Below are 72,089 nucleotides of genomic sequence, written 5' to 3'. Positions count from 1 at the left end.
TAAATCACTAAAAGCTAGTGATTAGGGTCTACTAACACCAAATAACACAATTTATGGGTATTTCATACCCATCTCACCCAACTAGGTCAACCATTACCCATTTGACCCATTTTAACATTTAGTTTTACAAGTTTTGGTCAAACTTATCCCATTAACAATCTTTCATCATTTTACAAGTGTATTAGTGACTAACAACACAATTAACACTTACAATTCCCAATATTCGTGACCAAACCCTAGATTAACACCATTTGGGTTTTCCTTGCATTAATTAACCCAAATTCACCCATTAAGTCCCCAAATGGGTCTTACAAGTCCCAATTGACCAAACCCTAGCCATAAATTAACTAAAACTCAAAACATGGAGTTAAGACTTACCAATACTATCAAGTCGTAGCTAAGAATGAGGAGAACAAATTTCCTATTTGCTCCAAAGATCGAATCACAAGTCTTCACCTTCGAATCTCACTTTTAATCCAAATGGGTTTTATGTTTTGGAAGAGAAAATGGAAAGAAAAGAGAAAAGAAAATGAATTAAATGAGATAAGTGGCTGATATTTGAGCCACAAATCTGATCCACACGCGAAAAGATGAAATTACCCTCGAACCACTCATTTTTAAATCAGAAAAACGAGTCAGCTCACCAGTAGGGTCGCGGCGCGACCCCCTATGCCGCGGTGCGGCATTTAACATAAAATTCGAGATGTTTAATTTGGTTCCTGGTTCTTGATTCGCGTTATATGTCGCGGCGCGGAGGTGCCGGCCGCGGCGCGACCCCACGCCCACTTTTAACCAGCTTTTGGTTTACATACCCAAATGTCATAACCCAACTCGTACACCCCATTTTAGCTTCACATAAACACTTAAACTACATGTATACATTCATACGCATTTATATATATATACACACATATATATATCTCGTATATATATATATGCATATCAACTAACACTTTAAATCGTTTAATCACATGAGCAAAAGAATTATAAACATTCTAACGATCAAATACGTACCTTAAGACATGTAAGAAGAAAACGGGATGTTACACAATCATATGCGGTTTGTTCACCCCTATACAAATACTCATAAAAAAATATCGTCCGAAGTAGCATAAGTTATTTGACGTATGGTAGATGTTACTTTTTGAACAATATATAAACCAAGTAATCCAGCGGCATCACATTTTTGATGAAAGTAAGTAAAATATTTGGTAATCGGAGTATGATAAAAATTCAATATACCTTGACATATACGAAGAAATAAATGTTTGCTCATTCGATACCTTTAACGAAAATAATCATCCGGAAACGTGGGATTGTCGAAAAAATAATCATGATATAAAGCTCTTGGGCGGCCTTCGCGATCTCTATGTAAATATCTTCGAGGTGCTCTTGGTACGGGGACAACTTCTTCATCATCACTTAACTCATCCAATGACTCAAGTAATTCGTGTGCACGAGTATCAGTTGCATTAGTTGTATTTGTGGTCGTTAATAACACGTTTAGTTCGGATCGTAATTTGGGTTATTTGAATTCATTTTTTTGGGGTAAAAGATTGATAAAGAAAATAAAATTTTGATAAAATGATATTGTATGTTGATAGAGTGAAAAAGATTAGTGAATGTGTGTGTTAAAAATGAAATTGATTGTGTATATATAGAGTGAAAAAGAAAAGAAAAAAAAGAGTCGTTTAATGGCCGTTGGGTTTTTTCCTTTATTTAACGGTTACCTCTCGTCCACAATTCTAATTCAAAAGCACGGTTTGAAGAACGATATCCTGGGCGACCCCCTAGTCGGAGCCCTGGGCGGCTCGCTGCCATCGGCCCTCAGGAGGGCGGATGGTTGGGCGGCCCCCAGGGTCGAATCTGTAACGACCCTGGATTTTCCAACGTTTAATTAATAATAATTATTATTAATACTTGTGTTTTATTGAATGTATTGTTTATATACATTTACTTGTTATCGCGATTAACTTTTGAATGCCCGAAACTTCTTTGTGACACACGAAACTTTTACGAATAATATTTTCAGATATTATTTACATTCATGATTAAGTTTATTAATCATTTTAATTAACTAAGGTTATTAGTTAATTACTTGGGCTTTGTTGGATTTAATTGTTAATTAATGGAACTTGGGCTTTAATTAATGGTAGTGGACTTAAAGAGCCCACCCTACTTCCTTAATGGACTTATCATTAAGGTTTAACTAGATGGATTAGTTCATGGAATCTAGTTACTAGTTTGGTTACACACCTTTCCCATAACAACACCCCTTATAACCACCTTTTTATGACATAAACATGCAAGTGACTAGTGTGCATTTCCTTTCCCCCTTTCCTTGCCAAAACCGTGGGTTCCTATGCACATGGGGAGAGTTTTGCTTTTCAATTTTTGATACATAATCTCTTGTATTTCATTTCCATTTCACACACTTACAAACCACACTTCCATTTTCTATCTTATTCTCTCTAAAACTTGGTAAGTAACAACAAAATTCCTCTTCCTCTTCTCCTCCAAAAACCGTAACTTTCACACTCATCATCATCATTCTTGGTTGTTGTTTAACTACTAGTCTTTGTTGTTTGTTTGTTGTTGTTGTTTACTTACTAATTAACAAGAATCAAACTTTCTAGTTTAAATTCTTCATATTATCTTGTATTTACAAGAACACACAAGAACCTAACTTACTAGTTATGTTCTACATTTAATTTCTTAAAAGATTGTAAGTTCATGGGTTGAAAATCATTACTTGTAAGTCATGTTTGTAAACTTAAAGTTTACATTCATGAAGATCAAACTTTGGTTTGAATCTTTAAAGTATGAACAACCCATGAACTAGTTACTTGTTTACTTAGTTTATTTCTTTATATTATGTACTTTAATTTCATGTTTGTTGGTTAAAATGGTCAAGTATTACAAGTTAGTCTTGATCTCATACTTTCTTGAACTAAAATTAACTTTAAAAGTTCAAGAACATGTAAGTAAGCTTTCTTTAATTATAACTTGGTACACTTATGTTAGATCTAGACTTTTGAGTCTTGGATCTTCAAGATCAAACTAAGAACTATGTTCTACAACTCAAGATCTTGATTTCATAAGTTTACTTTCAAGTTTGTAACTTATTATTAGTTTTAAAGTTCATGTATGTGTTAGATCTAAGACTTTGATGTAACCTTGGTTCATCAAACTTCATACAACTCTTAAGTGAGTTGTGCTACATGTCTTAGACCTACACTTGTGTCATAATAGTCAAAACTTGGTTAATATTACTTTTACATTTCATGTATGTGTTGAATCTAAGACTTTGATGTAACTTTGGTTCATCAAAACACTTGCAACACTTAAGTGAGTTGTGCTTCATGTCTTAGACTTACACTTGGGTTATGATGGTTAAACCTTGGTGAAAATGATGCAAACACATCAACGAGTTGTACGCTTGAAGCTATATGCATCAAGGATGAGAACCATGATAAGCATCGAACACCAAGAACCACCGGAACCTACTGACCCTACTGTTTTACTGTTTCTGTGTCTGACCCGTATGATCTGGGCTACTGTAAAGATGATTTTCAGATAGCTCTGTTCGAGTAGATAACTTTTCATTTAGGACTCATCTTAATCCGAGTTACGGTTTAGGATTTATGGCCCTCCGATCGTCCCTATGTCCTTTTAACGTTGTGCTGAAAATTCTGACCTACTCGCACTTAGACCGTCGCCACAGTCAAACGAAGTTGAGTTTGCTTCTGGGATTTTTACCAAAACTAAAGGACTCATATACGGAGCCATGTCCACTGGTCTCACCTTATTTCAGTAGGTATAGAGGCCGTGGTGACTGACCGAACTCAGCCCTTGTTTTAAACTCTTTTCATGAACGAAACTTACTTTACACCTTTTGTTTAATGATGAATGATGATGACCCTTAAGACCTTATTTACATACTTTTAAACCTATTCAGACGATTTACTGACTTAGTACTATTTGACTTAGGTTGAGGACCCGTTTGGACAACCTTCATTACTTGCTTACTTTCCGAGTCATACTTTACAGCTACTTTATCATTGTGAGTTATAGCATTCCCTTTTTACTTTAACTTATTTTGGGAACTGAGAATACATGCGGATTTTATGTTTTATATACTAGGCACGAGTACTTAAACTTATATATGTGTGGGTTATACAACGGCATAAACATTCCCTTTAGCTCGGTAACGCTTAATCATTGGTTTTTGAACCGTGAACGCGAATCTTAGATATGGATCCATAGGGTTTGACATCTCCACTCGAGCTAGTCGTGCTACCATTTAACGAGTGTTTAATACTTCGTAAACATACGCACTTTCCAAGTGTACTTTCAGGGGGTGATATATTATTAAACGTTAAGTTAGTTACCGAGTGCCCACGGTTGAACATATACTTAAACATACTGATTTGGATTACTGTTTTGAAATGCTCTTTGTAGCACTAAAATCTCGTAGCCTACCTTACATTACTGTTATACTTAAACTATAGCTCACCAACCTTTGTGTTGACGTTTTTAAGCATGTATTTCTCAGGTGCTTAAGGTTGCTTCCTCTGTTGTACTAGTCTTGCTGTAGACAACCCGCTGCTTTAGAGATGTCCCGCATAAACATTTACTTTTGCATACAAACTTTATTACAATTATTATTTGCTTCTACTTAGTGAAGCATGCTTTTGGGTTGTAAAACATTCGATGTTGGTTATGACATCACTTTTAATATGAATGCAAACTTCTTTTGAAATCGCATATAGTACTTAACCTTGTAATGATCCTGTTGTTGATAGTCCGTACATGATGATTTAGTACGGGGTATCACATTTGGTATCAGAGCATTGGTTGTAGGGAATTAGGTTGCATTAGTGAGTCTAAGACCGACCCGAGTAGGATTCACTGATAAGACTAATCTACAACTTGTTAGTTTACTTGTTTCTGTGGAACCTGCTGCATACTACTGTGTTATACTACTGCATGCCACTGCTCACTTCTACTGCTGTATGAACTTACTGCATGCTACCGTTTCCTTTTACTGCTATGTAAACTCGCTGTATGCTTTTGCTTACTCTCGCTACTGCATGCTACTATCTGCTTTTAACATGTTACTTCGGTATGATACTGTTACCATTGCCATACTACGTGCTGCTATAAACGATCTAGGCTGCTGTAGTTGTTATGCCTGATTACGCGCTTGCTACATGTCTATTATTCGCTGTACCGACGTGGAGAACTTATCCTTCCCAGTTCAGATGTTTTCCTAAACAACTTTCCCACTCGTCTAACCCTAAGAACTAGTAGTGTAATCCATCTATTACTACTGTTCCACCGTTCCAGCGATCGAAACATTTCTTCACGTAATCTAGAAGGAGTACCCCTCGGATTACGCGCCCACTAAAGTTGATCCTCAGAGGAGGAGAAATTGGAGGACTTGTCGGAATAACCGCACCCCGAGCTCACTCTAATCAGCCACGTACATCGTAGGAACATTAGAAGGATATTCAGTTTCCGCAAGTTGATTTGTACCCTGTACGCTTTCATGACCGTCACTTAACTCTTTCATTCTTCACCACTGCTCGACGATCTAACGACACTTCTGGACTTAGGTCCCTACCACTCCTAGACATTGGAGAAGTCGGGAAGGCATTCCCTTTAATGAGGTCACAGTGACTTCTACTAATGCTCAGCCATACCCAAAGACTTGCGAATCGCCTCGAGACACATCGTATCACTACTTGCTACACGTACAACCCGACGCGAGACCTGGATTGAATATCTAGAAGGAACCTAACAACGTTACCTGAATCTGAACCTTTGAAGAAACTTCGGGACATTTAGGCATTAATGCATAATCTACGGAACCTACGCACCCACATCTAGAAACTGTGAGAATAGTTGTGTAGATTCTATTTTGAGATGGCATAGATAAAGCACCGTTAGATGAAATTGTGTATAATTGGAAGTGATCACGTTACATTGACCATATGGAATGATATTGGAATGAACGTACGATTTAGTACAATATAATGACACCAGGCCAGCGTGATTATATTGAAGTAAATCATGCAGAAGTTCCAATGTTACTACATGAGGAATATGGGGTGATCCAGGGAAAATTTTGGCAGGGATCATTTGAGCATACGCATTATAGTCTGTTAAAGGTAGGGAAAGAATAACCACGTAGTCCAGATACTGTACAAGAAGGGCCTTGATTGCAGAATTGATAACCCGAAAATTTGTTATAGATACCGACACCCTGGACATTTATTGTGATGCCCCGTACAAAACCATCGTGTACGAATCATCAACAACAGGATCATTACAAGGTTAAGTACTATATACTGTAATTAAAGAAATTGCATTCGCGATAAAAAGGTGATGTCATAACCGACATCAAATGTTTTACATTTCAAAAGCATGCTTCACTAAGTAGAAGCAAATAAATAAGTGTACGTGACCCCAAAGGTCGTTACATAACATAGTTTCAAAAGTAAATAAGTTTGAATGCAAGATAAGTAGTCATGCGATAACAACTCTAAGCAGCGGGTTCTACAGCACGACTAGTACACAGCGGAAGCAACCTCAAGCACCTGAGAAATACATGCTTAAAAACGTCAACACAACGGTCGGTGAGCTATAGTTTAAGTATAACAGTATGTAAGGTAGGCCACGAGATTTCAGTGCTACAAAGAGCGTTTCAAAACAGTATGATAAAGTATATGTTAACCGTGGGCACTTGGTAACTAACTTAACGTTTAAAATACCCCCTGAAAGTACACTTGGCGAGTGCGTATGTTTACGAAGTATTAAACACTCATTGACTGCTAGCGCGACTAGCCCGAGTGGGGATGTCAAACCCTATGGATCCATATCTAAGATTCGCGTTCACCGGTTCATAAACCAATGATTAAACGTTACCGAGCTAAAGGGAATGTTTCTGCCGTTATATAACCCACACATATATAAAGTTTAAGTACTCGTACCTAGTATGTAAAACATAAAATCCGCATGTATTCTCAGTTCCCAAAATAAGTTAAAGTAAAAAGGGAATGCTATAACTCACAATGATATGTAGCGGTAAAGTAGTAGTCGGGAAAGGTGTGCAAGTAAATGGTCCGAAGTCCTCAACCTAAGTCAAATAGTATTAAGTCAGTAAATCGTCTTAATAGGTTTAAAAGTATGTATTTAAGGTCTTAAGGGTCATCATCAATCATCATCAAACAAAAGGCGTAAAGTAAGTTTCGTTTATGAAAGTAGTTTTCAACAAAGTCTGACTTCAGTCAGTCACCGCGGCCTCTACCCTTACTGAATTAAGGTGAGACCAGTGGCCATGGCTCCATCTATGAGTCCCTTAAGTGTGGTAAAATTTACAGAAGCAAACTTGTCTTGGTTTGACCGTGGCAACGGTCTAAGTACGAGTAGGTCAGAAATTTCTGCACAACGTTAAAGGACATAGTAACGATCGGAGGGCCATAAATCCTAAACCGTAACTCGGATTAAGACGAGTCCTATATGAAAAGTTATCTACACGAACTGAGCTATCTGAAAATCAAGGTTACAGTAGCCCAGGTGTAATGGTCTGTTACAGAAACCAGAAAAACAGAAACTGTACACAGAAAACAGAAAAGTAAATGGACATAGTGACGCTCGGAGGGCCGTAGACTCTAAACCGTAACTCGGATTAAGACGAGTCTTATATGAAAAGTTATCTACTCGAAAAGTTCTATCTAAAAATCAAGGTTAGAACAGCCCAGGTCTACTGGTCTGTTCCAGAAGAATCAGGTCAGTAGGTTTTGGACAGAAGCAGTGAGTTTAAAAGGGTTCCGGTGGTCTTGGTGCTTGATGTTCATCATGGTTCTCATCCTTGATGCATATAGCTTCAAGTGTACAACTCATTGATGTATCTACATCATCTTAACCAAGTCTTGACCATCATAACCCATGTGCAAGTCTAAGACATGAAGCACAACTCACTTAAGAGTTGCATGAAGTTTGATGAACCAAAGTTACATCAAAGTCTTAGGTTTGACACTTACATGAACTATAAACTTGAAAGTTAACTAACTAATCAAGATCATAAGTAGTAGAACATAGTTCCTAGTTTGATCTTGAAGATCCAAGACTCAAAAGTCTAGATCCAAAGTTATATTTAAAGAAAACTTGTTTGTGTGTTCTTGAACTTTCAAAGTTAACTTAATTTGTTCAAGAGATATGAGATCAAGACTAACTTGTAGCACTTGACCATATAAACTAACTACATGAAATTAAAGTGTATAAAGTAAAGAAACAAGTTAATTAAACAAGTAATTAGTTCAAGGGTTGCTCATACTTTAAAGATTCAACCAAAGTTGATCTTTAAGTAAAGTAAACTTTAAGTTTACTTCCATGACTTACAAGTATGATTTCAACAACAATGAACTTATATCTTTTGAAACAATATATGTAGAACATAAACTAGTAAGTTTAGTTCTTGTGTTCTTGATGAATACAAGATATTATGAAGAATCAAGACTAGGAAGTTAGATTCTTGGAACATGTAAGTAAATAACAACAAGTAAGTAAACAACTATAACTAACAAGTAATCAAACAACAAAGATGATGATGATTTAAGGTGTATAAATTCAGTTTTGTAAGAAAAGAAAAGGAAGAAAAGAAGTTCATAATGCTTACAATCTAGAGAGAAAAAGTTGAGAGGATTTTGTGTGTGTTTTTGAGAGAGAAATGCAAATGAATGAAGTGATGAATAATGAAATCAAAACTCCCCATATGGAGCCTCAACTCCACGGTTTTGCTGCAGCAAAAATGGAGGGAGAAGTTTGTTTGTTGGATACTTGGATGAAAAGCTTACAAAAGATGGATATTAAGGGTGCATGCATGGGGAATGTATGTTAACTAGATTCCAAGTGTTGAAACTAACTAGTTACCTTACTAAATGATACTTACACTTGAAGACATGGGCTAACTAAGTCCACTAGTAGTGTAGGGTGGGCTTGGAAGTCCAATAACATGAGTCCATTACACTAACAAAGCCCAAGTTCAAATAAATCACAAGTTAAACCAATTAAAGCCCAAGTAACTAACTAATAGCCTTAGTTAATTAAAATGATTAATAAATTTAATCATGAATGTAAATAATATCTAAAAATATTATTCGTGAAAGTTCCGGGTGTCACAAAGACGTTTCGGGCCCTTAAAAGTCAAGTACGGGCAATCATGGCAACATGTAAATGCAATAACGTACATTCGTTTAATCATACGTATTAATAATAATAATTATTAATAAATAAACGTTGGAAATTCCAGGGTCGTTACATCACCCACCTATTAAAGAAAATTTCGTCCCGAAATTTAAGCTGAAGTAGATGGAGGAGTCGGGAAAAGGTGAGGATATTTCCGCATCATTTGATCCTCTCGTTCCCAAGTAAACTCAGGTCCTCGTTTGGCATTCCATCGTACTCGTACAATCGAAAACTTGTTGCGTTTCAAAGTTTTGATCTCACGATCCATAATTTCAACAGGTTCTTCCACAAAGTGGAGTTTGTCGTCAATAGTAAGTTCTTCCAATGGTATGATAAGTTCGGGTGCAGCAAGACACTTCTTCAAGTTTGATACATGGAAGGTAGGATGAACTGAGCTCAATTGTGCTGGTAGATCCAAACGGTATGCAACTGGTCCAACACGTTCCCATATCTCGAAAGGACCAATGTATTGTGGGTTCAACTTTCCACGTTTTCCAAAACGGATCACACCTTTCCAAGGTGCAACCTTTAACATTACACGATCACCAATGTTGAATTCAAAGTCCTTACGTTTAAGATTGGCATAACTCTTTTGACGATCACGGGCAGTCTTAAGTCTAGCTTGAATCTGAGCAATCTTTTCCGTGGTTTCGTGGACTACCTCGGGTCCGGTGATTTGCTTTTCGCCTACTTCGGCCCAACAAATAGGAGATCGGCACTTACGGCCATACAATGCTTCAAAAGGTGCAGCGTTAATGCTAGAGTGATAACTGTTGTTGTACGAGAATTCGGCTAATGGAAAATGCCTTTCCCAGGCTTTTCCAAAATCAATGACACATGCACGCAACATGTCTTCCAACGTCTGAATCGTTCGTTCACTTTGCCCGTCAGTCTGAGGATGATAAGCAGTACTCATGTCGAGACGAGTTCCCATGGCTTCTTGCAAAGAACGCCAAAATCTAGAAGCAAAACGGGGATCGCGATCTGAGATGATCGATAAAGGTACACCATGACGAGATACAACCTCTTTGATGTATAACTGAGCAAGTCTCTCCATTGTATCCGTTTCCTTCATCGCCAGGAAGTGTGCAGATTTGGTAAGGCGGTCAATAATAACCCAAATAGTATCGTATCCGCCCACCTTCTTCGGCAGCTTAGTAATGAAATCCATTGTGATCCTTTCCCACTTCCATTGTGGGATTTCCGGCTGTTGAAGTAACCCAGAAGGCCTCTGATGTTCGGCCTTAACTTTCGAGCAAGTCAAACACTTACCAACATAAGTCGCAACGTCCTTCTTAAGATTCGGCCACCAATACTGTTCTTTAAGGTCGTGGTACATCTTGCCCGCACCGGGGTGAATTGAATATCTCGATTTGTGTGCTTCATCAAGTATCAGGTTCCGTAGATCTCCATAAAGAGGTACCCAAATCCTTCCGGCATAACATCAGAGTCCAGACTCCCTAACCTCGAATCGAGAGACAAGTATGTTCAAATGTTCGTGAGATATATTCTCCTCCTTGAGAGCCTCAACTTGGGCTACTCTGATCTGGCTGTTGAGGTTCGAATGGATGGTGATGTTCAGAGCCCTAACACGAAGAGGTGCCGTCCTCTCCTTTCGGCTTAAAGCGTCAGCTACAACATTGGCCTTGCCAGGGTGATAACGGAGTTCACAATCGTAGTCATTGAGCGTCTCGATCCATCGACGCTGTCTCATATTCAGTTTCTTCTGATCAAAGATGTGCTGGAGACTCTTGTGGTCGGTGAAGATAGTGCTCCTAGTTCCATACAAATAATGTCTCCACAATTTGAGTGCAAAGACAACGGCTCCAAGTTCAAGATCATGTGTAGTGTAGTTCCGCTCGTGAATCTTCAATTGGCGGGAGGCATAGGCAATAACCTTTGACCGTTGCATCTGTACACAACCAAAACCACTCTTCGATACATCACAATAAACAACAAAGTCGTCACTGCCTTCAGGAAGTGATAGAATAGGTGCGGAGGTTAACTTCTTCTTCAAAGTTTGGAATGCTGATTCGTGTGCGGGTTCCCAAATGAACTTCTTGCCCTTGTGAGTCAGCGCGGTCAAAGGACGCGCAATTAGAGAAAATCCTTCGATAAACCTTCGATAATAACCAGCGAGACCTAGGAATTGGCGAATATGCGTTGGAGTAGTGGGGGTCTCCCACTTGCTGATGGCTTCAATCTTGGCGGGATCAACTTTGATACCCTGGTCGCTCACAACATGACCCAAAAACTGTACTTCCTTCAACCAAAATTCGCACTTGGAGAATTTGGCGTAAAGTTGCTCTTGTCTTAAGAGTTCAAGCACTAATCGGAGGTGTTGCTCATGTTCTTCTTCGCTCTTTGAGTAGATGAGGATATCATCTATGAAGACGATAACAAACTTATCCAAGTAAGGCTTGCAGACACGATTCATGAGGTCCATGAACACGGCAGGTGCATTTGTTAAGCCGAATGGCATCACGAGAAACTCATAATGACCATAACGGGTCCTGAATGCAGTTTTCATCACGTCACTTTCCTTCACCCTCAGCTGGTGATATCCGGATCGCAAATCAATCTTTGAATAAACGCTCGATCCTTGTAGTTGATCAAAAAGATCGTCAATTCGTGGAAGAGGATACCGATTCTTGATTGTCAATTTGTTGAGTTCACGGTAGTCAATACACATACGGAAGGATCCATCCTTCTTCTTCACAAACAACACAGGTACGCCCCAAGGCGAGAAGCTTGGTTGAATAAATCCTCGGTCTAACAGCTCTTGTAGTTGACTCTGTAATTCTTTCATCTCGGAAGGTGCGAGTCTATAAGGTGCGCGAGCTACAGGTGCTGCTCCTGGCACTAAATCAATCTGAAACTCTACGGCTCTCTGCGGCGGCAATCCAGGCAATTCCTCTGGGAAGACATCGGAAAATTCGTTCACAATTCGAACGTCGTTCACGCTCTTCACCTCAGTTTCTACCGCTTTCACATGTGCTAGGACAGCAAAACTTCCCTTCTTCATAATCTTTTGCGCTTTCACGCAACTAATGAGGTTCAACTTCGAGGTACATCTCTCTCCATAGATAACCAGTGGTTCGCCATCTCCTTGTGGTATGCGAAGTGCTTTATCTCCACAGATAATATCGGCCTTTATCTTGCTCAACCAATCCATACCAACGATCACGTCAAAGCTTCCCAGTTTGATAGGTATCAAATCAATTTCGAAATCTGCACCAGCTATGTTGATAATAGCTCCACGACTAATATGGTCAACCTTTTCAAGTTTTCCATTGGCGACCTCGACAAGCATACTCTCTTTTAACGGGACTAATGACCAATTAATCTTATCGCAAAAATGTCTACACACATAACTTCTATCCACACCAGTATCAAACAAGACAGAAGCTAAAAGATTGTTGATTGTGAATATACCTGTCACCAAGTCGGGGTTATCGCGTGCATCCCTTGCATTAACATTAAAAGCTCTAGCACGCGGTGGTCCGCCATCCTTTCATTTGTTCGGGCACTCGTTTCTGAAATGGCCCGTCTGCCCGCATTCGTAACACTTTTTCGGCCCGTTGGTGTTCGGCCTCCCTGTCATCGTGGTAGTCTTGCAGTCTCTACCGATGTGCCCGCTCTTCTTGCACTTCTCACAAACAGCATTACAATACCCGGTGTGGTGCTTGTAGCACCTCTTGCATTGTGGTAGCGTGCCCTTGTAGTTCGGGTTGGAGTTGTTGTTGTTGGGGTTGGGGTTGTTGTTGTTTTGCCTGAACCCTTCATGTCGCTTCGCCGGGTTTTGATCATAGTTTCTACCCCTGTTGTTGTTATTGTTGTTGTGGTTGTTGTGGTTGTTATCCCATTTCCTCTTTTCGCTACTACCAGCTTCAAACTTAGCCTTCTCCGGCTCATCAATAAGGATCTGATTCATGAGAGTATGCGCCATGCGCATTGCTTCGGGTACATTCAGTGGTTTGGATGAGGTGACATTTCCTTTTATGGACTTAGGAAGTCCCGAGAAGTATTTCTCCATGCGCTTGAATTCGGGGGTGACCATGGTCGGACACATTAATGCTAACTCCAAAAACCTACGATTATAACTGTTAAGGTCGTTCCCTACGGCCTTCAACTGCATGAATTCAATTTCCATCTTCTGAATTTCGGTTCTTGGACAATACTCATCAATCATAGCACACTTAAACTCTTCTCAAGGCGTAGCATACGCCTCATTAATCCCTTTTGCTTGAGCTAACGTGTTCCACCACGTTAGCGCGCCGTCAGATAGCGTGCAAGATGCAAACTTGGTCTTATTATCCCCCGAACAGTTGCTAACTCGGAATACTGATTCAAGTTTCTCGAACCATCTGGTGAGACCAACTGGTCCCTCGGTGCCGCTGAAGTTATGCGGTTTGCAGCTCTGGAATTCCTTGTATGTACACCCATTTCGAACGGGTGGGATAACTGGTGGTGGTGGCGGTGGAGCTTGGAGATTTCTTTCTGCTAGGGCTGAAGCGACCCGTTCGCTGATCATGTCCTCAATCTGGGCGGCGGTAGGTGTGGTTCTTCCGTTAGCCATGGTATTCTAAACAAAAATTTTGACTCAAGTCAAAATCCAGTATGCAAGTAGTAGTAATACAGTATATAGTGACCAACATGGAATCAAAACATCACATGTTACTAAATAATGCATCTAGGTACAAATACCACAGAATCATCGTACAGCAATGTAAATAGAATATCGTGCAAGAATTAAATAATGCAAAGTTCCATTCATTAATAATAATAAGTTTCATACATCTGAATAAGTTCGTACAATACATATGAAATACATGAAACTATATCTAGATTACATCATGAAATCTAAATACAAAGTCCTACAGTGAAGGCGGGTGAACTGCTCCTCGAGCCAACTGCTCCTCGAGCTCAGTGACTCGAGCTCGGAGAGTCTCAATCTCCCTCATCAGTTCCTCGTTAGAGGGAGCTGGTGGGGCAGGCGGTGCAGGTGGGGCGGGTGGTGCCGGTGGTGCTGATGTAGATGGTCCGGCTCCGGATGTAGACGGTACGTCTCTAGATGTAAGCGGTCCGTATCTAAATCTAGGTGGTACGGTTCCAGGAATAGTCAATACGTAATGGGGAACCTTACGTATCTGTGGGTCGGCAGGGTATGGCACAACTCGTTTACGAGTAGTAACCCTACGACGATGGCCAAAAGCATCAGTAAAAGCACGACCTCTATTCACCCCTGGAATGACGGTGCCGTCGAAACGGTACCGCTTCTTCGGCGGGGTGGAGGGTGCCTGAATAGGTCTATCAGCAGGATCCTCATCATCGATGGAGTCGTCTGATGATGAAGAATCGGCGGATGATGAGTCATTCGAATCGTGTTGTGGTGACATTGGTGGCTGAGCTGGTAATCCGAAGCGTCCGAAGGCGGCCAACATCTGTCTGTGTCTGCCTGGAGGAATCACGACTAAACGTCCGTTGGGAGTGCGTCAGCAAGGCGTGCCCATGTGGTTACGAAACGGCCCTTCCCTGAACTCCGCGGGGATCTCAATACCACCAATGCGGGGCTGTGACCTCGGGGGTCCGGGAGCAGACACTGGGGCAGGTGCACTAGTACCAGCTCCGGAAGTAGAAGCGCCGGGATCACTAGTGCGTGTCGGGGCCGGTGTATCGGCAGTAGCAGCAGCAGGTGTAGGAGTAGGTAGGGCGACGGGGTCTGAGTCTGTACTGCCCGAAATGCCAGCAGGTGAAACATCCGACATCTGAACAAGGAAAAATAAATTTTCCATGTCAGTATGTCATAAAGCAAGCAAATAATAGGCCAACAGTTTAAATCATGTATAACAATAAGTAGCATGGCAATATCAGTAATCGTACGAAACTAGCATGCAATCGAAAGCAAGTAATAGCATGCAGTAGTGAAATCATGTAGTAGCATACGGCATATAGCAGTAACAGTAAGCAGCAGCATGCAGTAAGTTCAGCGGAAACAAGTAAACTAGCAAGTTGTAGATTAGTCCTATTAGTGAATCCTACTCGGGTCGGTCTTAGACTCACTAATGCAACCTAATTCCCTACAACCAATGCTCTGATACCAAATGTGATGCCTCGTACAAAACCATCGTGTATGAATCATCAACAACAGGATCATTACAAGGTTAAGTACTATATGCTGTAATTAAAGAAATTGCATTCGCGATAAAAAGGTGATGTCATAACCGACATCAAATGTTTTACATTTCAAAAGCATGCTTCACTAAGTAGAAGCAAATAAATAAGTGTACGTGACCCCAAAGGTCGTTACATAACATAGTTTCAAAAGTAAATAAGTTTGAATGCAAGATAAGTAGTCATACGATAACAACTCTAAGCAGCGGGTTCTACAGCACGACTAGTACACAGCCGAAGCAACCTCAAGCACCTGAGAAATACATGCTTAAAAACGTCAACACAACGGTTGGTGAGCTATAGTTTAAGTATAACAGTATGTAAGGTAGGCCACGAGATTTCAGTGCTACAAAGAGCGTTTCAAAACAGTATGATAAAGTATATGTTAACCGTGGGCACTTGGTAACTAACTTAACGTTTAAAATACCCCCTGAAAGTACACTTGGCGAGTGCGTATATTTATGAAGTATTAAACACTCATTGACTGCTAGCGCGACTAGCCCGAGTGGGGATGTCAAACCCTATGGATCCATATCTAAGATTCGCGTTCACCGGTTCATAAACCAATGATTAAACGTTACCGAGCTAAAGGGAATGTTTCTGCCGTTATATAACCCACACATATATAAAGTTTAAGTACTCGTGCCTAGTATGTAAAACATAAAATCCGCATGTATTCTCAGTTCCCAAAATAAGTTAAAGTAAAAAGGGAATGCTATAACTCACAATGCTATGTAGCGGTAAAGTAGTAGTCGGGAAAGGTGTGCAAGTAAATGGTCCGAAGTCCTCAACCTAAGTCAAATAGTATTAAGTCAGTAAATCATCTTAATAGGTTTAAAAGTATGTATTTAAGGTCTTAAGGGTCATCATCAATCATCATCAAACAAAAGGCGTAAAGTAAGTTTCGTTTATGAAAGTAGTTTTCAACAAAGTCTGACTTCAGTCAGTCACCGCGGCCTCTACCCTTACTGAATTAAGGTGAGACCAGTGGCCATGGCTCCATATATGAGTCCCTTAAGTGTGGTAAAATTTACAGAAGCAAACTCGTCTTGGTTTGACCGTGGCGACGATCTAAGTGCGAGTAGGTCAGAAATTTCTGCACAACGTTAAAGGACATAGTAACGATCGGAGGGCCATAAATCCTAAACCGTAACTCGGATTAAGACGAGTCCTATACGAAAAGTTATCTACACGAACTGAGATATCTGAAAATCAAGGTTACAGTAGCCCAGGTGTACTAGTCTGTTACAGAAACCAGAAAAACAGAAACTGTACACAGAAAACAGAAAAGTAAATGGACATAGTGACGCTCGGAGGGCCGTAGACTCTAAACCGTAACTCGGATTAAGACGAGTCTTATATGAAAAGTTATCTACTCGAAAATTTCTATCTAAAAATCAAGGTTAGAACAGCCCAGGTCTACTGGTCTGTTCCAGAAGCATCAGGTCAGTAGGTTTTGGACAGAAGCAGTGAGTTTAAAAGGGTTCCGGTGGTCTTGGTGCTTGATGTTCATCATAGTTCTCATCCTTGATGCATATAGCTTCAAGTGTACAACTCATTGATGTATCTACATCATCTTAACAAAGTCTTGACCATCATAACCCATGTGCAAGTCTAAGACATGAAGCACAACTCACTTAAGAGTTGCATGAAGTTTGATGAACCAAAGTTACATCAAAGTCTTAGGTTTGACACTTACATGAACTATAAACTTGAAAGTTAACTAACTAATCAAGATCATAAGTAGTAAAACATAGTTCCTAGTTTGATCTTGAAGATCCAAGACTCAAAAGTCTAGATCCAAAGTTATATTTAAAGAAAACTTGTTTGTGTGTTCTTGAACTTTCAAAGTTAACTTAATTTGTTCAAGAGATATGAGATCAAGACTAACTTGTAGCACTTGACCATATAAACTAACTACATGAAATTAAAGTGTATAAAGTAAAGAAACAAGTTAATTAAACAAGTAATTAGTTCAAGGGCTGCTCATACTTTAAAGATTCAACCAAAGTTGATCTTTAAGTAAAGTAAACTTTAAGTTTACTTCCATGACTTACAAGTATGATTTCAACAACAATGAACTTATATCTTTTGAAACAATATATGTAGAACATAAACTAGTAAGTTTAGTTCTTGTGTTCTTGATGAATACAAGATATTATGAAGAATCAAGACTAGGAAGTTAGATTCTTGGAACATGTAAGTAAATAACAACAAGTAAGTAAACAACTATAACTAACAAGTAATCGAACAACAAAGATGATGATGATTTAAGGTGTATAAATTCAGTTTTGTAAGAAAAGAAAAGGAAGAAAAGAAGTTCATAATGCTTACAATCTAGAGAGAAAAAGTTGAGAGGATTTTGTGTGTGTTTTTGAGAGAGAAATGCAAATGAATGAAGTGATGAATAATGAAATCAAAACTCCCCATATGGAGCCTCAACTCCACGGTTTTGCTGCAGCAAAAATGGAGGGAGAAGTTTGTTTGTTAGATACTTGGATGAAAAGCTTACAAAAGATGGATATTAAGGGTGCATGCATGGGGAAAGTATGTTAACTAGATTCCAAGTGTTGAAACTAACTAGTTACCTTACTAAATGATACTTACACTTGAAGACATGGGCTAACTAAGTCCACTAGTAGTGTAGGGTGGGCTTGGAAGTCCAATAACATGAGTCCATTACACTAACAAAGCCCAAGTTCAAATAAATCACAAGTTAAACTAATTAAAGCCCAAGTAACTAACTAATAGCCTTAGTTAATTAAAATGATTAATAAATTTAATCATGAATGTAAATAATATCTAAAAATATTATTCGTGAAAGTTCCGGGTGTCACAAAGACGTTTCGGGCCCTTAAAAGTCAAGTACGGGCAATCATGGCAACATGTAAATGTAATAACGTACATTCGTTTAATCATACGTATTAATAATAATAATTATTAATAAATAAACATTGGAAATTCCAGGGTCGTTACATTTATGGAAAAAGTTCTCAAATAGGAAAAACTTTGTACTGACTTACGGTAGAGAAATCGTTATCTCAGTTATGGAAACTCGAATGGATCCTGATTTTAGTTAGGGTACATTTCATCACAACGTTTTATTGATTCGAAGTTGTTTAATATTATAGCGATAGAAACCTTATATCTAAGAACCTTAGCGTTATGAATAATAAGCCATTAACAACCATGGGAGTTAAGTATTCTATAGGACAAGCAAATGGTAAGCTGGCAGAGATAGAGGAATGATTTAAGGTAGTACTTTAAGATTAACAGGTGGGTCACTTGGAGATAACCTCATATTAACCAAACTTGGGAGTTTTAATGTAGTAGTTGAAAAGGATTAGTTACCTACGTACAAGCATGAAAGGACCCGTCCTAATCTACCTGGACGAAGTCATCAACATTTGGTCCCATTGCAATGATCGGCTCCAAGTAATGTCCTTATATTGAGCAAATGCACAGCAGAAGACTTAATTCGTACCTGAGAATAAACATGCTTTAAAGTGTCAACCAAAAGGTTGGTGAGTTCATAGGTTTATCATAACAATCATTTCAATATGTTAATAGACCACAAGATTTCATAATCATAAACATAATACACTCGCAAGTGTATGTAAAGCATTCTAAGTGGTTGAGCACTTGGTAACCATACTTAACATTTAATCAACATCGCATATTCCCTTTATTATGAAATCTCACTACACCGTACCAAGTGTAGTCACCAAAACGAAGTACTGTGCAATCGTTGAATACTGGTCGTCCAGTCCGGTTGGGGTTGTCAGGCCCGATAGATCTATCAACAGGATTCGCGTTTACAATACCCATGTAAATAGTAGTTACCAAGCTACAGGGAAATATGCCAGTGGTACAACTCAACGTAGAATATATTTTTAAGTACTTGTGTCTATTTTGTAAACATTTATAAAAGCAGCGCAGGTATCCTCAGCCCAAAAATATATATTGCAAAAGCAATTAAAAAGGGAGCAAACGAAACTCACTTTTGCCTTGAAGGTATTTAATTCGACTTGGTCTTCTATAGATATTACGAACCTAACCATATATATAATATATCAACATATTTTCTTTTTAAGTAATTGTTACATATATATATATACTTTTAATACTTTTAATATTTTCTTAGTCCGTAGTTAGCAGTCCGATGTTAGTGGTCCACAATTAGTTACTTAAATAAAATAAATAAAGACCCCATCGTATTCTTATTGATCAGAATTAATCTCGACCCATGGTACCATGTTGTCAAATGACGTGTTGCGTACATAAAGTACCGTGTTGTCAAATGACGTGTTGCGTACAATCATGAGGTCTTATGATTAATCTTCTCGTGTTGTTTACGGGTGGTCCTGAAATATATAAAATCAAATCATAAGTAATTATATATAAAATATTATATTAATTAGAAAAGATATGATTAATTTACTTTTTCTCCAAATATTTTCGTAGCTAAACTAGCTTCGGATACCCGATCTTGTTTTAGTCGTAGTTTCTTCATTACAACTCCGTTTTTGTTGGTTCAACTTGCCACTTCCTTGGATTGAGTCAAATTTTAAGAATATGAACTGAAAATACCTTAGTTTGTATTCAAAATCATAGGTTATAGGTCAAACTTTGGTGAAACTTATGAAAGTGATCATTTTCCATCATAAAAACAACATTTAATGATCATTTTTCTAAAAATACTTACACTTTGAGTTAAACCATGAAATTTTTAAGTGTTAACATATTCATAAGAAATATCATTTTTCCAGAACATGAACTTCCAATTCAAAGTTCAAGATGGTTTTTAATTATCCAACCCAAAACAGCCCCCGGTTGCACTCCGACGACGTAGATTCAGTTTTTAAGATGTTCTTTGTAAAACCAAGTTATATCTTGTTAGGTTAGCATATCATTATGATATATTACAGGTCTTAAAGTGTTTTAAAAGTCAAGTTAGAAGGATCTATTTAGTTTAGGAACAAGTTTGAAATCATTCAAACTATGTTCTTGTTGTTAAAATTTTATACCACAAAATAAGATAGTGTAAGACCCAAATATTTATTGTAGATAATGTATTTATGGTGTACTATGCATGTATGAAGTGTACGAAGCATGTACGTGTTGCTTGCTCGAACGTTGGAGGAAACTGGACATTGTCTGAAGTGACAAGGAGTGTACGTATCTTTTCAACCCCAAATAAAGTTGGTGTTAATGTTTCAAAGCCTTACCATTGGAAAGAAAATCTTATTACATTTCCAACGATATTTGATTCATCGAAAACGGAGCTACGGTCAAAAAGTTATGGCCAAAACAAGTTTCTGAAAACTGAACTGTCAGTTGGAGCGGCGCCCCACCTTGTGGCGCGGCGCGCCGATCACTGCTGAAGCAATTTTCAGCCTTTTTAAAGGCTTTAAATGAAGGGTACTTTGGTCTTTTCACTTGGGGTCGGTTTAGGGTCATCAAAACTGATCCTTTGATCAGTTTGGATCATATTTCACTCATCAAACACTCTCATCTTCAAACCCTAGAGTGAGAGGAGAGTTTTAGAGAGAGAGAGCTCCAATTGGAGAAGAAGAAGGGTGTTTCGGGTCAAACCTCGGGTATTAAAGTTGTTCCACTCGTCAACGGCATCATTTTGGCGGTATTGGTAAGTTCTAACTCCGAATTTCATTGTTGATTTTGCTATTCAAAGTTAGGGTTTGAACTTGATTTGTTGATAAACCCATTTAGACTCATGAAGTGACTTTAGTGATGCTAGTAATCGGGTTTATTGTTATTATTGGTGGATTTCGGTTTGGTGAACAAATTGGTTATGTTTAGAACTTGAAATTGGGTTTAATCACTAGGTTTAGTGATTGTGGAAGTATTGAAACCTATTTAGGGTTATTTGGTTGACTAACTTTGACTTTGGGTCAAATTAGGGTTTGGTGGTGATTATGACCCAATTGGCGATTTAACAAAGTTTATAAACTTAAAATGGATTAAGTTGAAGTGTTAAACCGAGTTAAATATGTTTTGGTGTCAAAACTTGCTAATAGCGTGATATTGACTTCTTATGGGTCAAACTAGGGTTTAAGTGTCATTTTGGGCAAGATAGGTGTTTAACACCTATGATCGGGTTTAATTGGCGTATTAAGACCATTCTCACTTGTGTTAGTGATTATTGGTTAATTTTGGGCGCGTTTTGTACTTGGAAGTGCATTTGGGTCAAATTTGCACTAAGTGTCAATTTGGGTTGATTTGTGAATCCATTCTAAGTGTATTGTTGTAATTATGATAATGGAATAGGTATTTTCCATTGGCGAGTTTCAGATTATTTGGAAGCTTTCATCAAGACTTCAAGGTGAGTGTTAATATCCTATATGCATATGTATGTGTAGGATGGGTGCGGGTCGGGTGAAGTGATTCTCGGCTATAGAGCTCACTTCACATATAGGTGGATTTGATGGACTTGTGCATAGGTCCAATTGGCACGGTTGTGCGTTTTGGTTGACTACCTTTGGCAAAGTACACATTTTGGGTGTACGTTATCACACGTGGTTGTGAGTGGAATATTATGCGTGTATGTATGTAATGTATTTAATTGTGTTGTACGAATGTGGTATTGTCGCGGTGTTTAAGACACCACGTTCTATGAAACGAGTAGTATTGTCGCGGTGTTTAAGACACTACTCATTGTGGAATTTACGAGTAGTATTGTCGCGGTGTTTAAGACACTACTCATTGTGTAATTGACTTGTGGTATTGTCGCGGTGTTTAAGACACCACAATGTCATGGGAGTGGAAGTGTCGCGGTGTTCAAGACACCACTCATTGTATTGAATGAAGTGTGGATTCGTCGCGGTGTTTAAGACGCCACATTGTTGTAAGGGTGAGTTAGTCGCGGTGTTTAAGACATCACCCGGGGGACTAGTGATTACGCGGTGTGTAAGTAACACTAGTGGATGTTATGAACTCCAACGGACTTTCATGTACCGTTCTCTTGTGTACTTGGTTAACCATGGTTGTATGAGTTATGTATTGGCATATTTAATTATGAACTATATGCTTTTGGTATTGCTAGCTATTGTGGACTTGCGGTTATTGGTATATGCACGATATGTTGCATGATTGTCGAATTGCTAATTCGTGATTAATGTTGTGTTGTCGTGATGTAGTTAACCCTCCGGGGGTAGTTATTGGCGTTGTTCACATTGACGTTGGTGAACTTACCTTATTGATGGTATTATTAGCTTGTTGCTTAGTGATCGTATGGTATACTTAGATTAGCTTGCCTTTAGGCTTGGACGCTCCGGTATGCGGTATTTGTTTATTTATGTGGCGTGTCCATTTTATGCATATATATGTATGTAGTATATTATCATTCACTAAGCGTTAGCTTACCCTCTCGTTGTTGACTCTTTTTATAGATTGCATGCGGACGTTGGCTCGGGTAAGCGCGGGGACTAGAAGACTTGCATAGTTGCTTTAGAGGCTTGCTTTTGGATTGTTTAGGATTGGGTAGCGTATCCCCAATCTCCATGCTCGGCCTTGTTTCGTATTAAGAGTCTTATGGTCAAAAATTGTATTTTGATACTTAAAGGGTAATTTGGGTCGATGTGGGCCCCGCTTCGTAAACTTAATTTTATTAATTAAACGTGCTAGTTTTATATATATGAATTTATGGTTAAAAGCGTTTTGGCTAAAAATGTCGGGAACTAGTCAAACATTTTCGTTAAATTGACTTCCGGGGACAGCGGGCTGTCCAGGTGGTTTGGCGCGCCGCGCACCCACCTGGCGCGCCGCGCAAATGAACTGCACCAGAAATTTTTTTTATGTTGTGAAATTTAACGGGAATTGTCGTGGTTTGGTTTGGGTTGTTACAAGTGGTATCAGAGCATGGTCTAAGGGATTTAGGTGACTTGAGATAGGTGCCTAGACTTAGACTTTTGTGTGTGCTTAAATTGTTGCGGGACTTGTAGGATTTCGGGTCGGAATGGGTTTAGTTAGTGCCTTGTTTATAGGTCGACTAACGTATATATTAGTAATGCGGATATTATTAATATGCTTTTGTGTTGTGGTAATAATTCTCGCGTGTGTTTGTATCGCGTAGAATTTTGGTTGTGTTTGTTCTTATCATCGAGCGAGGCGGTCGTTGTACTAACGAGTCGATGCGGCGTGTGTGCGTAATAAGAACTTGCAAACCTTATTACGGGTACAAATCGTGTCTAACAAGTGATGTACGACGAGTGTTTAGCAAGATGGGACGGTGTTGTGCGCGCGGTTTTATACGTTCGTGGACTAATCGTTTTGCATTCTTTTGAATGACGACGCGAAACGAGATCGAGGCGAATGACGCGGAGTTTAACGCTAGAGTTGCGGCCGCCGTTGCGGAGCAAATGGGTGCGTTGGAAGAAAGAATGGAAAGGAGGTATTCCGAACTTCAAAGTAGTAGTGAAATGGAGCGTTATCTTAAGAGCTTCATGAGGACTAAATCCCCGATGTATGACGGAAAGTCGGATCCTTTGGTGAGCACAACTTGGATTTCGGATGTCGAAGGGTGTTTCCGTACTATTGATTGCCCTCCCGAGAGAAAGACGAGACTCGCTACGAGTTTGTTGCGGGGTAGGGCGAGGGATTGGTTGGATGGTAAGATTGATCTTGTCGGTGGTGAAACGTTTATGGCCTTATCGTGGGACGAATTTAAGGAGGAATTCTTCGAGGAATTTCGGACTTCGGCCGATTTGTGGGAATTGCGTAATGAGTTGCGAAATTTGCGACAAGGATCTATGGATTTAAATACTCTCAAGACGACCTTTATGGCGAAGGCTCGTTGTTGTCCGGAGTATTTGGGAAGTGATCGTTTATTAATGGGGGATTTCTATCGGACTTTGAATGACGACTTGAAAAGAAAAATTAGACGTGGTCAAGCGAAATCATTTTCGGAATTATTCGACTTGGCTAGGGGTTTCGAGTCGCATACACGATCGAAGAAGGGTGAGCCTTCAAGGGATAGAAGGGTTGTTTCTTATGGTGCTCCGAGTAAGAGGACTAAGGGTCCGAGTGTGAGCACGGGTGGTACGCGGACGAGTATATCGAATTCTAGCGCGTCTAGATGTTACAATGGTGGCATGAGGGGTCACAAGTCTTGGGAATGTTCGATGCTGTTTGAGTTTGAGTTGTTAATGCCTTGTGTTGTGCATATTGTTGTTATGGGTGACGTTCCTAATGGAAGTACCCTATGGTGACGTTTGATTGTCGGGCGAAGGGCGTAAGACTTGGTGCAACCAAGCATTCCTTGATATTTGAGAAATGTTTCTACCAAGCCACGGAAATGGTTTTGGTGTTCGATTGTTAAGCGCGTGTTCGCTTTTATGTTGAAGTGATGAACCATGAGGTTCGTCGGGTGGTTGGAACCCTTGAGATCGAGTGTTTTTAATCTCGATGTGTGTTGGTAATGGAGTCTACATGATGCAACATTAGGTGCCTCTTTTATACCTACTAGCGTGGTGTTCGACTCCGATTGTGTTGCGGTACGCTTTCGTTCAAAGTGTATAAGGATTGGTTAAAATCCTTCGTGAACTCGAGGTTAGAGCGAGATGTGGTGATGGGTCGTGTGTACCCAATCGTTGGTAAAGTCTACATTTGGTAGCACTGTACGGTAGTACGAGTTATGGATATGGAACGTAGTTCCAAGTGGGGGAGTTACACTCCCGCACGAGGAAGTTTTAGGGTGAGATTTCGGATAGTGCTTATGGTAGATCCGAAACTTGTGTTGGGACCTAGTTTTTGGTCGATTTGTGGTGGAGTACAATTTTGGTTCAAGTTGTACTATTGGTTTGGATTTAAATTACCACCGAGGTGGTAATGTGGTAAATCTCATTGAGAGATAATGGATGTGTTTGGCGAGCAAGGTGAAATCCCTCGGTTAAGGGATGTGTGTGTGTCGGATTCTCTTTTAGAGAATTATTGTTTGGTTCCTATGTTTGATATAGGTGGTTCTTGCTCGATTGTGGGTGGTTAGTGGTATCCGTTAGGGTTCCCCATAGTGTAGCAGAGCGCGATGTTGCACTACTCGATGTTTGAGGCCAAGTGCGTATGAGATTGGTGAAGCATGACCTTCGGGGTCCGCTGACTTCATCATGGTATTGTTGATTGGTGGAGCATGACCTTCGGGGTCCGCTGACTTCATCATGGGATTATATCGGTGAAGCATGACCGTTGACGGGGTCCGCTGACTTCATCGGGTGTTGAGTGATCTATCGGTTGTTTTATACACCGATGGTGGGATCGTGAGGACCATGTTGTGTGATTAGGGATGCGATAGCCGTGTTTCGCTCACATGTTGTTACGGGTGTGACAATAGTCGATTTTGTACACCTTAGGTTTAGCGTTGCCATAGTCGTTTTGGGCGCTTTTGGTTTTAGCCGTTGGATTTTGATGCTATGGTAGTTGCGTATAGGTCGTATTGCGCACTACAAGGGATGTTAGTGATTAATGTTATCCGTAAGGATTTGTTTGGTTCGGTCTTCATCGTTTCGGATTGTTGACTTTAAGTTGAGACTTGGTTGCTTTTAGCGTTGTCCTTGGTAAAGGTACGCTAAGGAATTGATATCTCGGTACGAGATGGGTCGAGTTTTTCCCGATATGGGAAATTGAGCAGGTTTCAGTGCTCGGATTGTGGTTTTGATAAATCACGGTTGACGACTTTAGTTGTTGAAAGTGATCCATTGGGAAGAATGGTCTAGGAAAGTTCGTATTGGGACTTGAGTGAGGATCGTTAAGCAGGTCCGGATTGTTTAAGTGGAGAAGATCACGAGGACGTGATCGAGTTTAAGTGGGGGAGAGTTGTAAGACCCAAATATTTATTGTAGATAATGTATTTATGGTGTACTATGCATGTATGAAGTGTACGAAGCATGTACGTGTTGCTTGCTCGAACGTTGGAGGAAACTGGACATTGTCTGAAGTGACAAGGAGTGTACGTATCTTTTCAACCCCAAATAAAGTTGGTGTTAATGTTTCAAAGCCTTACCATTGGAAAGAAAATCTTATTACGTTTCCAACGATATTTGATTCATCGAAAACGGAGCTACGGTCAAAAAGTTATGGCCAAAACAAGTTTCTGAAAACTGAACTGTCAGTTGGAGCGGCGCCCCACCTTGTGGAGCGGCGCGCCGATCACTGCTGAAGCAATTTTCAGCCTTTTTAAAGGCTTTAAATGAAGGGTACTTTGGTCTTTTCACTTGGGGTCGGTTTAGGGTCATCAAAACTGATCCTTTGATCAGTTTGGATCATATTTCACTCATCAAACACTCTCATCTTCAAACCCTAGAGTGAGAGGAGAGTTTTAGAGAGAGAGAGCTCCAATTGGAGAAGAAGAAGGGTGTTTCGGGTCAAACCTCGGGTATTAAAGTTGTTCCACTCGTCAACGGCATCATTTTGGCGGTATTGGTAAGTTCTAACTCCGAATTTCATTGTTGATTTTGCTATTCAAAGTTAGGGTTTGAACTTGATTTGTTGATAAACCCATTTAGACTCATGAAGTGACTTTAGTGATGCTAGTAATCGGGTTTATTGTTATTGTTGGTGGATTTCGGTTTGGTGAACAAATTGGTTATGTTTAGAACTTGAAATTGGGTTTATTCACTAGGTTTAGTGATTGTGGAAGTATTGAAACCTATTTAGGGTTATTTGGTTGACTAACTTTGACTTTGGGTCAAATTAGGGTTTGGTGGTGATTATGACCCAATTGGCGATTTAACAAAGTTTATAAACTTAAAATGGATTAAGTTGAAGTGTTAAACCGAGTTAAATATGTTTTGGTGTCAAAACTTGCTAATAGCGTGATATTGACTTCTTATGGGTCAAACTAGGGTTTAAGTGTCATTTTGGGCAAGATAGGTGTTTAACACCTATGATCGGGTTTAATTGGCGTATTAAGACCATTCTCACTTGTGTTAGTGATTATTGGTTAATTTTGGGCGCGTTTTGTACTTGGAAGTGCATTTGGGTCAAATTTGCACTAAGTGTCAATTTGGGTTGATTTGTGAATCCATTCTAAGTGTATTGTTGTAATTATGATAATGGAATAGGTATTTTCCATTGGCGAGTTTCAGATTATTTGGAAGCTTTCATCAAGACTTCAAGGTGAGTGTTAATATCCTATATGCATATGTATGTGTAGGATGGGTGCGGGTCGGGTGAAGTGATTCTCGGCTATAGAGCTCACTTCACATATAGGTGGATTTGATGGACTTGTGCATAGGTCCAATTGGCACGGTTGTGCGTTTTGGTTGACTACCTTTGGCAAAGTACACATTTTGGGTGTACGTTATCACACGTGGTTGTGAGTGGAATATTATGCGTGTATGTATGTAATGTATTTAATTGTGTTGTACGAATGTGGTATTGTCGCGGTGTTTAAGACACCACGTTCTATGAAACGAGTAGTATTGTCGCGGTGTTTAAGACACTACTCATTGTGGAATTGACGAGTAGTATTGTCGCGGTGTTTAAGACACTACTCATTGTGTAATTGACTTGTGGTATTGTCGCGGTGTTTAAGACACCACAATGTCATGGGAGTGGAAGTGTCACGGTGTTCAAGACACCACTCATTGTATTGAATGAAGTGTGGATTCGTCGCGGTGTTTAAGACGCCACATTGTTGTAAGGGTGAGTTAGTCGCGGTGTTTAAGACATCACCCGGGGGACTAGTGATTACGCGGTGTGTAAGTAACACTAGTGGATGTTATGAACTCCAATGGACTTTCATGTACCGTTCTCTTGTGTACTTGGTTAACCATGGTTGTATGAGTTATGTATTGGCATATTTAATTATGAACTATATGCTTTTGGTATTGCTAGCTATTGTGGACTTGCGGTTATTGGTATATGCACGATATGTTGCATGATTGTCGAATTGCTAATTCGTGATTAATGTTGTGTTGTCGTGATGTAGTTAACCCTCCGGGGGTAGTTATTGGCGTTGTTCACATTGACGTTGGTGAACTTACCTTATTGATGGTATTATTAGCTTGTTGCTTAGTGATCGTATGGTATACTTAGATTAGCTTGCCTTTAGGCTTGGACGCTCCGGTATGCGGTATTTGTTTATTTATGTGGCGTGTCCATTTTATGCATATATATGTATGTAGTATATTATCATTCACTAAGCGTTAGCTTACCCTCTCGTTGTTGACTCTTTTTATAGATTGCATGCGGACGTTGGCTCGGGTAAGCGCGGGGACTAGAAGACTTGCATAGTTGCTTTAGAGGCTTGCTTTTGGATTGTTTAGGATTGGGTAGCGTATCCCCAATCTCCATGCTCGGCCTTGTTTCGTATTAAGAGTCTTATGGTCAAAAATTGTATTTTGATACTTAAAGGGTAATTTGGGTCGATGTGGGCCCCGCTTCGTAAACTTAATTTTATTAATTAAACGTGCTAGTTTTATATATATGAATTTATGGTTAAAAGCGTTTTGGCTAAAAATGTCGGGAACTAGTCAAACATTTTCGTTAAATTGACTTCCGGGGACAGCGGGCTGTCCAGGTGGTTTGGCGCGCCGCGCACCCACCTGGCGCGCCGCGCAAATGAACTGCACCAGAAATTTTTTTTTATGTTGTGAAATTTAACGGGAATTGTCGTGGTTTGGTTTGGGTTGTTACAGATAGCTATATGAATATGAATTGAATAAGATTATGAACAAGGTTACTACCTCAAGTTACTTGGACAAAGTTACTGCAAAAGATAAGAAATAATCTTGGAATCAAAGAGTGGTGGAGTTAAATCAAAAGGTTGGAAGTAAACTTCTTCAAATGGGTGGTTATTTTGATATGTTCTTGAAAGAGTTTTCTTATGGTGTTTAAGGCTTGTAATTGAAGCTAAATGATGGGGAAAATGCTTGGAGATGATCAAGTATGAAGTTAGGAGTATTTTGAGAAATAAATGAGGGTGTAGGTATGAGAAAATGGAGTGAAAAAATGGTGTTCATTTATAAAAACGTTTTTAGTTTATAAAGAAAGAAAAGGGTTCCTAATTTTGTTTTCTTACTAATAATTCATAGTACTTGACAAATCCTAGTTACCTCATATCTAGGGCAGTAATAATGTTGATTAGGATGTTGATTTGATGTGTATATACCAATAGTAAATACGTATAGAAGCTGGGTATGATACAGGTACATATACCCTAGATATACGTATAGAAATCTTGAGGAAACGGAATGAGAATTCAAATATAGCTATATTTTGTGAATATACTTATATTGTTTTATGTATTTAAGTCCTTAAAAAGTGATTAAATACATTATATATACGATACATGTATAAGCATTATAGATTATAAGTATATATATCAAAGAATGTTACGTATAGTTATCGTTTTGAAAACTTAAGTTAGTAGTTTCAAGATATACTTATAACTCATTGTCATTAGTACACAATGAGATGTTAAACCATCCTTAAATCATGTTAAATATATATAAATACATATATATACACAAACGTATAATTATCGTATGTTATATAGTTCGTGATATCATCGGTCATATTGGACGGTCAAACGTTGTGTAAAACTCTTTTCAAAAACACAAGTCTCAACAATTTGGATTGCTTATCATGTTGGTATGGTTTAATTTATGTAAATATTAATCTCATAAGTATAATTTGGTCGGAAAATTCCGGGTCATTACAAAGCATATGTTATTTGAAAAGATTGATAGAACTTTTCACAGTAGTACAGTAAGATTTGATTTGGGATGAACTTTAAGATTAACCTAATACTCATCAAGCTAGGAAGCTTTGATGAAATAGTTGGAACAAACTGACTTTCAAGGATGAAAGCAGAATTTATTTTTAATGAGGAAAATTTAGTCGTATACCTCGCAAGAATGGTGAAACTATTATGGGAAGAGATGTAACCCGAAAACTGAACCTTATTAGTTACATGACAACAACCCGAAATCCCACAATAGAAATAGGAAGAAACTCATCACTAAACTACCAGAGACGGTATGCGGTTAGGACATCATCTGGGTTATTATTGACCATCTCGCCAAAACTGCTCACTTTCTAGTCATGAAAGAAACCGATACAATGGACAAACTTGCACAACGATACTTAAAGGAAATTGTATCCCGTCACTTCAGCAATTCAAATTCTACATTGAGGATTACCCAAGAATCTCATTTGATGCTCATTCTTACGTAACTCTAAATCCTAACTTATTACGGAGAATTTCTTATTCAATGATAACCACACCGCCATCCTTTTTAGTTCGATATTAGTCATAACAGTTCGAAATTTTCCAAAAATCAATGGGTGGTTCATTCTCATCCTCATACTCTCCCATTCGTATCTCACTTATAAGCAACAACTTCACACTTAATCATTTTTGTTCAAAGGACTTATGCCCTACTAATAGTCGTCATCATATATAAATTCAATGGTTTTTATTACCTCAAATATCACTCGAAATTTTCAAAAGTCTTTTACTCGATTCTCACTTGTAACCTCCGAAATATGAAAATTTTGTTTGCCAAAATCTTGCACACATTATTTTACTGTGCTATCCTCTCAGAGCTTTATAAAAATAAATATATTTTGTTCTCCATTCGTACAAATTTTGAAATCATATACGTTATATAAAATAAAGTAAATGATTACTTACCTTTGACAAATACGTGTAAAATTTTACTTTCACTCTTACAAATCAAATCTTTTGTTCAAAATATATATTTTACTTTGAATGGTACGGGTTGTACATAACCCTAGTTTACTAAAACCTCGTTTCTTTTCATACATTGTCACCTTAAACAATTTCTATAAAATTTTTCGTTGCTTGCTATATAAAATTCTCCGTTACTCATTCGTACCCAAGTCATCGTGATGACTTTATAACCGTCGAAATTGAGAACTTCATGTGTGCGTGTGTTGAAGACGCTTCTGCCACGTCATACAGAGCCTTTGGGCGTCCACTGATACTTAAACCATTTAAAAGTCATTGCGTTATCCCAAGAACCTTATTTGCCACGCCTGTTGGAACAATGCTCTTTCTTACATAACTCTAAGTCCTGACTCATTTCAAGGGATCCTCATTTAGTGGTATTAATACCATCATTATTCCGACTTTAACACTAGCCATAACCTGTTTGGCACTTTGAAAATTCAAGAAGCAATTAACTTCTCATCCTCGTGCTTTATCCTTCGTACCCCACTTTTAGCAACGGCTTCGCACGTAAATATTTTTGGCCCAAAGACTTGTGTCCTGATAATTACCAAAACTACATTTATGTCATTAGTTTTCATTACCTAGTAACTAGTCACCCGAGGATTCCAAGCTTTTTCACTCAATCTTTTTCAACTCGTAACCTTTGAAATACGAAAAGCTATGTTTATCAAAAATTTTACATGTCGACTTTTACACGTTGATTACTCGTGTGATCCTCACGAGATTTATGGCCAAGGGAAAGTAATAAAACTTTCTGTCACCTATGCGATTTATAAAATCATATATGTATAAATTTATACTTACTTATTGTGATACTAAGTTACATCTTCAAATTATTTAAAAACTACTCCTTTACCGAGTTATTCAACGTAAGTCAAATAGTTTTGTGCAAAATAGTACACGCTGTGCCTACTTCTAAATTCACTAGGAACTTCGTTCCGTTTATGTTGTCACAACAAACGTTTAAAGGTTTTGTTTATCAAAACTCCCTTAGTTGATATTATCAAAGGTTTTCGTATTAAGACTACACCATGTAGGGATCACACTTTTTCTCGCCCTCTGTTAGAGATGAAACTTACTATTAAGAACTTTGTTAAAAACTCTTGAGCCACTTTGGATAGCGGTTTTATAAAATTTGTTAGAAAATCTTTACACCCATAAAGTGTTCTTTTTAAAGCTAGACATGACAAAAACGCGGGCCGATAAATCGGCTTTCTGAGGTACACTCATTGGTCACCCTATTGTAAGAAAGGTACTAGGTGAGTTACTGTTCTCAATACTTCACGGCAAATCACAACACCCTCGTAAACCTCATCTCTATGAATCTGTGTGTTGAGACACAAGAATCATTTTTGGAGATTCTTTTCACTCGGAGTAAACCATTCGTTAGGACCAAGGGTTCACGTATCTTCTCATCCGCACATCCCCTTAAGTACACGGATAAATTCAGAACGAACCACTTTAAGAGTTCACCCTCGTTCAAAGACCACACTTTTCGTGCGACTTTCTTTCGGAAATGTAATATAAGATACTTTGAGAGCCTATGAATCTTGCTATCCCTTGGGAGGGGACTGCTTAAAACATTTACGACACTGATGTGGATACTCTATATGTTCCTTCCTTCATTGGTTGCAACTGTATGTTGCTCTAGTTAGCGTTAACCCTAACTTCAACATGTAACTGAAAGGATGAAGTTACATTACGGAACTGTGTTTTCATTTCATCCAAGGATAGGGTCACCTGCAGTATGGTAAACTAGGCGATATTCCTCATTGTTCGTTCAGACCGTTCTGAAGACACTATGAATAATTATGGCTTGCAAGTCCGATTGGTCACTTTTAGCTAAAATTTCAATTCACTTATTCAAATGAAACGTTCTTAAATATTGGGTTCCTTATGCCTATTGCCTCCTTCCGAAATCAAGGGGTTTTGTAAAATCCGTGGCTAACACTATCCATACATCAAAGCACATGGTTGTGATCACCATAATTTCCATTCTACCTGTCAGCCTATATTACGACATACACGCTCAATGTTTTAGATGAGCTTAGAATCATTCATGATGCATTTCACGCATCCAGCTTACTGAAGGTGCCTGTAAGGCCAAACACACCATCTTTCCTTTTGGGGATATATGTTCAGATGATATACTCATGATTAACAGAAACGAAATCAATTTGTCGATCTCTTAGGACAAGAGACTTAATTAATGGCATATACCTATTCTTACTTTCATACGCCGAAGTACCTTTCAAGGTAAATAACTCACTTCTGAGCCACGAGACTCACGGAACTTTGATACGCTCCTCCTTATTTATATACGGTACCATTATTGGTCACTCCTCAAAATTTCGGGACGAAATTTTCTTTAACAGGTGGGTAATGTAACGACCCTGGATTTTCCAACGTTTAATTAATAATAATAATTATTAATACTTGTGTTTTATTGAATGTATTGTTTATATACATTTACTTGTTATCGCGATTAACTTTTGAATGCCCGAAACGTCTTTGTGACACACGAAACTTTTACGAATAATATTTTCAGATATTATTTACATTCATGATTAAGTTTTATTAATCATTTTAATTAACTAAGGTTATTAGTTAATTACTTGGGCTTTGTTGGATTTAATTGTTAATTAATGGAACTTGGGCTTTAATTAATGGTAGTGGACGTAAAGAGCCCACCCTACTTCCTTAATGGACTTATTAACCCATTACTTTCATGTAAGTATCATCATTAAGGTTTAACTAGATGGATTAGTTCATGGAATCTAGTTACTAGTTTGGTTACACACCTTTCCCATAACAACACCCCTTATAACCACCTTTTTATGACATAAACATGCAAGTGACTAGTGTGCATTTCCTTTCCCCCTTTCCTTGCCAAAATCGTGGGTTCCTATGCACATGGGGAGAGTTTTGCTTTTCAATTTTTGATACATAATCTCTTGTATTTCATTTCCATTTCACACACTTACAAACCACACTTCCATTTTCTCTCTTATTCTCTCTAAAACTTGGTAAGTAACAACAAAATTCCTCTTCCTCTTCTCCTCCAAAAACCGTGACTTTCACACTCATCATCATCATTCTTGGTTGTTGTTTAACTACTAGTCTTTGTTGTTTGTTTGTTGTTGTTGTTTACTTACTAATTAACAAGAATCAAACTTTCTAGTTTAAATTCTTCATATTATCTTCTATTTACAAGAACACACAAGAACCTAACTTACTAGTTATGTTCTACATTTAATTTCTTAAAAGATTGTAAGTTCATGGGTTGAAAATCATTACTTGTAAGTCATGTTTGTAAACTTAAAGTTTACATTCTTGAAGATCAAACTTTGGTTTGAATCTTTAAAGTATGAACAACCCATGAACTAGTTACTTGTTTACTTAGTTTATTTCTTTATATTATGTACTTTAATTTCATGTTTGTTGGTTAAAATGGTCAAGTATTACAAGTTAGTCTTGATCTCATACTTTCTTGAACTAAAATTAACTTTAAAAGTTCAAGAACATGTAAGTAAGCTTTCTTTAATTATAACTTGGTACACTTATGTTAGATCTAGACTTTTGAGTCTTGGATCTTCAAGATCAAACTAAGAACTATGTTCTACAACTCAAGATCTTGATTTCATAAGTTTACTTTCAAGTTTGTAACTTATTATTAGTTTTAAAGTTCATGTATGTGTTAGATCTAAGACTTTGATGTAACCTTGGTTCATCAAACTTCATACAACTCTTAAGTGAGTTGTGCTACATGTCTTAGTCCTACACTTGTGTCATAATAGTCAAAACTTGGTTAATATTACTTTTACATTTCATGTATGTGTTGAATCTAAGACTTTGATGTAACTTTGGTTCATCAAAACACTTGCAACACTTAAGTGAGTTGTGCTTCATGTCTTAGACTTACACTTGGGTTATGATGGTCAAACCTTGGCGAAAATGATGCAAACACATCAACGAGTTGTACACTTGAAGCTATATGCACCAAGGATGAGAACCATGATAAGCATCGAACACCAAGAACCACCGGAACCTACTGACCCTACTGTTTTACTATTTCTGTGTCTGACCCGTACAACCTGGGCTACTGTAAAGATGATTTTCAGATAGCTCTGTTCGAGTAGATAACTTTTTATTTAGGACTCGTCTTAATCCGAGTTACGGTTTAGGATTTATGGCCCTCCGATCATCCCTATGTCCTTTTAACGTTGTGCTGAAAATTCTGACCTACTCGCACTTAGACCATCGCCACGGTCAAACGAAGACGAGTTTGCTTCTGGGATTTTTACCACAACTAAAGGACTCATATACGGAGCCATGTCCACTGGTCTCACCTTATTTCAGAAGGTATAGAGGCTGTGGTGACTGACCGAACTCAGCCCTTGTTTTAAACTCTTTTCATGAACGAAACTTACTTTACACCTTTTGTTTAATGATGAATGATGATGACCCTTAAGACCTTATTTACATACTTTTAAACCTATTCGGACGATTTACTGACTTAGTACTATTTGACTTAGGTTGAGGACCCGTTTGGACAACCTTCATTACTTGCTTACTTTCCGAGTCATACTTTACCGCTACTTTATCATTGTGAGTTATAGCATTCCCTTTTTACTTTAACTTATTTTGGGAACTGAGAATACATGCGGATTTTATGTTTTACATACTAGGCACGAGTACTTAAACTTATATATGTGTGGGTTATACAACGGCATAAACATTCCCTTTAGTTCGGTAACGTTTAATCATTGGTTTTTGAACCGTGAACGCGAATCTTAGATATGGATCCATAGGGTTTGACATCCCCACTCGGGCTAGTCGCGCTAGCATTTAACGAGTGTTTAATACTTCGTAAACATACGCACTTGCCAAGTGTACTTTCAGGGGGTGATATATTATTAAACGTTAAGTTAGTTACCGAGTGCCCACGGTTGAGCATATACTTAAACATACTGATTTGGATTACTGTTTTGAAACGCTCTTTGTAGCACTGAAATCTCGTGGCCTACCTTACATTACTGTTATACTTAAACTATAGCTCACCAACCTTTGTGTTGACGTTTTTAAGCATGTATTTCTCAGGTGCTTAAGGTTGCTTCCGCTGTTGTACTAGTCTTGCTGTAGACAACCCGCTGCTTTAGAGATGTCCCGCATGAACGTTTACTTTTGCATACAAACTTTATTACAATTATTATTTGCTTCTACTTAGTGAAGCATGCTTTTGGGTTGTAAAACATTCGATGTTGGTTATGACATCACTTTTAATATGAATGCAAACTTCTTTTGAAATCGCATATAGTACTTAACCTTGTAATGATCCTGTTGTTGATGGTCCGTACATGATGATTTAGTACGGGGTATCACAGAATCGTTGGGACTTCTCTTATACTGTAGACAAAGCGTCTTCCATACGTATTAAGTGTGGAGTAGTATTCAACTAGCAAATAGCCCCGCGCTTCGTAGCGGATGCCCAAAACAGACCCTAAGATAAAACACAATATATTAAAAAAACAATGTTTATGAAAGATAGCCCGAAATATTTACCGCGTTCGTTTTGCGTATAGTTAGTTGCCTCGCGTTCGTAAAAGTATTTCGAGTTGAACGGTGATGTCGGAAAAATTTAACGCGCGGCCAGCTAGAAGATATAGTCCATTAAAGATTTGAGTGGAGTTTCTTTATGTTTTTTTATTAAAATATTGAATCTACATTTTACCCCTTATGTTGTATTTTGGTCAAAGGTGGGGGTGGTGGTGTTTTTTTGTTACTACATCCTTTGTGGGTACAACAATTTAAGCGTAATTTGCAAGTCTTTAAAGCTTGAGTTGGGAGTAACATAACTTGTGGGTGTAACACTTAAAGATGGGTTGCAAGGCCTTAAAGCTTGAGTTGAGGTACTATTCACCAATAGTAATTGGATTTTTCCTATTAGTGTGTATAGGTAACCAGAAGAATTTTTTTCTATTAGTGTGTATAGGTAACCAGATGAATGAATGAGGACGAAATGAGGTGATGATGATAAAAATATCTACAAAAAGATCATATTAACCTTTAGTAATTTAATAATAATAATGCGGTTACTGTTGGTGAACAGTATCAAGAAAAAGATCATAGTAACCTTTAGTAATTTAATAATAATGCGGTTGCTGTTGGTGAACAGTAAAAAATTTGCTCGTTAAAACTAAACATCAATAACAAACAGAAGGAGCAACACACTTTTTTTGATAGAACATAATTATCTAAGACGTGTCGATGATCCTAAAAAGTAAATAGATAATTTAAGCAATTATATCTAGTAGTTGAGTACAGAAAGTAAAATATTTAAAACATTAAAAAGAAATTGAAATTGAAAGTGGAAACAAATCTCATGTTTTTAACCAATTTCGTTTTCTAGTTCTATATTCACTCCATTTTTTTATTCGAACAGAGTAGTTTGGTCATTTCACACCATTTTTATTAAAAGGGCATCTTCATCCCCACAATTCCTTAACCTTCTCTACCTTTCGCTAAGGGTTCTCTGACTCCAGATCCTTCTTCACCCACCAAATTGATACAGGGAGTCTTCTTTTACACCACCTACAACCTTCCTCATCCTCCTTTTATTTTACAAATTTTTTTAGTTTCCATAGTCCATCCAAACCAAATTTACTTGGAGAACAACACCCAACGGTACCACCGCCGGCACCACCGTCACCGGTGGTACGACCATCGCCACTTCTACAAGCCTACAACTCCGTGTCTGGTACAACCGCCGCTGCTACTACCGCCGTCGTTGTCTCCGCTGCTTCCACCAACACCGACGCTGGCTTCGTCTCCTCTTCCACCATCGTCACTGTTGCTACCACCATCATCTCCATCGACAACGGCATCCTTTAATCCACTCAGTAACAACCACCACCATACTATTATCCTCTCCTTTATTGTGTATGTGATTTTCATTTTTCAATTACCGGGTAAGTTTTGCTTCTCTTACGAATTTGTGAATTTAGGGTTTCAATTTTTCTCCTACTTTGGCTTATATTTTTGACAATCTTAGCTCATGGGTCTCATGTTCTTCTTCTTTGAATGTTGCAGGCTTTTAGGCATAGATGTCTCACTGTTATTGTATATAATGGCCACGATTTCTTGATTTTTTATTGTTAAATTTGTATTTCACTTTGTATTTGTACCTGTCTTTTTTGAAGAATTGAGTGGCTTATGTTTGTTAACAGGTTTTGATGGATCACGGGTTCTAAGAAATGAACGGTGAGATTGAAACTGATAGATGCCGGACTATATCTGACCATGCGATAATGAAGTGGTACGCTTTATCTTTAATATATTTTGAGCGATGACACTATGCAATATTAATAAAGCTGATGAGTTACTCTTGAACTATGTGTTGTGATTTGAATTAATTTTACTGAATACTAAAACATCTTTTACTAATTTGGGTGTCAATTTTTGAAGATGGAAACGGTTTTAAGCCAAGCACAATAAGGCTTGGAGCACATGTTTGGTTTTAGCCGTTGTCCAGGACAACATGATAGAAGGTATGTTTTATCTTAGAAATGCTTTACATTTTGAGGCGTTCTGTATTCTCCTTTTTAACTTCTTGAAAGGTATTACTCATATGATTCTTTTTATTTCACTTTTAGGAATGAAGTTTAGCTCTTGATCTGTTATTTAGAATACCTTTTGTTCCAAACAGCCATTTGTATAATACCTTTCTTGAGAACTATTACGTAACGTTGTTTTTCGGGGTACGCCATACAACATTAAACATAGATGCTTGATAGTTATTATAGATGATGATCATTTTGACAGTGGTTGATGCTTTAGTCTTTTTTTTTTTTTTTTTTTTGCATATTTTGCAGGTTTTTGTGTGATGGATAATATTTGGTTGGTGTTAAGTATATAGTGTTTGTTGATGTTGTAAGTTTTTGGTACCCTTATCATCTGCTCCTTTTTTACTTACGATTTTCTTATAAAACTATAATTATAATTATATTATAATATAGATTCAATGATACATTTAATTTAATATTTTAGCTTATAACAACAATCGATTGAGAATCCTTCAAAGGGAAGTTAACAATTGATTAGTTTTAAAATTCTTGCTTAATTTTTGGACACTTATATTTTTTTACTATGGTAACCTTATAAGCTTATTTGCAAAAGCTTTCAGGTGAGTTGATTTATACGCATATGAATATTAACTGTAAACGTTCAGGAAAAGCGGAGCTAAATGGAACGAATGCAACATACTGTTATTTGAACCCGAATCCCGAAGAGTTTAACCAAATGATCGACGAGTAAGTAAACTACTATAAATTATTTCCAACTTTTAACTTACAAATTTATTTATCCTACAAATTATACATACAGATACAGGAAAAAAGTTGCAGAATATACATTGAGCTAGAAAAAAAAAAGCAATAGGTATCAACTGGCTGCGATAATGGCACAAACCCAGAGAAACACAAGGTCAGCCAACTATTCTTATTTTCTGATTTATTAGTTTCCTATTGCATACAATGCAATCTGAGAAATGCTAATAGACTGATTTCATACACAGAGTCCAAATGCAGCTTAATAGACTGATTTATTGGTTTTCTCTATATATTATTTTGATTCTGAGATAGATTTAGAATTTGTTTAGTCATTATCTTGTGCATTCGTCAAATTTCATTTTTTTTTTTAACTCTAGGTGTGTTAATTTTTATATAAAGATTCCTGAGAGTCGTAATGTTGCTGCCAAGTACTATTAACTGAAAAGGGAAACGGGTCAAAAGGGTTGCTTTTAACCAATGAATAACTTTAGTATAATTGTTTGTGTGACACAATTGTTTGTTTTTCTTAATTAGTAAACTGACTCGCATAAAACGTATAAACGGTTTGCCGCCGCAACGCGCGGCTGACCAACTGCTTGTATTCATAAAAAGCAGAGCAGAATGAAAGTTTGGACCATGATAAAGGTTAAAAAGGAACTATGATTGGTGGAAGACATAAGACTGTTTCTAACCGTGGCGGTGACGTCATAGACAAGTTATGTACGTTTTTGGTGATGTGGCAAGGTTAAGAGATGAAGTTAAATAAAGTAGAGTGTAAAATTTGAGGGTTAAATTTGTAAATGGTTGATGTGGTAAAATATTATTGTTAGTTAGGTATAAAATTTATTACTATTACTATAATTAATAATATATAAAAATATGTGGAGAAATCTGATTGACTGAACAAATATTTGACACCACTTTACATTTCGTCAACTTTTAAACTGACCGGGGCGTCAAATTTTGACGTCGCGTTAGGGGCGTCAAGGGCGTCAAAGATGTTGCCAAGTGGGATGACGGAGAAAAATTGACGCCCCGTTAGACGGTTTGTAAGGGAAAGGGGCTCACGACGTGGGTGCCTAGGTGGCAGCCGGCCACGCCCTGGGCGATCAAGTAGCGGCGCGTGGAGAGGGGCGGGGGAGAGGGGCAGCGGCTGTTTGCGTGGGCTGGCAACGGGGAAGGCCACGGAAGTGGTTCCTTTTTTTATTTTTTATTAATTTAAAAATATTATTTTTATTCCCTTCTAATACTTAACCCATGTTGTGATTTAGGAGTTTATAATTACCTTTAATAATGTAGTCTCTAATTAGAGAATAATAGAAAGAAGAGAGAGAGTATATGTATATGAAAATATATATTCAAAGGTGCATCTTCTGCAAACTACATCTTCATATATTTATAGTACAACATAAGTTACTGTGCAGTTCGGTGGAAAATTTATAGCCACAAAATTGGCAGACATATTTGACTTTCATAACACTCCTCCTTAGATGACAATTTTAGTTCATTATAGAGCAACTAGTACTGCCTCGTTAAAAACATTGCTAAAGAAAAATCCAGTGGGATAAAAAACTTTAATCAAGGGAAAAAGAGTGCAGTATAGAGTTGACTCCCCTTCAAGTAGATATCGCAGAGTCGTCACATCTTTTGAACTTGCCTCATGCCAATTGATGGTGCTCCAAATGAATATATATTTTGTAGCAATATCCTCCCAATATGTAAATTATTTAGTTGTAATTGTCCTATTTTAAAGTTGTAATCGTTTATATTAAATAAGTGCGAAGACAAAAGGCGAAAACGAAGATTTGAAGACGCAAACGTCCAAAAAGCTCAAATGTACAAGATACAATTCAAGTGGTTCAATTTATTGGTAAGAAACGTCTAAAAATGACAAGAGTACAAGTTGCGGAACGCAAAGTACAAGATATTAAATTATACGAAAGGACGTTCGAAAATCCGGAACCGGGACCTGAGCCAACTATCAACGCCCGACGCAACGGACTAAAAATTATGAGTCAACTATGCACAAGAATATAATATAATATTTAAATAATTATATAAATTATTTATATATTATATATATTTATTAAATTACGTCGACAAAGCTAGGATCCAAAATATTGTGAGCTGGATTTCGGACCTCCGCACTCGCGGAGCTGTGAAGGCTTAAACATCCACGATCGCGGAGCACACCAGGATCAAAATTTCCTATAAAAGGCACGAGCTTGCTGTCGAGTTCAACACACATAAAATCAATCTCTGATATATATATATATATATATATATATATATATATATATATATATATATATATATATATATATATTAGTTTAGTTAATGTAATGGTTAATTACGGGTTTTGAAGTCGAAGTTCTGTCCGTGTAACACTACGCGATAAATAATCAATGTAAGTTATGTTCTCTTTTTTAAATTAATGTCTCGTAGCTAAATTATTATTATGCTTATTTAAAACGAAGTAATCATGATGTTGGGCTAAATACTAAAATTGGGTAATTGGGCTTTGTACCATAATTGGGGTTTAGACAAAAGAACGACACTTGTGGAAATTAGACTATGAGCTATTAATGGGCTTTATATTTGTTTAACTAAATGATAGTTTGTTAATTTTAATATAAAGATTTACAATTGGACATACCTATAAATAACCATATACACTCAATCGGACACGAGGGGCGGGATATTTATATGTACGAATAATCGTTCATTTAACCGGACACGGGAATTGATTAATAGTCTATGAAATTATTAAAACAGGGGTGAAATTATGTACAAGGACACTTGGCATAATTGATAACAAAGTATTAAAACCTTGGGTTACACGCAGTCGATATCCTGGTGTAATTATTAAACAAAGTATTAAGACCTTGTTACAGTTTAAGTCCCCAATTAGTTGGAATATTTGACTTCGGATATAAGGATAATTTGACGAGGACACTCGCACTTTATATTTATGACCGATGGACTGTTATGGACAAAAATCAGACGGGCATATTAAATAATTCAGGACAAAGGACAATTAACCCATGGGAATAAACTAAAATCAACACGTCAAACATCATGATTATGGAAGTTTAAATAAGCATAATTCCTTTATTTTCATATTTAATTGCACTTCTAATTATTGCACTTTTATTTATTGTTATTGTATTTAATTGCACTTTTAATTATCGTACTTTTTAATTATCGCACTTTTATTTATCGCAATTTCATTATCGTTATTTACTTTACGCTTTAAATTAAGTTGTATTTATTTTTAATATTTTACATTAGATTTGTCGATTTTAAACGGTAAATACACCATCTTATAATAATAATACTACTACTTATATATATTTTTGTATTTTTACAAATATAGTTTTTAAATATATAGCGTTATGCTTGTTTAAAAGATTCCCTGTGGAACGAACCGGACTTACTAAAAACTACACTACTCTACGATTAAGTACACTGCCTATAGTGTTGTAGCAAGGTTTATGTATATTCCACTCTATAAATAAATAATTAAAACTTGTGTAATTTGTATCGCTTTTCATATCAAAAATATATAGTATTTCACGTACACCTCGCACGACATCAAGTTTTTGGCGCCGCTGCCGGGGACTTCGGCGAAACGCTATAATTTTAATATATATTTGTATAAACATATTTGTATAAACATATTTGTATATTATTTTTAGAAAAACAATATAAAAAAAAAAAAAAACGTTTTGCATTCGTCGCGACTCGCGGAGTTTGTTGTCAGCTTGGATCCGCACTCGCGGAGTTTGGCCTGACACGCCTGATCAACCTAATTCAGCATTAATTACGGAGTATTAATTATTATTATTTATTTAAACCCTAATTACTTTATTATTATTATAATTTAGTTTAATTTTTTTATTAATTAGTTATAATTAGTTATAATTAGTTTTATTAATATATAAAAATTAATACTTTTATAAAATAAATAAAAAATAATAATATTTTTTTATAAATAAATAATTTTATCACTTTTTATATATTTTTATATTTCGTAACTTTTTAATCATTTATTCGTAATATTTAACTTTTATTGTTCGTAGTTAGTTTTAAGTTTTAGTTTTTGCCGTAGTTTATTTTTATTTCTAGATTTTTAGGCTTTGCCGTAAAAGCCCTTAAGTGCTTTTTCTTTAGATTAAAATTTAGGCGCTTTAGAATTTTGCAACGCAGTTTTTAGATTTTAGTGCCTAATTAAGTTATTGCCGTTTTGGGTATAGAATTCCTTTAAGCTTTAATACCTTTAGGCGCAACTTTTTAGATTTAATTTTTAGACTTTTAAGTTTCGACGCTTTATTTTTTTATTTTTATTTTTCGACTGTTTGTTTTTCGACATTTATTTTTCGACCTTTTATTTTTTTTCAACGTTTTTCGACGCGCTCTTTTTCTTTATTATTTCTCAACGCTCTAGTTTTTAGGACTTAGAATTTTTTCTATTTCTTCTCTAAAATTTCAAAACGAAAAATTATTTTAAGCGGTTAAGTTGATAGACATCCAAATTTTCTGCTTCGTAGTAATAGTTGGATTTGTTAGTGGCTGAGTTGTGAGCTTCCGATTTAAAGGGTTCTGGCTCCCTGCTGCATCTATTGGCTATTGGAAACGTGGGCAAAAGCAGAAAAGTCTATTAATTTGATAACTTATATAATTTTTATTTTTTATAACTAATAGGATAATTAAGTAAATGCACCACATTGTAGCTAAAATTTGGTAAAAAAAGCGCATTATGAAAAATCTCGAGAATATTTTGGAAACTCTTTATGACATCCGAAATCAATTTAATCAATACTCTCAAACGGGTGTTGATGACAATTCGTTCGGTCAATCTTGGATCACGAATGACGAAATAACTGGTTGTGAAATCTGTGGAGATTATCACTCAACATGGGAATGTTTTTATTACGTTCCTATGGAAAATTACGCACTCACGGAACCTGAATGGAACGATTATGAAGAATACAATTCAAATTGGGATTATTCCCAAGAATATTTTCAAACTCAATAACCAGAAGACGAGGAAAATTATGTGTCTGAAAATCGTTTAGACAATATGAAAATCAAACTCGAAGAACTCGATGCTCAAAATGAACAAATGAGAGAGTTTGTAAATTGGCAAGCTGAAACTCTATCAGATTACACGCCTGTTAATATGAGGAGTATTGTGCAAGAAAATATCATATCATTGAATTTTGATGAATTCGAGAGCTCCGAAATCACCAATTATCCCGATGATACTTTTTATTCAGCTTTACCAATTTCACAACATTTCGACACATTAGCCTCTACCGACGAAATCATCGATCCATCAAGGGATGAAGAAGAAGTAAGGGTGACAAATTGGTACTCTTGGAAAAATGATAACATTGAAAATTCTACCCCCGAGATCAAAATGGTGGGACCGATAAGTACCATTAATGAAGAAGAATTTGCTTCGATTCCGAAATTCACCATTCCACAACCTTCCAACCCAATATTCTCAATAGATGAGTCATCTATCGAAGATGAACTTCGAGCTGTAATAGATAATGACACCTCGGATTTCACCCAATTGGGTAATAGAGGTGAAACCTTTAATCCCGAGAATAAAAGGAAGGAAATGTTAGGAATTGTCCACCCTATAATATGTATGTCAGTGTATATCGATCCATTTGACCAAGAACCAGAAAAGAGATATCCATTTACTAAAAGCTACACTTAGAAAAGAATTAAGTAGTGACGATCGGGTGGGTCTAAACTTTAAACCCACTGATATATTATACACCACCCGAGATGTAAATAACTGGCTCACTATTCTAATTCGAGGAACTTATTCTACCGACTTCACATGTCGTCAGCTAAGTGTGGGGAAGTTTAACCCCACTTAACGTTAAATTAGGGGTTCGGGTCAGTGCATAACTCGTTAATAAAAATGCATAATAAGTTAGAGTAAAATACGCATTTTCAAATATTAGCAAACAGTTCAGAAAAGCAACTGTTTTTGAAGAAAAACATGTGTGATAAAACAAAAAGGAATTAACGATGAGGCGCGCCATCTATCATTCGACGAGCTATGAAATTACAAACTAGGTATTTTAATCACTTTTCTACGCTAATCACCCTCATGAATTTATAATTATAGTCTGATTTCATGCAAATGAGGGCATTGCATGATCTCAAGTGTGGGGAAAGGTTATAATTTCTCTCGGGATTATACTTGGTTTATTTGCTAAATTTTGTTGGTTTATGTGCCAAATTTTGTAAAAATTTGAAATTTTTTCAAATAAATGAATTCAAAATCATGTTTATACATATTTATGAACGATGAAAACTAGCTGTTAATACCGAAATTATCGTTACCTCGGAAAGAACATAAATTGAGAAACACCCTAAAACGCTTGAATTCATTTAAAATGGAATAAAAGAGAATAAAAAGGCAAAGAAAGAAACTAAGTGTGGGGAGAATGTACCAAGTTATTCAATTAAAAACTATCTATCACATGTTTCTGTAAAGTTATTGCAGGTGCTTTTGTTTTGGACTAAATTAACTGTTTTACCCGATTTATTGTAATACTTTTGAAAGAAAAAATGGATCTACACGATGAATCAATTCCATCATTAAAAGGAAGTGAAGTCTTCCGAAAAAGACGCGCGCTTCTTGATTTAGGTCAGGAAGTTGTCGTCCAGACCAGTTGTAGAGTCTACGAAAAACCTTGAAAAGTTTTCTCGAAAATCAGTTGGAAATCCACGGACCTCAGCATCAAACAGGGTCGCCAAGTGGTCAGACTTATTCTAACCATGAGAGGATCTGTCTTGTAAAATGGGGAGGACACCGTGCAAATTAGCTTGATAAGACTAATGAATCAGATCCCCAGAAAGGATAATCTCCTTAAAAGATCAAAAATCAGCTTTTAAGACTGATATTACTCAATCCTTGAGATTGACCTTAAAGATTGAGAATTCCAAACTCATGGAATTCAATGATATCTAAACTCGAACTTGAACGAGAAAATATTTTGATCAAATTACAAACCGATTTGTTTTCTGAAAATCCATTTTCAATGCGTTCATTACCATTGAACGAAAAATTCTAGGAATTCACCTGGAATTCATTAGGTCACCTGAACCAAATCGGGTGTCAACCGTAAGAACGGTGGTTGCATAGCATGGTCAGAGACAGGACCTTGTGCCAGACCGAAAAATCATAGGGTGATCTTTACTATTGCTCCTACAAAGGATAGTAACTGCATCCGACACGTTTTAGACCATGAACATCTGCATGACATTAGACATTGCCTTAACAGTTTCTTGTTCATCGCTTTCCTTTACAACCGGACGGTAGTTTGCCGAAAGGTAATATACGGAACAAGTAAACTGGATGTGTGCTTTCCGATACAGGGATAGCAGTGGATTACACGAACCTAAATGTTTTTAGCCAAAATATTGATCCACAAATATATTTTGCAAACACTGGTGAAGGGTTATTCCGAAAAACTTATCTAGGGTAAAAGCTAAATTGAATTTTCAAAAGATCAAATGTTTTCATAAAGATCCAATTTCCTTAAAGGATCTAAATTTTTATAGTTATGTGGGACTGTAAACCACAATGTTACTATCATTGTTTATACCGCCGTATCAAAATCACTGATGTATAAAGTGTGAAGAATAAAGAAGTGATTCGTGTGATTTAATTTCAAGTTCTGTATTGCTTGAGGACAAGCAACGTTCAAGTGTGGGGATATTTGATAGTGCTCCAAATGAATATATATATTTTGTAGCAATATCCTCCCAATATGTAAATTATTTAGTTGTAATTGACCTATTTTAAAGTTGTAATCGTTTATATTAAATAAGTGCGAAGACAAAAGGCGAAAACGAAAGTTTGAAGACGCAAACGTCCAAAAAGCTCAAATGTACAAGATACAATCCAAGTGGTTCAATTTATTGGTAAGAAACGTCTAAAAATGACAAGAGTACAAGTTGCGGAACGCAAAGTACAAGATATTAAATTATACGAAAGGACGTTCGAAAATCCGGAACCGGGACCTGAGCCAACTATCAACGCCCGACGCAACGGACTAAAAATTATGAGTCAACTATGCACAAGAATATAATATAATATTTAAATAATTATATAAATTATTTATATATTATATATATTTATTAAATTACGTCGACAAAGCTAGGATCCAAAATATTGTGAGCTGGATTTCGGACCTCCGCACTCGCGGAGCTGTGAAGGCTTAAACCTCCACGATCGCGGAGCACACCAGGATCAAAATTTCCTATAAAAGGCATGAGCTTGCTGCCGAGTTCAACACACAAAAAATCAATCTCTCTGATATATATATATATATATATATATATATATATATATATATATATATATATATATATATATATATATATAATATAATATAAATTAGTTTAGTTTTATATTAGATTAGTTTAGTTAATGTAATGGTTAATTACGGATTTTGAAGTCGAAGTTCTGTCCGTGTAACACTACGCGATAAATAATCAATGTAAGTTATGTTCTCCTTTTTAAATTAATGTCTCGTAGCTAAATTATTATTATGCTTATTTAAAACGAAGTAATCATGATGTTGGGCTAAATACTAAAATTGGGTAATTGGGCTTTGTACCATAATTGGGGTTTGGACAAAAGAACGACACTTGTGGAAATTAGACTATGAGCTATTAATGGGCTTTATATTTGTTTAGCTAAATGATAGTTTGTTAATTTTAATATAAAGATTTACAATTGGACATACCTATAAATAACCATATACACTCAATCGGACACGATGGGCGGGATATTTATATGTACGAATAATCGTTCATTTAACCGGACACGGGAATGGATTAATAGTCTATGGAATTATTAAAACAGGGGTGAAATTATGTACAAGGACACTTGGCATAATTGATAACAAAGTATTAAAACCTTGGGTTACACGCAGTCGATATCCTGGTGTAATTATTAAACAAAGTATTAAGACCTTGTTACAGTTTAAGTCCCCAATTAGTTGGAATATTTGACTTCGGATATAAGGATAATTTGACCAGGACACTCGCACTTTATATTTATGACTGATGGACTGTTATGGACAAAAATCAGACGGGCATATTAAATAATCCAGGACAAAGGACAATTAACCCATGGGAATAAACTAAAATCAACACGTCAAACATCATGATTATGGAAGTTTAAATAAGCATAATTCCTTTATTTTCATATTTAATTGCACTTCTAATTATTGCACTTTTATTTATTGTTATTGTATTTAATTGCACTTTTAATTATCGTACTTTTTAATTATCGCACTTTTATTTATCGCAATTTCATTATCGTTATTTACTTTACGCTTTAAATTAAGTTGTATTTATTTTTAATATTTTACATTAGATTTTAACTGCGACTAAAAGTTTTAAAATCGACAAACCGGTCATTAAACGGTAAAAACACCATCTTATAATAATAATACTACTACTTATATATATTTTTGTATTTTTACAAATATAGTTTTTAAATATATAGCGTTATGCTTGTTTAAAAGATTCCCTGTGGAACGAACCGGACTTACTAAAAACTACACTACTCTACGATTAGGTACACTGCCTATAGTGTTGTAGCAAGGTTTAGGTATATCCCACTCTATAAATAAATAATTAAAACTTGTGTAATTTGTATCGCTTTTCATATCAAAAATATATAGTATTTCACGTACACCTCGCACGACATCACCAATATTGTGAACGTGTGTTCTGAAAACAACGGTTGACAGTGCTTTGGTATAAAGATCAGCAGAGTTGTTGATTGAACGTATCTCATTTTAATCCGGCTCTCTTTTACGAGATCTTGAGTATATGAGAAGAATATGAGGTTTTCATCTGAAACTGTATCATCTAAATCTTTTATGTACAAGTTTAGCCCCTGTGATTTGTCTACAGTCTCCTTCATGGTTTGCTCAAACCGTTTCAATTCATATTCCCTTTTAATCTTTTCTGAGCCTTACCAACATACCATTCTTTTCCATCAAACTTATGACCGTTAAGACCGTCTAAGGCTTTGGCGCCTCGTCAGCATTTATATTTTGTTCTGTCACTTTTGATACTCTTCTTTCATTTGTATTATGCAAGCTGCATTATCTTCATATATAGTTGTTGGTGAAGATAGTTGTTGGTCTTTTATAGCGTTCTAGTCCACAAGAATCAATAATGATTTGTGTCATTAATCTCAACCAAACACATTTTCGAGTAGTTTCATATAATGCAATCACTTCGTCATGATTTGATGATGTTGCAACAAGTGTTTGTTTTAAGAACGCCATGATTTTGTGGTACCGGCCTCCATTTAGGAATACATATCGAGTTTGGGATTTATCTTTATGAGGATTTGATGAATGACCTGCATATACATAATCAACCAAATCTTGTTTTGAAGCGTTAGAATAAAATAATTTTAAATCAGCAGCTCCTCAAGGGTATCAAAATATCTGCTTGATCCCATTTCAATGTCTTTTTGTAGGGGTTGAGCTGAACCTTGTCAACAAATTAACTGCAAAAGAAATGTCAGGTCTTGTACAATTTGTAAAATACATAATAACCTCAATTGCACTAAGATATGGAACTTCTGATCCGTAAAGATCTTCATGATCTTCACGGGGATGAAGTAGATCAGTGTCAATATTGAATGATATATCAACCAATGGTTTTGTCTTTAAAAATGTTTTAAAATCTTTTTGGTATAGTTTGTTTGATGTACAAGTAAACCATTAGGCATATGCTCAATTTGCAATCCAAGGCAATACTTGATTTTTTTTTTCAAGATCTTTCATTTAATTTTTTTTTTTAGAAGTTGAATGATTTCATAGATCTCTTTATTTGTTCATATGATGTTATGATCATTGACATAAACAACTTACAATCACATATCCAGACATTATTTTTTTTTTAATAAAAAATCATGTTCAAATAAGATTATTTGTATACCTTTTTTCTTATCAAGTAATCACTTAATCAGTTATACTATTGTATCAACCCATATAAAAATCTTCGTGATTCAATGGAATACTTTTCTTTGGATTTTGCACTAGATGTTTCTGATACCTTAAACCCTTCATGGATATTCATGTATATATCACTATCAAGTTGATTCATTTAAATAAGTAGTAATAACATCCATGAGATGCATTTCTAAATTTTTAGAAACTGTTAGGCTGATTAAGTATCTAAAAGTAATTGCATCCATAACAGGAGAATAAGTTTTTCTCATAATCCATTCATGGTCTTTGAGAGAAATCTTGAGTTACAAGTCTAGCTTTACCTTGTAACTTCATTTTTTCTCATTTCTTTTTCGGATAAAAATTCATTTTTTATCTCATACGTTTCACATCTTTAAAAGTGATAACGATTGATCCGAAAACTTTTCTTTTATTGAGCGATTCTAATTCAGCCCGTATTGCTCCGTTCCATTGAGTCCAATCATGTCTATTTTGACATGCAATGGCAGATTTTGGTTCCAGATCATCATCTTTATTCATGATGTCATTGTAAGATTATATGAAAAATCAATATTTGTCATTTTGTTTCGGTTCCATAATATTGCATAATTTATTGCAATTTATGTATTTACATCGTCAATATCCTATGCAGAAGGAATATTGATTTGTGGTTTTTCTTGAACACCTTTTTTTTTATTTACCTCATTATTAGCTGATTTTCCTTTTCGAGGATTTTTATCTTTGTAACTAATTTGTCTTCCACGTTTCAGACGTGACAAAAGACTCATGAGTGATATTATTGCCAGCTTTTGGAATTTCAATTCTTGCTAGAGCATTTACTGCTGATATATATGATTTAGTCACTCTTTTTGCATCTGTAAATGCATCGGGCAATTTATTCGCAAGTTCTTGCATATGCATTATTTTGTTTTTAAATTTTTGTTTCGCATTCTTTTGTGCGAGTATCAAGATACCTTAATTGATGTTCACATCTTGAAACATCATTTTTTTTTTAATTTTTTTTTTTTATTTCTCCCCCTAATCTAGGGAACAATTTTTCATTAAAATGACAATCAGCAAAAACGTGCTGTAAAAACATCACCCGTCATGGATTCAATATATCTTATGATTGAAGATATTTCATATCCAACATATATTTCAATACTTCTTTGAGGAACCATTTGTTGTGGTGGTGCAATTAAAAATGCACAATCAAATGTTCTAAGATGGAAAATATTTGGCTCTCGACCAAAATTAAGTTGGTAATGAAGAATATTTATGACTTGCACTTGGTTTAATGCGAATTAATGTCGCATCATGTAAATTTACATGTCTCCATATAAATATTGAGAGTTTTGTACTCATTACCAATTGTCTAGTTATTAGCTGCAAGCGTTTATCTATTGATTCATCTAAACCAATTTTGTGTATGCACATGAGCAACTGGATGTTCAACAACAATCCCTGTAGACATATAATAATCATTAAATGCTTGAGATGTTAACTCACCAGCATTATCAAGTCTCATCCTTTTAATGGTGTAATCAGAATAATGTGTTCTCAATTTAATAATTTGTGCAAGAAACTTTGCAAATGCCATATTACGGCTTGATAACACACAAACATGAGACCATCCGCTAGATGCATCTATTAGAACCATGAAATATCAAAATGGTCCACATGATGGATGAATTGGTCCATATATATAACCTTGAATTCTTTCAAGAAACATTGGTGATTTTTTCTCAATATTCTTTTCATTAATCACCATATGTGCTTTTCATTAATCACTATATGTGCTTTTCATTAATCACCATATGTGCTTTTCATCATATATCATTTTCATCATATGCGCTTTTAATCATATGTGCTGCGCTTTTAATCATATGCGCTGTGCTTTTCATCATATGTGCTTTTCGGTGCTACATAGGCATTTCTCATTTCCGGTTATCATTGACTGATAATCATATCCATTATGATATATATCAGTGAAATTAACAAATTTCTCTTTGATTTGAGAGAAAACAAAGCATTGTTTATCAGAAAATTCGTACCATTTGGTAATATAAATTTTTGCCTTTTCCGTTCCTTATATCAAGTTTGCAAGACCTGATATAGTATTTATAATTCCTTCATTTGATTTAAATCAATGAAATATTTCTTAGATTTGATCATAGTGTGTATGTTATGAAATGTCCCGTTCATATTGATTATAAACGTTTCATATTAATTGATTTCGTTGAGAGGTTTTGACCTCTATATGAGACGTTTTTCAAAGACTGCATTCATTTTTAAAACAACCATAACCTTTATTTTATCAATAAAGGTTTTAAAAGCCTTACGTAGATTATCAAATAATGATAATCTAAAATATACTGTTTACACATGACCATTACATAATGGTTTACAATAGAAATATATTACATCGACATATGTTTCTTGAATGTAGTTTTTACACAATAGCATACAAACATGGACTCCAAATCTTGTCCTTATTTTAGTATGCAACAGCGGAAGCTCTTAGTATTCACCTGAGAATAAACATGCTTTAAACGTCAACAAAAATGTTGGTGAGTTATAGGTTTAACCTATATATATCAAATCGTAACAATAGACTACAAGATTTCATATTTCAATACACATCCCATACATAGAGATAAAAATAATTCATATGGTGAACACCTGGTAACCGACATTAACAAGATGCATATATAAGAATATCCCCATCATTCCGGGACACCCTTCGGATATGATATAAATTTTGAAGTACTAAAGCATCCGGTACTTTGGATGGGGTTTGTTAGGCCCAATAGATCTATCTTTAGGATTCGCGTCAATTAGGGTGTCTGTTCCCTAATTCTTAGATTACCAGACTTAATAAAAAGGGGCATATTCGATTTCGATAATTCAACCATAGAATGTAGTTTCACGTACTTGTGTCTATTTTGTAAATCATTTATAAAACCTGCATGTATTCTCATCCCAAAAATATTAGATTTTAAAAGTGGGACTATAACTCACTTTCACGGATTTTTACTTCGTCGGGAAGTAAGACTTGGCCACTGGTCGATTCACGAACCTATAACAAATATGTACATATATATCAAAGTATGTTCAAAATATATTTACAACATTTTTAATACGTTTTAATGTTTTAAGTTTATTAAGTCAGCTGTCCTCATTAGTAATCTACAACTATTTGTCCACAATTAGATGTACAGAAATAAATCGATATATATTATCTTGAATCAATCCACGACCCAGTGTATACACGTCTCAGGCTAGATCACAACTCAAAGTATATATATTTTTGGAATCAACCTCAACCCTGTATAGCTAACTTCAACATTACTTCATATAGAGTGTCTATGGTTGTTCCAAATAATATATATACATGGGTCGATATGATATGTCAAAACATTTGCATACGTGTCTATGGTATCCCAAGATTACATAATATATTAGAATACATGTATAATACAATATAAGTTAGCTAGGATATGATTTGTATAGAATTGTTACAATATTTCCCGTAGCTACAACAATCAAAAAAATATCCAATCTTGTTTTACCCATAACTTCTTCGTTTTAAATCCGTTTTGAGTGAATCAAATTGCTATGGTTTCATATTGAACTCTATTTTATGAATCTAAACAGAAAAAGTATAGGTTTATAGTCGGAAATATAAGTTACAAGTCGTTTTTGTAAGAGGTAGTCATTTCAGTCGAAAGAACGACGTCTTGATGACCATTTTGAAAAACATACTTCCACTTTGAGTTTAACCATGATTTTTGGATATAGTTTCATGTTCATATGAAAAATCATTTTCACAGAAGAACAACTTTTAAATCAAAGTTTATCATAGATTTTAATTATCCAAACCAAAACAGCCCCCGGTTTCACTACGACGGCGTATATCCGATTTTATGGTGTTCATCGTGTTGGGGGTTTTAAATCATTAAGTTAGCATATCATATAGATATAGAACATGTGTTTAGTTGATTTTAAAAGTCAAGTTAGAAGGATTAACTTTTGTTTGCGAACAAGTTTAGAATTAACTAAACTATGTTTTAGCGATTACAAGTTTAAACCTTCGAATAAGATAGCTTTATATGTATGAATCGAATGATGTTATGAACATCATTACTACCTCAAGTTTTCTGGATAAAACTACTGGAAATGAGACAAATGGATCTAGCTTCAAAGAATCCTTGGATAGCTTGAAAGTTCTTGAAACAGAATCATGACACGAAAACAGTTCAAGTAAGATTTTCACTCGAAATAAGATTGTTATAGTTGTAGAAATTGAATCAAAGTTTGAATATGAATATTACCTTGAATTAGAAAGATAACCTACTGTAAATAACAAAGGTTCCTTGATCTTAGATGATTACTTGGAATGGATTAGAAAGCTTGGAAGTTGACTTGCAAACTTGGAAGTATTCTTGATTTTTATGAAACTATATGTAACGACCCTACTTTTTCCGTTATCTTTTACCGTTTCTTATTTAACGTCCATTAACTGTTATTCGTGTCACGTCATTTCTATGACCTATATTATTATTTTTGTAATAATATATTAATTATAATGTGTTATATGAATATTTGTATTCATATTTAAAGTTGTACGTTTCTACGTGTCGTGAATTTCTATCGGGCGAATCTTTTCGGTTTTCAAACCAACGGTCAAACTTTTGGGATTTTTAAATCCAAATTATTTTAAATATGATATTTTGATGTCATATGATTATATATAGTGTTTATATATTTTATTCGTCGCGTATTTGTTATCTCTCCGAAGATTTAATCACGTAGCGGTGTTTTCGCGTTTTGGGCTTCGATCGGGCGTTCGGGCCACAATCTAATTAACTTTTTACCATTTTGGGCTAGTGGGGCCCACCCCTATACCATTTTTGGCCGAACACTCCATGGGGAGGGAGTGTTAGGCTCATTTTTTCCCCATCTTTGATTTTTGTAATTTCATTTAACCACTTTCTAAAAACCTAAACCTAGAAACTCCTCTATTTTCCTTCTCCCCTCACCTTGGCCGACTTCTTCATCATATTCATCATCATTTTCAGCCACCAACATTAAGCATATAATTCTTCATCATTTCTCAAGGCTTGTTACATAACCGGGTTGCTATTTTCGCGTTCTTCCATCCTCTTCTTCTCAATTCTTGATTAGGGTATAAACCCTAACCCTAACTTTTTGATTTTTCTTTAATTTTACTTTTTTATATGATATTATGATAGTATGATGATTGTATGCTATTGTATTATTGATAGTATGCGTAGAAATGCTCGTTAATTCATGTTTTCGGTTTGATTAATTTGGGACAGCGGTTTGTTTGATTGTTTCTGTAAACCCAACTGATATAAAAGTGAAATTAAAGTGTCTAGATGAGTTCCTCTCATCAAGACATTAATTTTAGACTCCGGATTCATGTTATTTCGATTCCCGGAACATAAGTTATGATCAAAAAGGTGTTTAATTGAAATTAAAATGTGAAAACGAATTGGTACTGGTATGGTCTGACTTTGTGACCATTTTTAGAGTCTTTAGGGTGTACTAGTGTGTTAGGATTGATGATGGGATGAACTTTCATGTTCGGTTCATCGAAATCCGAGCCACGGATCACCCGTTATGACTAAAACATGTTTTTGAACGGATTAAAGCTCCAAGCTGATTAATGGCTGTAAGTCACGACTTGGTGGATGTTCTTAGGATGTTCTTGAGCACACTAAAGTGTCGGGTGCGTTGGTTAGGCGAAGATATATATATAAGACTCGCCGAAAACTGATTCCCGGGGCTCAAGTTATGACCCGATGAACTTTTAATTAAAACTTATGGTTATTAATTAAGACTTATGATAAAAATAATGATTTTCATTATTAATAAATTACGTATGATATAAAAATTATTTTAATTTAAGACTTATGATATACATATTTATTATATCATTTATTAATTAATTATGATTAATGGAACTTTAACTAAACTTATGAATAATAATATTTTTATTATTAATGAAAAATATTTATGGTAAGTATTAAACTTATATTATGAGATTATTATAATAAGACTTATAATAAGAATTAATTAATTATTTAATTATTATAAGGCTTAGTTCTTATTTAATTATAATTTAATTATTAAATACTTATGATTTAATAATTATAATTAGAAACTTATGATATGATTAATAATTCATTATTAATTAATGATACTTATGATATGATTTAAAATCTATTATTAATTAATAATACTTATATTATGACTAATTTATAATTAATTAATTCAATACTTATGTTATATTAATTATATCATTTAAACTTATGTTAACTTTAATAATTCATTTAATTTAATTAAAATTTATGACATAATTATACATATATGACTTTAATTAACATTATAACCTATATTATTATTATAACTTATACTTTTTAAAATTAACGTTGACTATGTTTGACCAAGGTTGACTTTTGAGTTGACTTTCGGTTGACTTTGACTTTCTGATGACTTTTGTTGACTTTCTAATTAAGGAAACTTTCCTAACTTAAAAACTTTCTAAAAATAGAAACTTTCTAAATATGAAAACTTTCTAAATTTGGAAACTTTTCAAAAATGGAAACTTTTCAAAAATAGGAACTTTCCTAAAACAGAAACTTTCCTAAAATAGAAACTTTCCAAAAATAGAAACTTTTCAAAAATGGAAACCTGCTAAAAATAGAAACTTTCTAAAAATAGAAAGTGTGTGTATGTACGCTGTTCCGATCAAACCGATGCATGTTGAGTATTGTTCTATGTCTACTTGCAACATGTACAATAGCTATCATACTAAGACTTGACCTAAGTTAGTTATTTATATCGACCTGCTTTATTTATAGGTCGGCGTTGTGATCATTCCTGATCACTTTACTTCATTTGTTGTTCGCATATTTGTGTGGTTACTTCGTTTGCTATTAAGGTGAGTTATAGTCCCATTTTTCTATTTTAAATCTTTTGGGATGAGAATACATGCAATTTATTTTATATTTTTGGACACATGTGGAAGTTGGTTTAAATTATTCATTGTGAGTTGAACAAAAATATTCCCTAGTCTGGTAACTGTAATAACTGGTTTCTACTAGTGAACGCGAATCCTACAGATAGATCTATCGGGTTTGACAACCCCATTTCGAGCTAGTCGCGCTAGCAATTTATAATCGGAATGTTTAGTACTACTACTTCGTATTTTGTTGTAGATACACTTGTTCGGTGTACATTATTTATTGTGTTTGGCAAGGGTAAATAAATGGTTAAGTGGTTACCAGGTTGCTCACGGTAAATGAAATAATGTTTTTATATGTTTTCTAGCATATAATTTTGTGGTCCAAAAAAGGGGTTTCAAACATAAAATTTTATGGTTTAAATTAAATTTTGTTTGCAATATTAAACCTATAATTCACTCAACATTTTTGTTGACAGTTACTCGCATGTTTTATTCTCAGGTTCATGATTGATTGCTTCCGCTGTGCTTAGAGAGTCTGCATATTTATGATGGCAGCTTTTGTTAAACATTAACTTGCATTCTATTTTGATACATTTAATAGTGGATGTTGTTGACTTGTTTTGGTCAACTCTTGGTTAAGTAATAATGTATGGTTTTTCTAAACTTACATATTTTGGTAGGTTTCTTTTATGGGAAATCATTTTTAAATAAAGAATGTAAAGTTATTTATCAAATTCATATAGAGTTATGATCAAGCTATGGGACCAAGATAACGATGGTCGTCAAGTGTACTTTGACGGGTCGTTATACTATACTTATGGAATTTATGAAGAACACTTCGAACTTGAAGATGGAACTTGAGAGAGATCAATTAGATGAATAAAATTGAAGAATGAAAGTGTTTGTAGGTGTTTTTGGTCGTTGGTATATGAATTAGATATAAAGGATATGTAATTTTGTTTTCATGTAAATAAGTCATGAATGATTACTAATATTTTTGTAATTTTATGAGATATTTCATGCTAGTTGCCAAATGATGGTTCTCACATGTGTTAGGTGACTCACATGGGCTGCTAAGAGCTGATCATTGGAGTGTATATACTAATAGTACATACATCTAAAAGCTGTGTATTGTACGAGTACGAATACGGGTGCATACGAGTAGAATTGTTGATGAAACTGAACGAGTATGTAATTGTAAGCATTTTTGTTAAGTAGAAGTACTTTGATATGTGTCTTGAAGTCTTTCAAAATTGTAAGAATACATATCAAAACACATGTATATACATTCTAATGGAGTCGTTAAGTCTTCGTTAGTCGTTACATGTAAGTGTTGTTTTGAAACCTTTAAGTTAACGATCTCAATTAATGTTGTTAACCCAATGTTTATTATATCAAATGAGATGTTAAATTATTATATTATAATGATATTATGATGTATGAATGATAGTTAAAGCTAAGGGATATAAAATACTATTAAATTTTAGAAAGAAATACTATTAAATACGATACAATTTTACACAAGATATTTATTTATTTATAGAATGGATATACTTAAACCTTGCTACAACACTTATAGGCAGTGTACCTAATCGTACAGTAGTGTAGTTTTTGGTAAGTCCGGTTCGTTCCACAGGGAAAATCTTTTTCACAAAGCTTAACGCTATATTAGTTACTTTTATAAAATTACAAATATATATATATAAGTAATATTATTATTATAAAGGGGGGTTTTTTTACCGTTTAATGACCGGTTTGTCGATTTTAAAACTTTAGTTGCAGTTAAAACCAAATGTAAAATATAAATAAAAGACTTAATTTAAAGCGTAAAGTAAATAACGATAATGAAATTGCGAATAATAAAAGTGCGATAAAATAAACTTGCGATAATTAAAAAGTACGATAATTAAAAGTGCAATTAAATACAATATCAATAAAAATGCGATAATTAGAAGTGCAATTAAATATAAAATAAAGGAAATTAAATATGAAATAAAAGAATTATGCTTATTTAAACTTCCGTAATCATGATGTTTGACGTGTTGATTTTAGTTTTATGCCCATGGGTTAATTGTTCTTTGTCCTGGATTATTTAATATGTCCATACGGATTTGTCCATAATAGTCCATCAGTCATAAATATAAAGAGCGAAAGCCTTCGTCAAATTATTCTTATTCCCGAAGTCAAATATTCCAACTAATTGGGGATTCGAATTGTAACAAGGTTTTAATACTTTGTTTAATGAATACACCAGGTTATCGACTGCGTGTAAACCAAGGTTTTACTACTTTGTTAACAATTACACCAATTACCCTTGAATGTAATTCACCCCTGTTTCAACAAGTCTATTAACTATTAATCCAGTTCCGTGTCCGGTAAAATGAATAATTATTGGTATTTATAGATATCCCGCCCACCGTACCCAGTCAAGCGTATGTGGTTATATATAAATACATCGAATTATAAGTTTGTATATTAAATTAACAAGGTGTTTAGTTAATATAAAATCCATTAATAGCCCATAGTCTAATTTTCATAAGTGTCGTTCTTTTATTCAAACCCCAATTATGGTACAAAGCCCAATTACCCAATTTTAGTAATTAGCCCAACATCATGATTACTTCGGTATTAAATAAGCATAATAATAACTTAGCTACGAGACATTAAATTAAAAAGGTTGAACATAACTTACAATGATTAAAAATAGCGTAGCGTTACACGGACAGAATTTCGACTTACACCCTTACAACATTCGCTAACATACCCTTATTATTAGGTTTAAAATTAAAATTAAAATTAAAATATAAATTATAAATATAAATATTACGTTTAGATAGATGGATGGATATATATGTTTTTTTTTACGATCAGAATGCGCGAGCTTTATAGGCAGTTTCTAAATTTGGGGCTCCACGACTCGCGGCCCTTTCCTTCTTCAAACTCCGCGAGTCGCGGAGTTTGTTTTTACAGCTCACCCACATTTGGCTCTTTGTTTGCCGACGATTTATTTTATAAATATAATATATATATAATTAATATAATTAATTATATATTATATTATATTTATATACATAGTTATCTTGTAATTTTTTGTCCGTTGCGTCGAGCGTTGAGAGTTGACTATGGTCCCGGTTCTGGATTTTTGAACGTCCTTGCGTACTATTTTATATCTTGTACTTTGCGTTTTGAATCTTGTACTCTTGTAATTTCGAGACGTTTCTTATCAATAATTGGAACCTCTTTGATTGTATTTTGTACTTTTGAGCTTTTTGGTCGTTTGCGTCTTCAATTCGTCGAATCTGTCTTTTGTCTTCACCTTTTAATATTTAAACGAATATCACTTGTAAATAGAACAATTGCAACTAAAAGCTTGTCTTTCTTGGGGAATAATGCTATGAAATATATGTTCGTTTTTAGCATTATCAAATATTCCCACACTTGAGCGTTGCTTGTCCTCAAGCAATATAGTCTTGAAATACTAGAATCACTTCTTTATTCTTCACACTTTGTACATCAGTGATTTCTATACGGCGGTATAAACAATGGTAGTAACGATATGGTTTACAGTCCCACATGACTATAAAAATTTAGATCCATTAAGAAAATTGGATCATTATGAAAACATTTGATCTTTTGAAAATTAAATCTAGCTTTTACCCTCGATAAGTTTTCCGGAATAACCCTTCACCGGTGTTTGCAAATTATTTTTGTGGGTTTGGTGGGTTTCAGATTTGAAAATTTTAGCTCAAAACTTGTGAATTTGTGTTACCCACTTGCTAACCTTGTATTAGGAAAGCAACACGTCCAGTTTACTTGTCCCGTATATTACCTTTCGGCAAACTACCGTCCGATTGTAAAGGAAAGCGTTGAACAAGCAACTGTTAAGGCAATGCCCCCTGACATGCTTTTAATTATGGTCTATAACGTGTCGGACGCAATTACTATCCTTGGTAGGAGCAATAGTAAAGCTCACCCTTATAATTTGTCGGTCTGGCACAAGGTCCTGTCTTTGACCATGCTATGCAACCACCGTTCTTACGGTTGACACCCGATTTAGTTCAGGTGACCTAATGAATTCCAGGTGAATTCCTAGGATTTTACGTTCAATGGTAATGAACGCATTGAAAATAGGGTTTTCAGAAAACAAATCGGTTTGTAATTTTATCAAAATATTTTCTCGTTCAAGCTCGAGTTTAGATATCATTGAATTCCATGAGTTTGAATTCTCAATCTTTAAGGTCAATCTCTAGGATTGAGTAATATCAGGCTTAAAAGCTGATTTTTAATCTTTAAGGAGATTATCCTTTCTGGGGATCTGATTCATTAGTCTTATCTAGCTAATTTGCACGGTGCCCTCCCCATTTTACAAGACAGATCCTCTCATGGTTAGGATAATTCTGACCACTTGGCGACCTTGTTTTATGCTGAGGTCCGTGGATTTCCTGCTGATTTTAGTGATGACTTTTCTAGATTTTTCGTCAACCTACAGCTGGTCTGGACGACAACTTCCTGACCTAAATCAAGAAGCGCGTTTCTTTTTCGGAAGACTTTACTTCCTTTTAATGATGGAATTGATTCATCGTGTAGATCCATCTCTTCTTTTCTTTCATCGGGTAAAACAATTTAGTTTAGTCCAAAGCAAAAGTATTTTCAGTTATTTGTACAAAAATATGTGACATATGTTTTGAATAACTTGGAGAATTTTTCCACACTTGGCTTTTATTTTCCTTTTTATTGTCCTCTATTCCATTTTAAATGAATTTTAACATTTTGGTTTGTTTCTCAATTTATGTCCTTTCCGAGGTAACAATAATTTCGGTGTTAAAACCTAGTTTTATCATTCATAAATATGTATAAACATGATTTTGAGTTCATTTAATTGAAAATTTTTACTAGAATTGGGTAGTCAGTATATAAGACTAGGGCTGTTCTTTATTATCAGAGAGCACTAGATTCTAATACAACTACTACTTTACTAGTATTTTTTTTTTAATGGTAACCAAGTGTTTAAGATAAAAATTTTAAAAATCCGAAAGAATTTAACCCCTTTCCACACTTAAGATCTTGCAATGCCCTCATTTGTAAAAAATCAGAAACAATTTAAATTATTGAGGGTGATTTGTGTGAAAATGATTAAATTTTACCAAAGTTTCCAAATATATTGGCGTTTGTTTGCTGAATGATAAATGGTGCACATCATTTGTTCATTCCGTCTTGTTGTTATTTCACATATATTTTGCATCTTGTCGTCAAAATTATTTGCTTTTGCTGAACTTAATGCCAGTCTTTGAAAATGCGTTGTTTTACCCTGTTGTGTACATAAGATAAACTGCAAACATATATACATATTTTTAAAGTTTGATATATTACCCCACATTCAAAAATTATTAAAATCTAATAATAAAATTTAGAAAATAATAAAACTATTACAAATCCAACATAAGTATTAAATGTATCAACATTACAAATAATAAAATAAAAAAAACTAAGTAGACTAGGGATGATACTGATACCAGTAGGGGTTCCATGCATAACCATAGGTGCTATAAAATGCTTCGGCTGGGTTATACGTAGGATACGGTGGTTGAATCTCTATAGACCAGGGAGGGAATATGGGCGATGGAGTAGGAATATAGTTTCTACCTATATGTTGGCTATAAGCTATGATTTGGTTTTGATGAACTTGCCAATCTTCAAATGCTCTATGTCTAGCATTTTCATACTCTTGTGAAGCTATAAACCTTTGCATTTCTGCCATTTCATTTCTGAAATGTCCCGTTCTTATTGATTAAAAACGTTCCATATTAATTGATTTCGTTGCGAGGTTTTGACCTCTATATGAGACGTTTTTCAAAGACTGCATTCATTTTTAAAACAAACCATAACCTTTATTTCATCAATAAAGGTTTAAAAAGCTTTACGTAGATTATCAAATAATGATAATCTAAAATATCATGTTTACACACGACCATTACATAATGGTTTACAATACAAATATGTTACAACAAAATAAGTTTCTTGAATGCAGTTTTTACACAATATCATACAAGCATGGACTCCAAATCTCGTCCTTATTTAAGTATGCGACAGCGGAAGCTCTTAATAATCACCTGAGAATAAACATGCTTAAAACGTCAATAAAAAATGTTGGTGAGTTATAGGTTTAACCTATATATCAAATCATAATAATAGACCACAAGATTTCATATTTCAATACACATCCCAGAGATAAAAATCATTCATATGGTGAACACCTGGTAACTGACATTAACAAGATGCATATATAAGAATATCCCCATCATTCCGGGACACCCTTCGGATATGATATAAATTTCGAAGTACTAAAACATCCGGTACTTTGGATGGGGCTTGTTGGGCCCAATAGATCTATCTTTAGGATTCGCGTCAATTAGGGTGTCTGTTCCCTAATTCTTAGATTACCAGACTTAATAAAAAGGGGCATATTCGATTTCGATAATTCAACCATAGAATGTAGTTTCACGTACTTGTGTCTATTTTGTAAATCATTTATAAAACCTGCATGTATTCTCATTTCAAAAATATTAGATTTTAAAAGTGGGACTATAACTCACTTTCACAGATTTTTACTTCGTCGGGAAGTAAGACTTGGCCACTGGTTGATTCACGAACCTATAACAATATATACATATATATCAAAGTATGTTCAAAATATATTTACAACACTTTTAATATATTTTGATGTTTTAAGTTTATTAAGTCAGCTGTCTTCGTTAGTAACCTACAACTAGTTGTCCACAGTTAGATGTACAGAAATAAATCGATAAATATTATCTTGAATCAATCCACGACCCAGTGTATACGTATCTCAGTATTGATCACAACTCAAACTATATATATTTTGGAATCAACCTCAACCCTGTATAGCTAACTCCAACATTCACATATAGAGTGTCTATGGTTGTTCCGAAATATATATAGATGTGTCGACATGATAGGTCGAAACATTGTATACGTGTCTATGGTATCTCAAGATTACATAATATACAATACAAGTTGATTAAGTTATGGTTGGAATAGATTTGTTACCAATTTTCACGTAGCTAAAATGAGAAAAATTATCCAATCTTGTTTTACCCATAACTTCTTCATTTTAAATCCGTTTTGAGTGAATCAAATTGCTATGGTTTCATATTGAACTCTATTTTATGAATCTAAACAGAAAAAGTATAGGTTTATAGTCGAAAAAATAAGTTACAAGTCGTTTTTGTAAAGGTAGTCATTTCAGTCGAAAGAACGACGTCTAGATGACCATTTTAGAAAACATACTTCCACTTTGAGTTTAACCATAATTTTTGGATATAGTTTCATGTTCATAATAAAAATCATTTTCTCAGAATAACAACTTTTAAATCAAAGTTTATCATAGTTTTTAATTAACTAACCCAAAACAGCCCGCGGTGTTACTACGACGGCGTAAATCCGGTTTTACGGTGTTTTTCGTGTTTCCAGGTTTTAAATCATTAAGTTAGCATATCATATAGATATAGAACATGTGTTTAGTTGATTTTAAAAGTCAAGTTAGAAGGATTAACTTTTGTTTGCGAACAAGTTTAGAATTAACTAAACTATGTTCTAGTAATTACAAGTTTAAACCTTCGAATAAGATAGCTTTATATGTATGAATTGAATGATGTTATGAACATCATTACTACCTTAAGTTCCTTGGATAAACCTACTGGAAAAGAGAAAAATGGATCTAGCTTCAACGGATCCTTGGATGGCTCGAAGTTCTTGAAGCAGAATCATGACACGAAAACAAGTTCAAGTAAGATCATCACTTGAAATAAGATTGTTATAGTTATAGAAATTGAACCAAAGTTTGAATATGATTATTACCTTGTATTAGAATGATAACCTACTGTAAGAAACAAAGATTTCTTGAGGTTGGATGTTCACCTTACAAGATTGGAAGTGAGCTAGCAAACTTGAAAGTATTCTTGATTTTATGTAACTAGAACTTGTAGAATTTATGAAGAACACTTAGAACTTGAAGATAGAACTTTAGAGAGATCAATTAGATGAAGAAAATTGAAGAATTAAAGTGTTTGTAGGTGTTTTTGGTCGTTGGTGTATGGATTAGATATAAAGAATATGTAATTTTGTTTTCATGTAAATAAGTCATGAATGATTACTCATATTTTTGTAATTTTATGAGATATTTCATGCTAGTTGCCAAATGATGGTTCCCACATGTGTTAGGTGACTCACATGGGCTGCTAAGAGCTGATCATTGGAGTGTATATACCAATAGTACATACATCTAAAAGCTGTGTATTGTACGAGTACGAATACGGGTGCATATGAGTAGAATTGTTGATGAAACTGAACGAGGATGTAATTGTAAGTATTTTTGTTAAGTAGAAGTATTTTGATAAGTGTATTAAAGTCTTTCAAAAGTGTATAAATACATATTAAAACACTACATGTATATACATTTTAACTGAGTCGTTAAGTCATCGTTAGTCGTTACATGTAAGTGTTGTTTTGAAACCTTTAGGTTAACGATCTTGTTAAATGTTGTTAACCCAATGTTTATAATATCAAATGAGATTTTAAATTATTATATTATCATGATATTATCATGTATGAATATCTCTTAATATGATATATATACATTAAATGTCTTTACAACGATAATCGTTACATATATGTCTCGTTTAAAAATCATTAAGTTAGTAGTCTTGTTTTTACATATGTAGTTCATTGTTAATATACTTAATGATATGTTTACTTATCATAGTATCATGTTAACTATATATATATCCATATATATGTCATCATATAGTTTTTACAAGTTTTAACGTTCGTGAATCACCGGTCAACTTGGGTGGTCAATTGTCTATATGAAACATATTTCAATTAATCAAGTCTTAACAAGTTTGATTGCTTAACATGTTGGAAACATTTAATCATGTAAATATCAATCTCAATTAATATATATAAACATGGAAAAGTTCGGGTCACTACAATTTCCCCCTCCTACATTACCTTGCTGTTGGTTTCTCTCAACCTGTGGATGTCTACCATGGTATTGTACTGCGGCGTTATTTCGCCTCTTCAAAACTTTCGCACCATGGTATACATTTAAACCTATTGTATCGCGGGGTTCTGGTTCTTCGACTAATAATCTCCCCCGACTTATATCCACACCGAGATATTCAGCAATTAAAGTAATAAATATACCACCTCCTATTATGCTATGTGGTCTCATCCCCCTAACCATAGCTGATAAATAATAACCCACACAATAAGTTATACTTACAGCGCTTTGTGGGTCTCGAATACACATATGGTAAAACAAATCCTGTTCATTTACCTTTTCCTTATTCTTACCTCTTTGTGTAATCGAATTAGCTAAAAACCTATGAATTACTCTTAACTCTGCTCTATCTATATCCAAATAAGAGTAATTTCCCCCTTTGAATCGCTGATGGCTTGTCACTTGACTCCATACACCATGTGTATCAAAATTTTCATCTATCTTTCTACCATTTAGTATCAACCCTCTACAATCGGCAGATGCTAACTCCTCAGGCGTATATATACGTAAAGCCTGAGCCATGTCTAGTAAAGACATGTGGCGCATCGAACCTCCTTACAAAAATCTAATAAAAGATCGATCGGTTAAACTAGCTACCCGATCATTTAATTCTATACTACACAACAATTCTTCACACCATACTTTATATACAGGTCTACGCATGGTGAATAAACGTACTCAGTCGTTAAAAGTAGAATTACCATACCTCTGTGCAAGTAATTCCCTAATTGGCCCAGCCAATTCTACAGCTTCTAATTGTCCCCATTCTATGACCCTAGGTACCTCAACAACTTTAGAATGAAGAGTATGCAAACACCTTTGGTATTTTGGATAATCTATCCAAAGTCTGTCAAATCTCAGGTTCGGGTGCAAATCTTCCAAGTGCATATCAGAAAATGTCATGACTGGATGAGGTATATCTTGTTTGTAGTAGTTATCCACCTCCTGTTGTTCCGCATTCTCAGCAGGAGCATTGCGAGTTCGGAATGAAGATTCACCCCTTTCAGTCTGCAAAACACATCAAACACAATTTGTGTGCATCCAAATATGCATTAGTGTCAGCAAAATTATCAATCAAAATAATTACAATGACATGATCAATTTATATCAAACTTAAGCTCATTTTCATATTTTCATCAAATCTACACTTTTTCAAATAAGCATATACGAAAATGTTCGCCAAGTTCATAAGCATTCAACTCAAATAACATGTCAAAATAATCATTACTAGCAATTAAACAAGTTTCAAATGGCATTATCTTTCAAAAATCAAGTTCATGAATTTTAGGCTTGAAAAAGTCCACTTTACTTCTCAAAATCATGTTTAGGCTCAAAGTTTGGATCATTTTACTACCTAAACATGTTACACTACTTAATTTAACAACAATTCATGACAAAAATCGGTCATAACCTATTTATATCAAAAAGCCCCAAATTGCTCAAGAACACAAACCCTAGATTACTCAAAATTTGAAGTTTAAGGCTTCTAATCATGTTAAATAGCATCAATCTAGGTTATACAAGTATAATACATAAACAATTTAAGCATAATTACACTAAAAAGCATCAAAATCAAATTGGGGAAAAAATTGCTCAAGAACACTAATTTTCGGATTAAATGGTGTTTAGGTGTAGAAATTTACCGTTTTTCTTGAGTAATTCCTTGATAGCATCCTTCTCAACATGATTTTAGTAAAAGATTTGATGATTAATGGTCAAAAATTGTGAATTTGGGGGTGTTTTTTCGGATTTTTGCGGGTTTTATCGCAGTGTTTTGTGTGTTGTGGTGTTCAACTGATCAGTTTTTTTGCGTTTTATTTTTTTTTTCTGTATTTCGGTCCCTTCGCGAGTCGCGGTGTTTGACCCATCAAACTCCGCGAGTCGCGGAGTTTGTATTTTTTTTATCTTATACTAATTAAAACAATTAAGTAATTAATTTTAAAATTTTGTTTCCCTTGTTATTTAGGACGAGGTCGTTTCGGATCGATGTCCTAGTCCGTCCTTCGACAAAATTTTAAAATTTGTCTTTTTCAAGCGATTGTTTAAAAAGCTTAGATTTTTTTTAGTATTTTAATGTTTTTGGCATACTTTAATTCAATAAGATTAAAAATAATGATAATAAAAGTTCTCGTCCCTCCCTTGGGTAAAGCAATTTCGGTTCAACGACCTAGTTTTCAACTTATGACGAATTTTAAAAATCATATTTTTAACTTAATGAGATAAAGTAAATTTTTGTTTTTAAATTCACACCAACTTAAATTACAAATACATAAAATTCAAAATTAATATTAAAAATTCACACTAAACTTAAAATTTAAAATGCATAAAATTAAAAATTCATATTTTAAAAATTAAAAATTAACACCAAACTTAATTTAAAAATTCATATTATAAATTCACACCAAACTTATATTAATTTTTCAAATATTTACAATTTTAAATATATTGATTTTACAAAGTTTACAATATTAATTTAAGATTTATATATTAATTTTAAAAACATGGTAAAAATAAAATTAAAAATCTTTTTGGCTTTTTATCCCACTTTAATCAATCAAATATTATCAAAAATATGCGCCTCTCTTTTCGGTAAAGTAATTTCGGTTCCAAGACCTAATTTAACTCATGACGAATTTTTGAAATATTTTGGGTTGATTGATTAAAGATATTTATACCTTAAGAATAAACGTTAAATTTCGCAGTGATGTAATAAATTTTTGTATGATATCAATAATTTCGGTCGCCAAACCTAATTTTATTTAATACCAATTTAATACTTTATAGCGAACAAATTAGCGTTTATTATCAAAAGGTTAAAAATAAAAATAAAAATAAAAACTGTACAGACTTACCTGTGAGATAGTATTCTTAGTTATATGATCTATCCCATTCATAAGATAGTCGGTTTAATTGGTTTTTCATGGCTACATAGGCGTAACCTCGAGCATTCAGTGTTTTTTCTTCTAAACATATGAACGGTCCGTCTCTGCATAAAGTAACAAATTCGGTATTTGAATAGGTTTGATTATTTGAACATTTACCTCCATGTGACCATTTTCCGCATTTGTGACATCTTTCTAGGTGTCGTGCTCTTCTTTTCGCTGCGGATTTTGATTTTCCTTTACCAAATTGTAACTTATTATCTTCGCATCTGGATTCTTTTCTAACTCCGTCCAATCTTTCTCTGATTACTGATACTATTTCACTCGGAAGTGTGTCATTATTACGTTTAGTGATCAAAGCGTGTAGCATTAGATCATGGTTTAGTTCACAGGCAGTCTTCATATCGTAAAAACCTAAAAAAATAAAAATTCAGAATGGGGGGAGAAGACTAGTTCTTTAGGGTCTGCTAGAGAAAGACCATTCGGGTTCCATTTTCGAGAACTACACGAAAACAGAAAATCTAACTCTAACAGAAATACATAAACCCCCTATACTTGATTGAAATTGTGATTAACATTATTTTCAATTGAATCATCAACAACTTGTATATCTTTGACTTTTACTTCAATCCATTTGTTAATTTCCTCCGTAACTTTCACAAATTCAACTAACATTGCCTTTTCTTTTGACGATAAATTGGATATTAATCGGTTATATAACTTAAAGTTTTCTTTAATCTTAGCATCGTGAATCCGTTTATAAAGTTTCTTCGTTGAACTGTTAAAAATGGGTTCATCTAATTTCGTATCATCAACGACATTCCTTATGATTGGATCATCATTAAGTGTTTCTTCATCTTCCCTACACTTATGCAATTTTATTGGTCTAACAGTTTTGGTTGGTGGAGATCTAAACTTTCGGTTCACAAAGGTGATCGATGTATCACCATCCCTAAGTGTCATTCTACATTCTCTTACATCAATGAATGCCTCAGTGATTGCTAAAAATGGGCGACCTAGAATTAGAGGAATATCAAGGTTTTCCTCCATATTAATCACTATGAAGTTTGCAACAAAGGTCAAACTTTCCACGTTAACAAGTAAATTATTTGCTATTCCAACCGGGTGTTTAATGGTTTGGTCAAATGATTGAACACCTATTTTAGTTGGTTTTAATTTACCCATGCCTAATCTTTTGTATAAGGAAAGAGGCATAATATTTGCACTTGCTCCTAAATCTGCGAGTCCATTATATACAGCACCATCATTAAGCAAGCAAGAAATGATAAATTCACCCGGGTCTCCTGCTTTAGTAAGTCGAGTTGGTTTGTAAACCTTCTTCGGGTGTTCTTTCCTTGGTTCTTTCACTTCTATTTGAATTTCTTGTTCACATTTTTCTTCGTTTTTTGGAATGGGAGGTTTGTATAAGAATTCTTCTTCATCACTCAAATTTGAATCCTCCTTATATTCTAATTTTGATTTTTCATATGTTGTTGATAACATATTTATGTTTTCATTTTGAAGGTTTTCTTGGGTGGTGAAATTATGATTAACTTCATTGTCAACTTCCATCGGACCATGTATGTAATGTTTAACTCTGTGACCATTAACTTTAAATTCAATCCCATTTGAATTTATTAATTCTATCGTTCCGTATGGGAAAACTCTTTTGACTATGAATGGTCCAGACCATCTTGATTTCAATTTTCCAGGAAATAGCTTGAATCGTGAATTGAAAAGAAGAACTCTGTCTCCTTCTTTAAATTCTTTTGAACTTTTGATTCTTTTATCATGCCATTTCTTCGTTCTTTCTTTATAGATTAATGAATTTTCGTATGCTTCATGTCTTAATTCTTCTAATTCGTTTAGTTGACTTAATCGTAGACGTCCAGCTTCATGTAAATCAAGATTACATGTCTTCAAAGCCCAAAATGCTTTGTGTTCAATTTCTACTGGAAGATGACATGCTTTTCCATAAACAAGTCTAAAAGGTGTGGTTCCAATTGGAGTTTTGTAGGCTGTTCTAAAAGCCCAGAGTGCATCCTCCAATTTAATGGACCATTCCTTCGGATTTGATCCTACGGTTTTCTCTAGAATACCTTTTAAAGCTCGGTTGGTATTTTCAACTTGTCCACTTGTTTGTGGATGATATGCGGTGGAGATTTTATGAGTTACTCCATATCTTTTAAGAACTTTCTCAAGTTGATTATTACAGAAATGAGTACCCCGATCACTTATTAAAGCTTTCGGTGTTCCAAACCTTGCAAAAAGACGTTTTAAAAAGTTGACTACAACTCGTGCATCGTTAGTTGGGAGAGCTTGTGCTTCTGCCCATTTAGATACATAATCAATGGCAACGAGAATATATAGATTATTATGAGATTTTGGAAATCGACCCATAAAGTCAATACCCCAAATGTCAAATACTTCACATACTTGAATGACATTTTGTGGCATTTCATCACGTTGACTTATTTTTTCGGCCCTTTGACAAGCATCACAGGATTTGCAAAGAAGGTGTGCGTCTTTGTAAATTGTAGGCCAATATAATCCAGCATCATAAACTTTTCTTGCTGTTAGTTGAGGCCCATAATGCCCTCCTGTTGGTCCTGTGTGACAATGGTTTAAAATTTTACTAGCTTCATCTCCGA

General features: G+C 35.1%; 1 long non-coding RNA gene across 8 annotated transcripts; it reads left to right on the top strand.

The window, feature by feature from the left end:
- Positions 1-37,604: 37,604 nt before the first annotated feature.
- Positions 37,605-58,135, top strand: LOC139866325 (uncharacterized). Of its 8 annotated transcripts, none has more exons than XR_011765389.1 (8): positions 37,605-38,106; positions 38,228-38,453; positions 38,603-38,685; positions 38,791-38,895; positions 39,010-39,067; positions 39,366-39,447; positions 39,521-39,619; positions 39,843-40,547. It is a non-coding gene; the product is annotated as an uncharacterized lncRNA (long non-coding RNA). The 8 variants fall into 8 exon arrangements; XR_011765390.1 differs by having other exon boundaries at positions 38,365-38,453; positions 39,843-40,546; XR_011765405.1 differs by lacking the exon at positions 39,843-40,547 and adding an exon at positions 57,974-58,135 and having other exon boundaries at positions 37,605-38,453.
- Positions 58,136-72,089: the final 13,954 nt, after the last annotated feature.

This window comes from Rutidosis leptorrhynchoides, chromosome 1, assembly GCF_046630445.1.
Source record: "Rutidosis leptorrhynchoides isolate AG116_Rl617_1_P2 chromosome 1, CSIRO_AGI_Rlap_v1, whole genome shotgun sequence".
Lineage (NCBI taxonomy): Eukaryota > Viridiplantae > Streptophyta > Magnoliopsida > Asterales > Asteraceae > Rutidosis > Rutidosis leptorrhynchoides.
The sequence above is the reverse complement of the archived record's forward strand: the minus strand, read 5'-3'. Positions and strand labels throughout refer to the sequence as shown.